The sequence below is a fragment of the Argiope bruennichi genome, chromosome 7, assembly GCF_947563725.1.
Source record: "Argiope bruennichi chromosome 7, qqArgBrue1.1, whole genome shotgun sequence".
NCBI classification, from domain to species: Eukaryota; Metazoa; Arthropoda; class Arachnida; order Araneae; family Araneidae; genus Argiope; species Argiope bruennichi.
This window is the reverse complement of record NC_079157.1, coordinates 55,265,322-55,337,410: the sequence shown is the minus strand read 5'-3', so window position 1 is coordinate 55,337,410 and position 72,089 is coordinate 55,265,322. Positions and strand designations below refer to the sequence as shown.

General features: G+C 28.1%; 2 protein-coding genes across 2 annotated transcripts; one reads left to right on the top strand and one right to left on the bottom strand.

Annotated features, from left to right (window-relative positions):
* Nucleotides 1-30,220: 30,220 nt before the first annotated feature.
* LOC129975092 (very-long-chain (3R)-3-hydroxyacyl-CoA dehydratase 1-like) lies at nt 30,221-41,126 on the top strand. The gene is made up of 7 exons (XM_056088001.1): nt 30,221-30,484; nt 32,483-32,600; nt 34,414-34,521; nt 35,256-35,377; nt 35,742-35,781; nt 38,242-38,380; nt 40,840-41,126. The coding sequence occupies exons 1-7, from the start codon at nt 30,381-30,383 to the stop codon at nt 40,923-40,925; spliced, it is 717 nt and encodes a 238-aa protein (XP_055943976.1). The 5' UTR covers nt 30,221-30,380; the 3' UTR covers nt 40,926-41,126.
* Nucleotides 41,127-41,329: 203 nt separating this feature from the next.
* Nucleotides 41,330-62,780, bottom strand: LOC129975091 (synaptotagmin-14-like). The gene is made up of 10 exons (XM_056088000.1): nt 62,660-62,780; nt 61,464-61,631; nt 55,797-56,015; nt 54,094-54,362; nt 53,451-53,630; nt 51,982-52,090; nt 50,697-50,854; nt 49,615-49,804; nt 47,931-48,046; nt 41,330-47,011 (listed from the first exon to the last, which is right to left on the bottom strand). The coding sequence occupies exons 1-10, from the start codon at nt 62,667-62,669 to the stop codon at nt 46,814-46,816; spliced, it is 1,617 nt and encodes a 538-aa protein (XP_055943975.1). The 5' UTR covers nt 62,670-62,780; the 3' UTR covers nt 41,330-46,813.
* Between the last annotated feature and the right edge of the window lie 9,309 nt (nt 62,781-72,089).

The window sequence follows — 72,089 nt, the reverse complement described above, 5'->3', positions numbered from 1 at the left end:
AATTAGGAAAGATATTCTTTAGTGTCCATAAAGTTTAAATGCTCAGTGACTCTATTTTCAGTAATCATATTATAAAAAAAAAAAAAAAATTGTTTCAGTAAAAAATATTATTATATTAATTGCAGATGAATTCTTTCCACTTTAATTTATAGTATAAATTAACTAACTAACAAGGAACTAACAGAAAATTAGAGAGATACATATTACGTTATGACTGAAGGCTTTGATAATATTATGAGAGAATTATATGACTATCAAAATTTGAAGTTTTAAAATATTATGATGAAGAAGCTATTAAAGTAGGAATTGCATAAAATATTTAATTATTAAAATTTTAACGAACATTAAGATTGGCGAACCAGCTGGTCGCCAAAGGCGGCTAGTATTATTATAGAATCCTTATATCGTCCTGTTCATTGTGCTATGTATCTCTCTAAATTTCTGACAGCTCTATAACAATTTGCTCCAACAATTTCATAATTTTTGTCTTATATAAAGCTTAGGGAGACTCTAGGTGCTAATTGGCTTATCCTTTTTTAGATGATCAATGGAGTAGTCTAAAAGCATGCCTTTTTATAAGATAATGATATTAAAACTTTCGTAACTCAGTTAGCTAATTGCAATAGAATGAACCTTTGTTTTTATTTAAAATGTGTCTCAAAAATATTTCACTAAATATAACTCACTGGACTGAAAGTCTGTGCAAAAATGCAAAATTTTTAATCTTTACTTCATTGAGACAATTTTGCCTATGAGAAGTATAAACCTAATATTAACTGTTAAGAAATTAAATGTTGAGATTTTAGTATATTGGACATCCTGTGAATGAATGAAATGGAAAATATGGCCATGTTTTTCTTAAATTCTATAGAATAATTGTATTAAGAATAGAGATGTTTTGAAAGTTCACAGGAAAACCTTTTTTGCACTTATGTTTTAAGAAAATATTCTTGCTTATTACAGTTCTAACAGAAATGTTCTGAATATTCTACTTTTTTAGATTTAGTTTACAGCAATAATTGATTTTTTTAATTTGAGCTTTTATTAACGGATGGCAATATGTTGATAAAAGCTAATTTTTCTCATAAGCGTGTGGTTTTCATACAAAATAAAAATTTTATTTTTTATTTTATATGAAGACCCTTGAAAAGAGGATGAAATGCTTCCAGATGGTGGTTGGATCTCGCCACCCTAGAGGATACACAAAAAGATGCGGGATCTGGCTCCACCCATCGATGACGGGACGTACTTCCTTCTGGAAGGGTTGTACCTTGGCCGGTGATTGCCCTTAAGACTCAATCACAGTTCCCGCTAGTGTTGCAGTTGCGGCGGTCCGGTCATTCAGTTTCCTTTATCCGTGTGCATTCGGGTGGGTCGGAGAGTCAGTGATATGATTTTATTTTGTATGAAATAAATTGTTGGAAAATATGTTTGAAATATGTTTCAAAAATTCATTAAAAGCAGAAGCTTAATTTATATGTTAAAAAAGTGGTATAATTAAGAAGATAATTTATTGAATTTTAAGATAAAGTAAAAATCATTTTCCCACTATAATAATTTCGGTTGTTATAGCGGAAACATACCAAAATTTTGTTTAATTTTTAATTAAACAAAATTCAAATTCAAATTTTTTTTAAATGGGTCTCATGTGCACATTTCTACCCTCCAAAATATACATGTGCCGAATTTGTTAGCTCTAGATCAAAAGGTCTGGCCAACACACAGCCAATAACACACACGAAGACACATTTATCTTTATTATAAGCAAAGATTACAAAGTAAAAATAAAGTGTCTAGCTCCAGGAATTTTTTAACATTGTATAAAAACATATAATGCCATAAATAAATTATAAATGTGATGTACCATTAGTTAAACTATTTTTATAAAATCATTCAAATTCTATATATATAAAATTCTGCAATGTCAAAAGTAAAATAGCAAAATACAATAATTAAAACACAGTATAAGAAACTAGAGAAGTCTGATCATCCCAAAATTTTCTCGCATACTATCTAATAAAGATGTTATCCCAGAGAATGCCTTGCATGTTATTGGAATCTAATAGTTACGAAATATTAACCTTTGGCGTAAATTTAGTATTTTGACTGAATCTGTGGTGTGGTCATTGGCGAGTGATTTGGCGATTAATTCCTGCCATGCGGGTAATAATATTCTAAAATCGAATTTGTGTCTTAGATGAGTTTTTTCTAACCGATTGAAACAAAAATTTTACACAAATCGACTTTTGTAATTGCAAATTCCATAGGAAATTTTTTATATGTAAGTCAACGCGTTTTTGATTTATCACATTTGCATGTTTGTGAAAGTACAGACCGACAGACGACCAACTCGTTATTGGATTTAGCTCAATTTAGTAAGTGTTTGCGCTATAGTTGTGAAATTGTACCGAATTTCATCTATCTAGCTCGCTTGGTTTTGTAGCTATTGTGTTAACTTATATTCGAACAGCCGGATAGACAGACTTCTGACCTGATTTTACTCAACATTTGAAGAAAATCTGCGGATTCGATGTAAGACAGAAGACAGTATACCATATTTCATCCGTCTAGCTCAAAGCGTTTTTGAGTTATCTTTATCACAGACGGACATTTGCCAAAAATGTGTTTTGCGAACTCAGGGTGGTCTAAAACGTGGAGATTTGTTAAAATCTCGAGTTCAGTTTTAAAAAAAATTACAATACCATCTTTAAATTACATATACGAGAAAGTAAAAAATTAAAAAGGGCTTTAAAATTAAAATTAAAATTAAATCGTGAAGAAATAATCGTAGTCTTAGAATTCGTAATCGGTTCATATATCGTATGAAATCTCATATTTCCATTTGATCTTGAATATAAATATATTATTTTTAAGACATTAAAGATTAAATTATTTGATCGTGATTTTTTTTTTTAAATGGAAATTAGGCACATGTATATATCGTGAAAAATAAATGATTGACATTCTTTATGAAGATCGCATACGCAAAATTAATTGGATATGTTATGAAAAATTAATATTCAACTATGAGCAAACTAAAAACTCAAGGTCAGAAATTCAAGTTCAGGAGTTGTTATATATTATTTAATTCACTGTTGTCTTGGAATTTTGCCAAGTTCGTTCCCAGTTTCTATTTGAATCTTTCTCTAGAAATGTATCAATAAAAATTAAACATATGAACATAAAATTGCAAAATGAAATATTCCATGTACAATCATTCATTTTCTACTTTCTCGCATATGTAGCAAAGAAAAAATGTAGTAATCGTCAAAAAAATTCAAAATCGAAATTTTGACGAATTTATCTTCTAGTTTTAGGCATCCCAGAGTTCAAAAAACACTATTCTAGGAAATGTCCGTGTGTTTGTGGCAATGATAACTAGAAAACGCTTTGAGCTAGATGGCTGTAATTTGGTATACTGTTTTTACATCAAATTTGCAGATTTCTATCAACCTTTGAATAAAATCTGTTCAGAGGAAATCAGTTTGTCCTGCTGTTCGAATATAAATTAACATGATAATTACAAAAGGAAGACATCTAGATAGATGAAATTTGGAATACAAATTAACATCTATAGAGTAGATATCTGTCAAGTTTTGGGCCAAATCCAACAAGGAACTTCAATAATACGTTCAGAACATATACAAGAACGCGATAATTCGAAAACGCAACGATTTAAATATATCAAATTTAGTATTGGATTTTGTGACTACAAATGCGGTTTTGTATCAAATTTTTGTTTCGATCGGTTGAGAAAAACGCGTCTAAAACTCAAATTCGATTTTTGGATACTATTAATGCATGCCAAGGATTAATCGCCAAATAACTCGCCAAGGATGATCTGACAGATTCAGTCAAAATGCTAAATTCATACAAAAAAAAATCAATATTTTGTAATTATTGTACGCAAATGCCATGTAAAACGTTCTCTGGTATGACAGATTTATTAGAGAGTATGCGAGAAAGTTTTAAGGAAGTCACTGCCACTGCTGGCTTTTGATTTTTACCGAAACATACCGACAGTTCTAATTACAAGATGAAACATGGTAAAATCAATTGTATGGCCATCTGATGCATTTATATAATGTAACACAATGAACTATGCCACCTTCTCAATTTCTAAGTTAAGAAAAAAATGAAGTGAACAGTATCGAGTCTAGTGATTCCTAAAGTGGATTAATGAAATAAACCTCATCGAGTGATTCCTAAAATCGATTGAAACTTCGCTTCTGTTATGTGAAGACTTTAAAAGTTACGAGATAATGGAGCTGAAGTTATAGCGTATCGTTGATTCAGTGAAACCTTCCATCAACACATGATTTAAGCAAATTTAAATTTAACATTAGATTTGACTTAAAAAGACAAAAAGATAAATTTAATTTTTGTTTGAGAGATCGCCTCTCATAAAGAGAAAGTTGATTTTAAATAAAGAAGTTTCTTTCTAGAAAATTGTTGCATAAAGAAAAGATTTTTATAACAGGGGAAGAAAAACATTTTTGCTTTGATGCCAGTTGTTTTAGTTGAGGAAGAATTTGGCAGACAATTGATATAAATTAGAAGCCCTAGCACAGCACAGCGCGTTTTAAGTAATATTGAAAATAATTTCGAAAAACTAAGAAATGTCAATCGGATTTGCAATTCAGGAAATGACTCACTTTCTCATAATAGATGAAAAATTATCGAATGAATGCTCCAAAATAACTCACAACCATTTTTGAAAGCATGAGATAGTAGTGTCATTGATAGGACGATTCTGAAGAAGTTCATTTCGAATCTCAGGCATTTTTTGGGGGGGAGGGGGAGGGGATTTGGCTGAAATATTAGACAATTTTTAGTATTCATATTTATTTTCGTTATTCATAAGGATCATGCATTACAAATTTTAACTCTAGAATTTTAACAGATTTTCAGATCTTATTTTTCTTTTCCTGCTGAGATTTTTGCTTGCCTAATCAAAAGACTAAGATAGCCTTTGTTATTAAACTGAAAAGAAATCAAACATTTTCTTGTTAAGCGATTTCAAAATTTTATCCCCTTCCACAACGCTCTGTTTGTAAGATAGTAAAGTCTTCTATATTCTAAAACATGTGTACTCGGACCACCAACAATCCAGTAAGTCAATGCACGAAGGGGCTGAGAAGTATGTATCGTAGAAAACAAGTTATTGGTTGCTTAACCTGTATTATTCAAAATTTGGCAGACTTTTGGGATTTTAACAACGCATTGCGCTATGCTGTTGAGCTGGTTGTTGGCGTTTTTCCTGGTTTTACACCAAGAGAAATATAAATGTACTTTGAAATTTTCAGAAAATCGGTCTTCTATCTCAAGTACTACCTGTTTCCCGAGTAGCTTTAAGCAAGTGAAGATATCTAATTTACCTTTTATCACTCTACCACCGGGGGAGGGGGCACCTCAGATATGAAGATGAGGAGCTCCTGGCATAGTGGTTGATTCTCGTCACCCGGTGGGTACAGAAAATGGTTCAAGGTAGACTACCCCCTACCGATGACGGGACGTACTTCCCTCGGAAAGGGTTGTACCGTGGCCGGTGATGGCCCTTAGAACTCAATCTCAGTTCCCACCAATGCTGTCGCGGTGAGAACTGACATCGGTCATTCAGATTTATCCGTGTGGGGAGGAGCGGGTAGGACTAGTAAGTGTGTGATTACCCTTTATCGTGATCCTTAATCATGCGGGCTAGAATAAGTGGAATAAGAATCAATACATTTCATGCATTTGACATTTCACAGAGGCCAAATTTTCAATTATAGAAGATTATTTATTTCAAACTTCCAGGAAGAGAAGAAATATGTATAAGAATCATATAACAAAATAAAATCGGAAATTCCCTTGGCATACTCAAATTAAAAGAAGCATAAAAGAATGCGTAAACAAGTGAAAGATAAGCTTTTGTTAACATTATTATGTCAAAAAATATATTCAATTGCTTTATTCCCCAAACTATAATATGTTAACTGTTTTCATCAGAATTGTGAATATTCTGAAGATTTTTGGGATTTTACGATTGGCTATGATGGATAAACAGATCTGGCGAAGAACGGCCTCGTAAACTTTGATGACATCAGAAATGCTGAAGTATGCCATGGCAGAAATGAACAGCAACCATTGGCCAAACCAATAAAAACAACCAAAAGTGGCAAACCATGTTTGTAACCATTGACCCAAAGATAAGACATCGTTTCACATGTGTTATTGCCCATACCAGGAATGAGTTAAGCTCAGATCCTCGAGATTAAATCTTCAACATTGTCACAGAATTCCATGTGCAAAGCTTTCAGATAACACTAGACATTTTGAGAAAAGATTTGGCAGATATGGGTGAGAGTCACATATTGCTAAACCATATTTCAGAAAGCAGGAATTGCTGGGTCAGCAGTTTACCTGAAAATTAGGACAAAAATCACACGTAAATACCTAATTAGAACATCACTTTGAAAGGGGTAAACAAAAGAAAAAGGTACCATGTAACCAATTCAAGCATGGGTTAAGAGCAAATATTCGAGAAAAAATTCTCAAGATTCTCAAAAAAGTTGTCAAAAACAAGTCAATCAGAAGACGTTAGATGTGCAGAAGAATTTCAGACTTTCTATAATTTTGGGAACAGACCCAAAATAGCATAATGAGTCATCCTCTCATCACATTTCAATTTCAAATTTCCAATTACTACCAAAGAATTAGAACGCATTTGAAAATGGTATCATTGAAGGAATTAAATATTTGATATTATATTAATTTGTAGGAAGGCAAGAGATTTGAATATACTCCTTGTATTTTATTTAATATGCTAGAAAATGAGACCAAATATAACATCCAGAAGCAAATCTCGATTTTCTTTTTAAAATACAAATTTGAAAAAAAAGAAAGCATTGTGAATTCTAATAGTATTTTTTAGTTTTATATCTTCTCTGATAATGCACAATAAATCCTTGGCACGTTCTGTATTAAATGGCAAGAAAAAGAAAATATACATCCCATAACACAAAGCATGTGGGGAATGAAAACGGGAAAAGCAGGTGCTCGCATCTGAAACTGCAGTTCACATTCATTTCCCCCATCAATTTCAGAAAAGAATAAACGAAGAAGTAAATGGATGCCATTTGTTGAAGCTTTTTTTTTTCTTTTAAATCAGACGATTCACCCGTCAGCGCGAATACTCCTCCACTCGGACCATTATATTTCACGAAGATACATAATAAAAACAAACAAAAGCCTCGTCAGTTCGTTTCGCCGAGAGTGAAAGAATGTTTGACAATTCCCCCAGCGAAAGTGGGTTAGTGAATAAATCAGCTGAATCGAAAAATCGAACGTCCATCCCTCGCGCACTTACCTCCATTCCCAAAAAGTAACGTTGCTACTTTCGAATACGAAAATCCGAAGGAAGGCGCAGCGCGACTCGAGTGACGTCGTCACCTTGGCGACGGCACAAATGAGCTGTTATCTCGACAGAAGATCGCGCGGCCACCCCGCCGATAAGTCACGATCGGGCCTTTCATGCAGTGGTCAGACTCCTATCGATCAAGCCTCCATTCAGCGCTGCTGTTTCTTTATTGTGGTGGATGCTAAACGCTCTTAAATGCCTCGTTTTTTTATTCTTTCCCCTCTGCCATTTTCCAAATATTCCCTCATCTCTACAATAGAATGTGAAGGCACACGCATTGTGTTTCGATGTATATCCTGCCATCTGAGAGTCCTCGTAGATGTGTAACCGTAACGGTGATCATACAAGAATAAAACAGATCTGAAGTCATGGTAATGAATAGAATATTCAACTAGAGTGAAAAATGCAGTTGGGAATAAAAGAGCTGGTTTACTTGTTATAGAACAAGATAACTATTTGCATTTTATCACGATAAGGGCACGCTCTGACGTTTTCCTTTCAAAACATCGGTCTGTTCAAATTTAGAATAGTAGTCAGATTTTATCTGGAAATTTTTCGATCCGTGAAGCAGTGAAATTTTTTTTTTTTCAATAAAACTGACGATTATTTAGAATATTTTTCATTCACATGAAGTGCATTTAAATATATATTTTAAGTAACAGCTGCAGAAATGGGGGGGAAATAAAGAGCTAATCGAAACCTTTGCACATAATCTTTATAATTTTCCATAGCTTGTATTTTTATAAACAGATAAAAATACTCAGAGTTCTCTATATATTTAAGCAATACAAGTTTAAGGGTCCACTAAGTTATACTTTCCGGATATGTTTTTGAATTGCTACAGAAAAAAGAATTAAGCTAAATTTAGCTAATTTTTCGGCAAATTAGTTATAGTCTTTATAGTGGCAACACTAATGGAGCATTGAAAAATCCACTGAAAACTAACAAATGCTATTATTCAAAGATGTTGAAAATGTTGTTGTTGAAAATTATGGCTTAAATATATTATTATCCCTCAATTAAGTAATTACATCAGGTTCAATGATCAGAATATATTCTAGCTTCCATACCTGGTCTAAAATAGAATGAAATGCAATTTAAAAGTCATTTTATTCGCTTTATCGCTATTAAATGGCTTTATTTTCATTTTTTTTATCTTGTTATGCCAATAATGAATGTTTTCAACAAAGAGAGACTCTAATAAGGGTGCACCAATAATGTTTCAAGGCAAAATAATGGACGGTACAAAAATAATGGATGTAAAAAATAACAGTACAAAAATAAAGGATGTAAAAAATAACAGTACAAAAATAATGGATGTCTCTTGTTAGGAGTCCAGAGCATCTACTCTCCTTTGCACACCTTTTGATACTCATTAAACTATACTACTAAATAAAACTATTACTGATACTACTAAACTACTCAAACTACTATTCAGAAATTTTGATTCGATGTAGTTTTAATAGAAACCAGTGGGAGTGGTCTCTTTCGCATACTCTCTTAATAAAGGTATCGCCCCAGAGAACGCCTTGTAAGGCATTGGCGTACAGTAATCACGAAATATAAACCTTTGGAATGAATTTAGCATTTTTACTGAATCTATCGCATCATCCTTGGCTAGTTATTTGGTGAGTTAGTCCAAATAAAAGATTTACCAAATTTCATCCGTCTAGCTCAAAGCGTCTTTGAGTTATCCTTGTCACAGACAGATAGACGAACATTCTTCAAAAATGTGTTTTTCGAACTCAGAGAGGTTTAAAACGTGGGATTCATCAAAATCCCGATTTTAATTTTTTTTTTTTTTTGTGTGTGTGTGTGTGTGTGTGTGTGTGTGTGTGTGTGTGTGTGTGTGTGTGTGTGTGTGTGTGTGTGAAGATTACTATACTTTCTCTAAAATGCGCATACGAGTAAATAATGAAAACACGTCAACAATCTTCCTTATCTACTGTAAATAAGTTTTGTTAGTTAACAGAGTCTTTTATAATTAATTCGAAAAAATTGTTTCCAAACAAACTTCCGCCGATCTGATCAAGATCGCAAATGTAAGCTTCTTGCTAATGTTCATATCAGCTTTGTGCTCCCAAACGTTTGTCCTCAGTTGTGTAAAAAGCACGCATAAAATATTATTTAACATTTAAAATATGTAACATGTTGCTTCAATAATTTTATTAATTTGCGATGAAAGCCAAATGATTAACATTGTTAAAGATATATATGAATATAAAGAAAAGAAATCTTTCAAATTCAGATCTGGATCAGTTTTCAAATTCAAATTCAACAAAACTATAACAAGATGTGATTCAACTTTCAACAAAGCTCCCTCAAGGGCCACGGTGGCTTGGTGGTAAGGTCTCGGCTTCGGAACCGGAGGTTTTCAGGTTCGTGACCCGATTCCACCGAAGAACCGTCGTGTAAGGGGGTCTTTTGCACATTAAATCCGTCATGACCAAATGTCCTCCCGCTGGTGTGGTGTGGAGAGGGGGTGCCAGCTCAGGTGTCGTCCTCGTCATCTGACCGGGGTTCAAAATTACGAGGTCCGTCCCAAAATAGCCCTAGTGTTGCTTCAAACAGGACGTTAATATAACCAAACCAAACATTCCTCAAAATCTTGAAATAAATTGGCTTCTAACCTGTATTTTTTTTTTTTTTTTTTTTATGAATTTGGAGTAATTTTATGCATATTTTCTACGCTTCAAAAATTGAAACTTTTCTACATTCTTTGGAACAAAACACACACTGAGAAGAATTGTAACAGTCGATGAATTGCTCTTTAAGATTTTAATGAATCTTTACGTTTCCTCTAACTTTCCCTAAGTCTTAAAAAATAGCATTTTTTGAAATTAAGACTATTTGATTGTGAACACGAATGAGCAAACAAAACATAATGAGCTAAAAGAATGAAATTTGATATGCGATCAGTTAAGTTGTTTAGTTCATATATAAAATAGTGCTTCATATTTCGAATATATAGCATATCGTTTAAATCTGGTGAAAGCCAAATGATTATACCGTTGAAAATACATGAAATTTTTTGAAGAAATTTTTTGAGATTCAGATTTAATAAACGCGATTCAATTTTCAACAAAATTTCATCAAAGTCATAAAATAAACTGTGACTTCCAATATATACGTCTTTGATAAACTCGAAGTAATTCTACTTATTTTCAGCACTTCTTGAATCCTTTTTACATTCTTCAGAGCAAAATATACTATAAATATCAATGAATTCAACTTTGAGATTTTGATGAATTTCTATGTTTTAGATTTTCTAAATCTTCGGGAGAAAAAAACATTTTTGGAATTTAAACTGTTTGGCTGTGAACTTGATAGTGCCTGAAACGGAAGTAGAATTAAATTTTACTTGTAGAATTTTATACTAAAATTGTAAATCGATAATAAATTTGAAACCAAACCCGTCCAGTTATAACTGTTTCTTTGTCTATTTCTGTATATGTACAAGCAATACAAAAACGCAACAAATTAAATAGATAAAATTTTGTTTTTAATTTTTATACTTCATTTACAGATATATGTCAAATTTTTGAAAAAATCTGTGAATAGAAAAAAAAAAAATCAAAGATATATTCGATTGCTTTCCTTATAAAATGAATCTAAATGCAAATCTCACTATACTGTGATAATCGTTTGTTGAACACGCATACTTTTTTCTACTTACTGATTAATAAGACTATAAAAAGTATTCTTAATCAAAGGGATTTTTTTTAAAATGAACATTGTTTTATTACTTCTTTAGGACTGAAATCTAATTCTGTATCAGCTAGCAAAAATGACAATAAAATGCTGGTTGGGATTTTAATGCGAAATAAGCTTTAAAAAAACTTTACTTTTTACAAGATATTTAGCTACTTGAACAGACGAAGTATATTTATATGTGTGTATGTATATATTTATCTCCCTTTCTCAAGTGACTTCAATCCTTTAATTCTAGTAAGCTTTTTCCGGCGCTCTTCAATTCGATTAAATGAAAAATATATTTAATTATGCATTCCATTTTATAAATTCCCCACGCACACCCTCGCCACTTTTGCTCGAAAATTAATTCCTCGAAACGGATGAGAACTCAGCAACAAGCCGAAGACCGATGGCCATCGTCATTCTGAACGCCCCCTCCTCGGATGATTTCTGTATAAACAGAGAAAAGCGGGAAAGCTTTTCCTTCTGTTGACAATCGAATTGCGACAAAAGCCGGTGGCAACGCGAAATATGAATGCGAAGCACTTAACGCTTACGACTGACGCATTTTCTCGCTTGTAAAGTTTCCTCTCCGTTTAATCTTCGCTGTTTGCGTAGGCAAATGTAATGTGCTGCCCTAAACTCCACGGGGCGAGCGGCCCGGAAAGTATTAGAGGTTCTGGGGCTCTTTCGCTCGATCCGTAATTACTGGCCCGCTTTTACTGCGCCCTCTGTCGGAAACCGTGATTAAGCTCTCGGCAAACAGACCATTAGCCGAATGGAAGCAACCCGAGTTAATTCAACTGTTCTCCCCGGATATTTTCATTGTTTTTGCTCTTAATCCAGGGTCATTTCGCTCTCGCGACGCAGGTGGATCAAAGGGCGCAGAAACAAACATACCATGTCAGAAAAGAATTATTTTAAATATGTGGTTGTTGCTTTTTTTATCATGTTTTATTTGGAGAACGTAAATTATTCGATAAAAGCTTTTAAAAAAAGTGAATTTTATATTGGATTAGTATATTGGATTCATGGTTAAAGTATCTTTTAAGAATGTTAGTGCAGTCTGTTTAATTCAGCTTTTCAGAGATTGATTGCTAATTTAATTTGAATCAGCAATGATTTTATTACAAATTTATAGTAACTAGCTAGAATAGTTTTTTTTGAATACGAAAATAATATATATCCTCTTTGTTATTAACAGCTCTTTTCCTGTAACGATAATCAAGATATGAATTGATTGGATTTTTCCCAGACTTCTGCCATAGCATATACAAATTACGTTAAAAAATTTATTTTTTTAAGAATTAAATTAAGATTAAAACACCATAGACGGCGTGGGGAATCAACTATATAGCTAAATGAGCCTAAAGACGAATACACATCATCAAAGCACACTTAATCAATGCTATTTAGTCCCATATCCCACCAAAGATAGCTTTCATTTAGACGAGTTCAATGTAGCAGTTCTGTAGTCCGTCCCGTTTCTTTATGGAATTTTGAAAATGAGTATTAACACTGAAATCTACCATTTTCTATGAAAATGCTTCCTATTGCCATTTCGTAAATAATATAGCCATCACTGATAAACAGTATTCTCATGGGTTCTTTTTTTTTCTTTTCTATTTTACAAAGCTAATTTATTTAAGTCACATAGCTTATGTAGCCATTTCTAGAATAAGAGAAGTTTTAAGCCATTCATTAAGATTCAATTCGTTTCATTCAAACTAAATTTAAAAATGTTTTTAAGTCATTTACCGAAAATTACAGAATAAGAATTCAAGGTGATTATATTCTGATATCAAATATACAAAAAAGTACTATCTATACTTTCCATCAATAAACTTTATTTGTTATTTTATGTGCACTCTTCTTTGAGAATTAAATTTCAACAACTTAACAAAAGACAAAACTATTTAGGGGAGTGAATATTTGAAAGCTCCACTCGGTTTAGCTGGTTTTCCTATTACTAGTCACCTTTGGCGACCAACTTAGACAGTGAAACGATTAATATGGAATCCTTTTTTTAAAAAAATTCCGTGTTTTTGATATGACTGAAAGAGATGAATTTAATTGAATCTACTACAAATTACTGGGATGGAAATTAAAAAATACCATGAAATAAAAGTGGAAGTAAAACCCTACTTCCGAGAAATGTCAGAAGAAGGCAATTTTTTTTTTTTTAATTTTAATTTTAAGCTGGCAAAAGCACGTCATTGATTTTGAGGATTGAGTTTGAAAAATATTGTTTCAGATTGAAACCAAGGTAAAAATTTCTAAAAAATATTAAAAATAAAGGAAAAATTGTTTTTGAATTTTAGGATAATGCAAAAAACATTCTTGGAAAATTATAGTTTGGAAAGATATGAATATCAGTAAATCATAATGATTATCTATCTGGCGACAGTTAAGCGCGTTCTTCCGTTCTTAAATTAAACTTGTTTAAAAGTTTATTTATCAATTAAACTTTGTCTGACCCTTGTTTATAGCCTTTTGACTTCTTTTACATGTTCTTTCCTTCTGACTGAACGAAACTTTTAATGACACGACAAGTCCAAGAAATTGTAATAATATTTTGAAGCTCCATTAATTAGTTAAGTGAAATATTGAATTAAATGCAGCTGTAAAAATATTCAGTGAAGCAGTCTAAAACATTTACTTGATGCTCCGGTTACATTTGAGTGTTGCCATTCGACAATAATAATAAGAACAATTTCTATGCTATGTACTTTAGCGTTTTATATACATAGATTTGTTGATTAACGTTAACATTAGAGTTTTATATAGAGAGATATGCAGATTAACTCCTGCAATACTGAAAGGTCCATAACGCCTGCTCCCGTAAGGTAAGAAGATTGCTCGAAACTTCTGAATGTCTATGAGAAATTTTCCCTTTCCTTTCATTAAGCAACAGTGAAAGAATAACAGAAGCATTTCATTTTTTCATTAGGGGATCACTCTCTAAAAGAAAGACGTGCCAAACCCATTCCCTAATACACTCCCCCTAATTGCCTTTAATTAAGCGGAAATAGTGTGTGGAGGGGGGTTGTATGTAAATCTTTTAAAAAATGCAGGCTATCATTACGTAATTTGAGAGGGATAGAGATTTCCACCGCTTTTTGAAAGAGGAACTCTGGCATTTCTACATTCTGAACTCAGAGGATTACAGGCTCTCAGGTATCAGAGGATTAAAAACACAACATTAGCCACCAAAATTTTAAAGTCTGATATTACTTCACTCAGAAATATGTATTCAGTAATGTTTAAACTAATTGTAAAAGTAAAACCCATATTTTTTTTTTATCTATTCATATTTGACACTTTTTCTAAAAAAAATTTCATCCTATACTCTGTAATCTAAAAGAACTTCTTTCAATTTGTAAATTAATAAATCTATCATGACTCATGAAACTAATCACTCTAAAAAAATCATAATCACTCTAAAAAAAATGCTCATGAACTTAAATTCTTTCTCTCCATTCCTCTGATGAAGAAGTTTGAACAGAGGATACCGGTCATGGTGTTGTTTTCGGCAACTAACAATGACTCAACTAACATTATGAGATTCATACCAAAATGCTCCCATATAGTCTCAAAACGAGATATTAATCAAACTAAATTAAATTAAATTCTTTCTCTTTCAATCCGATCTTTGGACGAAGTAGAATTTCATCATAAATTTATTGATTTAAATGTTGAAAACCCATTTGAATTTTACATTTTTGGACAAATAACATTAAAAAATTAATTGAGATAGTCTTTTTTTCTATACTTATGCCCATAAAGGTTAAAAATGACAGCATATTGTTAATGGGTAAGTGTCACAACAGTTACCGTCTTAAAAACAATGAAAAAAAAACTTTTATGCAGTGCTTAACATATAGCTAAACAATAGAGAACGTAGCAATGACCACTTGGTGATTTCTTTACAAAAAGGAAGGACCCAGAATATTCGAAAATCTTGGTGATAACTCTGGACTCAAGTTATTGTTCTAGAACATTCGATGCCTTGTCACAAAAACTATGAACAGTGGAATCATTCAGTAATTGAGTCAGTCAAATCGAGAAAGAAAGTAGTTCGAGTCAATTATTTCTTCGGGGCGCTGATCTCAAAAGAGCTCTCTCTGAACTTTTGTCATTTATTTAATAAGATCATCTGCTTATATATTATTAATTTCTGTGAATGCTGTTTTATGTAAAACCAGCTAATGGGATATTTCTTGGTAAAGGAATATGATAAGCTCTTAATTAATCGTATGACTGACATCACTTCCATGTTGGATCATTTTTTACCATTAAAAATAATAATTAATCATTTATTTCCGTTAGATTCAATATCCATCCTTTGCACAGTTTCAGATTTTCATGTTAGTTTTAAATAATCTTCTAAAAGCAGTAAATTTTAAAGCAAATGAACATTTGACTCAGTAGTTCCATATCTTCTTATACAATTCCCTACGAGATTTATAAACGAGTCTAAGAGAAAGTTTCAGGAAAACCATTCCCATTTGTTACTTTCTTGTATATGAAGTATTGAAAAAAAATATTACAACTATAAAAAAACAACTCTCGATTTCAAGATTGTGTCGAATTTCGTCGTTTTCGATTTCCCAAGTCCTAAAACAAAAGAAGTTTGGAAATTATTCTTAGCTGTCAATTCAATGTGCTCTTCTGTAAGTAAATGTCTGCTCTTATATGAATGGGATAATTCAAAAGGTTTTATCACCAGAATTCTAAGCCCATATCAGATTTGGTTCCAAATAGTCGGACGGGGATATTCAAATGTATATTCGATTCCCTTAATCGTACGATAAATCCAGTCGTAAATTGGGCTTTTGTGAAAATGAACAAGAACATCAAAAGATTACTCATAAATATCTTAATTATATCATCATAAGATTTTAACTTCCGAATTTATCATTCTAAACTTTTATATTAACTTCTATGTTCAAACCTGAATTTTTATGCCATCAAATCCAACCAACCTGCCAATTAGTAAGGAGGGTCTATATTAACTCATAAAAATTTCTCTTCATCAGAAAAAAAAAAAAAAAAAAAACCTAGAAGAATATTTTTCTCTAAAGCATTCTCACATACTCTTCACTAAAGATGTTATCCCCGTAAATCCCAATTGTAGACCTTGCGCAAGACCACGAATCCCACAAGTGCTCAGATTTTTATTTTTAGAGTCCCATAAATGGGAGTTGTGGGCTTCTCAATATAGAAGAGAAAATAGGTATTTGAGCTTTAATTGAATGGCACTTGCAAAGAATCATTACAAAATATCGAACTTTTGCCTGAATTTAGCATGCGATCTTTCATGGTTAATCGCAGGTATACTGTTAATACGCAAAAAAAAAAAAAAAAAAAAAAAATCGAATATGTAATTTAGGTGCCTTTTTTCCAGTTGACTGAAACCAAAATTTGCCATAAAACTACAATTGTAATCACAAAGTCACATTCGAAATTTCATTTATACAAATAATTAAGTTTTTGAATTATAGCATTTATATGAACAGTAAAATAAAGACAGACAAATGTATAATCTTTTGAGAAATTTAGTTCCAAATTTAATATGTATTTATACTAATATTATATATGTATTTATACTAATATTATATATGTATCTATACTAATCTATGTATAATTATATATGAATCTATACTAATATTATACACGTATCTATACTAATCTATGTATAATTATATATGAATCTATACTAATATTATATACATATCTATACTAATCTATGTATAATTATATATGAATCTATACTAATATTTAATATGAATCTATACTAATATTTAATATGAATCTATTCTAATATTTAATATGTATTGAATACTCAACTTGTGTATTAAATTGTATTTATTTACTTCTTTACGTTTTCAAATTATCTTGCTCACTTAGTCTCGGATAATCGTACATGCAGACTGCCTCTCAAAGAATTTCTGTCAAAATTTAATATAAATCTAAAACTTAGGTGCTAAGTCCAAATGCCGAATTTCATTTTAGTATCTCAAAGGGTTTACCAGTTATCTTGTTCACAGACTGATAGACATAATTTCCAAAACGTGTTTTTCAGGTTTCAAAAGGTCTGTAATGTGGAAATTCGTCAAAAGCTCTTGTTCGTTTTTTTTTTTTTTTTTTTTGGTAATTATAATATTTTCACTTTGTATACGAAGAAGTAAAAAACAGAGTTTCTTTTCTTCTACATCAGGAAATAACCATTTATCTCCCTTGTTAATGAGGGCTTGACGTAACATATATATGTCAGGTACTGGTACATTTCATTCTTCAAATCGTCAGTGACTTTCCTTGAAAAGGCACGATATGTACAAAAATATTCTAAGCCACACCGATTAGAAGCAGGTGTAAGATCTAGACACGCATTGGAAACAATTACGTTAACGGTATTTCTGAAGATTATCTGAGTATGAAAGAGACAGCTGAATACTAATAGAAAGTGCTACATCGAAACTGATTATTTTATAAACGCTGCAGGTGATTTAACTTTATTCATAGTTTTGTAAAATCAATTGCATCGACTTCGTTTCAAAATCTAGTAAGATCAATTTTTTATAAAATTGCGATTTACTTGGTTTCATCAAAACTTTAATCACGTGATTCTCTTCCATTATTGAAAACTAAAAAAGAAGGATTATGTTTAATATCTGTATAATTTATGGAACAAATAAAAAAGTGAATTTAGAATATCGCGAAATTTGGAAAACAGGCGAACAGGATATCTACGTTTCTAAAAGCTCTTCTATGTTATGAGACTGTTTCAATTACAAAGGTGGTACGCGATAAACAGAATTCAATTAAGGTGGCTTTAATGTCAGATAATGTGGCAGATGCATACAGAAGAAACTATATATATATATAGAGAGAGATTTATAGGAAATCAAATACAATCAATAAACCCGGTGAATCAGCTAATCTCTTGAAGAGATTACTTTAAAATAATATGAGAAACCAATGAACCAGTCATCCACTCCCAAACACTAGTCCGATTTTGATAATTTTTGGTTCATATGAAAGTTCATGTAATCAAATGCCACTGGCTCTCCACATCAAATAGAAAACACAAAAGTGTGTAATGGAGAAATCTTGTAAGAAAACCTTTAAACTGATATCGATAAAATTTATTTCATATAAAAGTTTATGACCCTTAGATATATAAAAAATTGGCTAAATAGGCACATTAGATATCTTATTTAGTGGCTGTGACCGATGAATTTTGTCAGGGTTTTTCGTCAAAAAGAACGAAGAGAGAAGTAATGATTTGAAATATCAGTCGGAAATGGACAGTAATTAGAAAAGGATGCCATTGATTTCTTATGAAATAAAAACTGGCGAATTCGATAGAGTATTGTATTGGGATTTGTTCTTTGCTTTGAATTATATATATATATATATATATATATATATATATATATATATATATATATATATATATATATATATATATATATATATATATATATATATATATATATATAGGTGTGTGTGTGTGTGTTGGCGCTCTACATGCCAGACCCTTCCACCTACAACTACCAAATTTGGCACGTACGTGTATACCTTGGAGGTAGGGATTGCAATACCAGACCAAAATTTCAATACCGGTATTCGGTATTTTTTAAATCTTAATACCGGGATACCGGTTTTAATACCGGTATTAGAAATTTTAGAAAAAGAAAGAAAACACAAGTGTTTCTTTGTTTTATTTGCCAGTTTTGTTAGAGAGTGTAAATATCACAAAAATAATTTGTAACTTATAAATTATAACAGTATATAATCACAAAAAAGTAAAGAAACATCTTTTTTATTTAAATCACAAAAAAAGTGTAAATATCACTATTCAGTCTGTGGTACTATTACAAATTTTTGAAATGTGATCTTAAAAAACATAATGCATCCATTGTACTGTCATTAAGCCTGAAGAGTAATTTTATGTAAAAATGACCAGCTGTCGAAAACGCAGTTTCGGCATCTACGGTAGTTGGTGGTACTGTTAGCAATGCGCAATATACTTTTTCCAAGTATTTACCTCTAAATCCCTCATCTTCAAATAAATCGATTTCCCGTCGGATGGTTTTGGATATAACTGATTTCTGTATTGTATTTTTGGTTCGTTGAAATTTTATTTATCGTTAATTCTAATTTTTTTTCAAGAGACAATTCCTTTTCACTATCGACAGTAGTGACATCATAATCTTCGATAATTGAACCGAATTCTTCCGAATGTGGATAGGTTTGTGGGTAAAAAATTTTAAGAAAATTTACTCTAAACTTAATCAGATTTGAATTGGTTATTTTCTTTTCTTCTTTTTCATTTTCATTTTTAAAATCATTATAATTATGTAAATACCATAAGACATTTTCTATTTCGGTATGCCTTTCTTCTGTGAGATTTTTCAATGTAGTATATAATTCTTCAGATAGTGATGTGTGCTGTTCTTTCAGTGACTGCAACATGAAATTTATTGTTGTATTAGCTGTTAATAAATTAGTCAGTTTTATGGGAAGTAGAGCTGATATAGTTCTGGATATTAAGCCGAATTCACTATCTGAAAAATTAATTTACAGGTTTAAGTCAATTATTGCTTTTTTGATTGGATTTCCCAGTTTCAAAAATCGTTCCATCATTAGGAGTAAACTGTTCCAACGTGTTTTAGAATCTAATATTAACATATATTCTGTTTTATTTTCAGTTAGAATATATTTTAGTAGTATATCCTTTTTATAGGGGAACGTTTAAATATCTTAACAATTTTTCCAACTTTATAAATTATAGGAAGCAATTCTTGATAGGTTAATATTTCATCCTCGTTAGCAATATCTTCTGCAATAATTACATTGTCATTATCTTCATTGTCAATATCACTCTCACTCTTACTCTTTTCAAAGTTGGAATACGAAATTTCTATATCCACAGTATTTGGATTCTTCTGTTCTTTATTTTTTCGGTATAACACATCTATTACTCCTAATTGAATTCCATGTACATAGCACAACTGCTGATTTGCACCAATCAACTTTCCAACTTTTTTCATAATTGTTGCTCCATCAGTCGTTATGGATACAATATTTTCTGTCAGGGATAATCCATGTTTCGCTAATTTAGATTTAAGCAATTAATTAAGCCATTAATTAGCTAATTCATTTCGCCTGTTATGGAGACATAAAAACAAAAACGTATACTATTTTGCTATGTTCGCGATACCTGAACATATAGTGGAGACAATTTTAAAAATTTCTAGTAAATACCGAAAAACCGGTATTTAAACTTGTGAATACCGGTATTACGAAATTGTACAAATGGCTCAAAATACCGGTATTCGGTATCCCGGTATACCGGTATTGCAATCCCTACTTGGAGGCCGGAAATATGCACCTCGGAATGATTTTTTTTGAATTTAAGTTAAAATTTTAATTAATTAAAAATTAAGTTAAATTTCAGCGTTTTTCAGCTATAACTTTCGAAAATGTTACAACACAAAATTGATTTTTTGCTTCATGTTAAAGCTAAAAAAAAAAAAAAAAATTCTTTTTAATGACACCAGTGTTTTAACCTGTAAATTAAATTTCGATTTTTAAAGAATTTTTCAAAAAATATTTTAATCATCATTTTCAACAATTTATTTCGCGCAAAGTAAAAATAAAGTTTAGTCTGCACGAGCACGTCAACGGGAAAAAATGAGCTTTTATCAACATGTTGCCATCATATTAACAGAAGTTTATATTAAGAAATAAATCAACTATTATTGCAGATTAAATATATAAAAGTGCAATTTCCAGCACGTGTCTGTATGAAATGAAAAAAAAAATTCTAAAAAGAAAATGGAAAAGTTTTTTATGAACTTTTACAATATCTATATTATTAATTAAATAAAACAGTTTAATTTAAGGCAAACATGATTTAATATCAGCGCCTACAAGCTAATTTGGTGCATATATATCTGCTAACAAAATGCTCTAAATGAACCAAATAATTATACTTTTTGTAACTTGAGTCAAAAATTGCTGCGATGAATTAAGAATTTTAAACTTTTACTTAGGTCCTCTGCTCTTTGAATCATATTTAACAAAATATTCTTGAGACACCAACATTTGAAATAAAAATTTTTGAACTCGAACTCCAGTCAATTAAATCAATCACTAAAACTGACTAATTTTTGAAATTTGAACATCTATAAAAACTGGCGATTGTAGATTACTTCATCGACCGTCTCAAAGAAGATACGCAAATCTTCTGCCAGGGTTTCTCGACAATGATTGACATGGTGATAATGGTGATTGTTCTAAAATTGATATATAAAAACTTCATAAATTGGTTAGATTTGATCGAAGAATATAGAAACGTTTATTTATTTATTTAAAAGATAAAGCGTCAAGAGTATTTCGCAGAATATGATTCCTTAGGCCAAAAGGACTGTGTAAAATTTAAACTTCCATATTTTTTCATAAATGCATTTATTGGCTGAAATAAAATAAAATATTTTTATTTACTTCATTTAAATATTTTGAAAGTAAAACTAAAACCTGAATTTTACGATGAATCAAAGAAATTTTTGTTGAATTAAGATATTATGTAAATTGCGAAAATTACTCTGTAATGCACATAAAAATTCAATACCGAGCGACTCTGTTTTCAATTTAAAAAAAAAAGACATGGCTGGTCTCAGTAAAAATGTTTCTTTATTAATTGCAGTTTAACTTTTCCATTCTAATTTAAAGCTGAAATTTTATGGATGCTGACCGAAAATTAAAGCGAGAAATAAGTAGTATAATGAATAGAACTGTTTAAGGTCTACATAATAATATGACTGAATTGTATAGTTATCAAAATCTGAAGCTTAAAAATATTTTGCAGAAAACGCAATTAAGAGACCAAGTTACATAAAATATTTAATTGAAAATTTTAGCAATCATTAATACTGGCGAACCTGCTGGTCACCTAAGACGGCTAATGAAGAAATAAAAAAAATATTGGATGCTTTTTTTTTATTAGTTGAAACCTGAATTTGGTAGGGAGCTATAGTTTTAGTTACAAAAACACATACCGGATTTCATTTATCTGAATAGTTATTTCGCATGCAAGTTATCACATTGCATGATGTGAATGTACAGGACGACACGCAGACAACCTGCTGATGGATTTGATTCCAAATTTATTCTGCGGCTCTGCAAGTTAAATGCATCTTCGTATCAGATTTTATCTATTTTTCTCTTTACCTTTCTGTAGTTCACTTGCACTTGAATAGACAAACGGACTTTCCCATTAATGCACTTCTTTCGAAATTTGGTAGAAATCTAAAAATTTGGTTCAAAAACTACGTGCCAAATTTCATCGTTCTATGTCAAAATGTTTTTTTTTTTTTTTTGTTTTTTTTTTTTTTTTTTGTCGAATTTGTTTGTGGATTGCAATACTTTCTCTTTATATAATTCGAACACGAGAAAGTAAAAAACAACCAGATAAAAATACATGGGAAAATAAAATGTAGTATGCCAAATACTAAAACTCTAATTAAATTGTTTTATATTTAAAAAAAAACTTAAATCAAATATATTTTGTTCAGTACTTGGTAAAGGTTAAAAGTCTGAAAAATGCAGAACAAGGTAAAATAGTAATCTTTGAATTAATTCACTTTCATTCGATTCCTTTGTGCAATAAGCTGTGCTCTCATCATCTATATTCATTGATTCTGAGACAGATGGGCATGGTTGAGTAATTCTAATAGAGGCAGATTTATTTCACGCTTCATTTTTAATAACTCACAAGATTTTTTCCTTTTTTCATTTTTCAATTCCTACTATTAGTCCACACTCTCCCTATATATATATATATATATATATATATATATATATATATATATATATATATATATATATATATATATATATTGTTCAAATTTTCAATCGTTAATAAAATACTTTTTATTTATCCACTCAAGTTCAAATATATTTTTTCAAACTTGTAGTGAATGACACTTGATGTTAATACAGTTTTTCTTTCAAATGTTGATTGATTAATTAAATTTGTCCGGTAATTACTATTTGGTCGCCAAAGCCGCCAAATCCCTCGCCAAATGGTCGCCAAGCTATGAGATTACTGACGCGACAGCCGTTCATAAATATTATAAGATATACATAAATAATATAAGAAAATAAGTAGGAATTCATTATGTAATTTCAAATATTAATTCATTAATTAAATTTAATAATTTAAATAGAGTCATCAAGCTAAAAATTTTAATAAGTAATATAAAAGTAATATATAAAACTTGTAGTGGATGACACTTGATGTTAATACAGTTTTTTCAATTCCTATTATTAGTTCACACTCTCCCTATATATATTCAATCGTTAATAAAATACTTTTTATTTATTCACTCAATTTCAAATACATTTTTTTAAAACTTAATTGTAATCTATATATATAAAAATGAATGTGTGTCTGTCTGTCTGTACTCGATAGATTCAAAAACCATACATCCAATCGCCATGAAAATTTGGGAAATTATTAGGTATATCCCTAGAAAGGTTTTTGAAAAAAAAATTTAAATCAGAGTTGGGGTTTTTTAATTTTTAATTAAAAACTAACTTTCCCGCCAAAAGAATCTTCATTTCCCCACCGCCCAATAAGTAAGGCTTCATTTTTTTTTTCTTCCCACGCAAAAGAGGATAGGCTTAAAAAAATTTCGGCAGATTATTTCAAAGGATTCTGTTTATTTTCTTAAGGTTTGATGCATTTAAAGTTAAACATTGTTAATAAATCGATCTTTCAGATTCATTCTGAAGTTCTTTTGAATTAAAATAAAACAGAATAAAGGAAATTAAAAATTTCTAATCTGTATAGCATTATCCCAACTAGCGTAGAAAATTCACGCATTGGCGTTGAAAATTCACGCATGCGCATTGTGTTCTGAATGTTGACAACGGATACGGACGGTTTTCGACAGATTATTTCAAATTATTCTGTTTATTTTTTTAGTGTTTGATGCATTTAAAATTAAACATTCTTAATGTTTAATTTTAAATGAATCTGAGAAAATTTTGTTGAAAACTTCTTTAAAATGCCCATAAGATTTAAATACTCAGTGACTGTTTTCAATACTCATATTTTTAAAAAAATGCTTCGTTTCAGTAAAAAAAAAAAAAAAAAAAAAAAAACATTTATATTATATTTATTGCAGTTTAATCATTTCCATTTTAATTTAAAGCATAAATTCTACGGGAGATAGCAGTAAATTAGAGAGATACATACTACGTTATGGCTGAAGGCCTTTGTAACATTATGAGTGAATTATATGACTATTAAAATTTTTTGTTTTAAAATATTTTAATGAAGAAGCAATTAAAATGGGAGTTCCATAAAATATTTAATTATTAAAATTTTAACGTGCATTAAGATTGGCGAACCGGCTGGTCGCCAAAGGTGGCTACCTATTTAATAAAAAGTACACTTAAATAAAATAAAAAATTTGCTGACCTAAGTAGGAATTGACTTAAAATTATATATATATTACTTGTTTTTAATTAGCATCTTTGAAAGAATCTACAGAATAAACTTTTATAAATGTAATAAAAAGATAAATACCACGAATAATAGAATTGGTATTACAGTACTAAAATAAGCAAAAAATAATATTATTTTGCTCTATCTATCAAACAATTCGTGGAATGAGTTTCGTAGAATTCACTGGAATATTTTTCCTTAAATTAACATAAGAAATTGAAGTTGTAAAAAGCCAGTTCTCAGAATGTAATCGATTATCATTTGCAACACATTGGTTTTTGAAGCTATAATAGAAATATTTTCAGAATACCATTCATACAGTGAGTATGCGAGTGACAAAATAGTTAGTTTTAGTTAGTCAGTTTTAGTTTTTTTTAGTTAGGCAGTTCGTTTTTCATTTGTTTCCATGCACCTGCCCAAATAAGCAGTGTTCTGAAATGATTTTTTTAAAAAAATAATTCCCATCTGTGTGAAAATTTTGTATTTTGTGAAAGGGAGGACACTTTTTGTAACACCATCTTTCTGAAATTTTAGAAGTATAAAGATGGTAGAAATATGATAAAGAATGTAGATTGATGGAAATCTCAACTTTTTGAAAAGTTAAGTCCATGTTATTTTAGCAACAAAGTAAAATTCTGTTATCTGCAGAAACTTTACTGAAATTTCTTTCTATTGATTGGGGGAAAAGAATGCTTTATTGTCTAAATTGTTACGAGCTTGTAATATTGTTTCCCTGCGAAATTAAGCTTTCTGGTAAAGAATATAATTTTGCAGATATCTGTTACGAATACTGAATGGATGACCGGTTGATGATCTCCGACCTTGGCGACAAACTATCGCTTGGTGATTTCACGACAAAAATGGAGGATCCAGAATATTCGAGAATCTCGGCGATAATTCCACTGAACTCGAGTTCTGACACTTGTTCTAGAACATTCGATACCTTGACATGGCAACTATAAACAGTGGAGCCATTCAGTAGTTAAATCAGTCGAATCTAGAGGGAAACTGGTTCGAGTCAATTCTTTCTTTGGGACGCTGATGCCCAGCGAGTTCTCTCTGAGCATTTTGTGTTTATTTAATAAGATTTTCCTTATGTGCTGTTCATTTTTGTAAATGCTGTTTTGTCTAAGCTTTGTCTGCGTTTTGTTATTTGTGATTTATGTAGAATAAAGCATCGTTGCTTTTTACTGAATGGGCATTTCACCGTACATATCACCAGACGGATTTTTCCGTAATAATATCAATGACAATTTTTCAAAGGAGAGAATCAAATCAATTAGATATCGATAACTTTCAAAATTTTCTTCCCTATATGATTCACTTATTTCCATACCTACTGATATTTCTTATGAATCAAGAAATCATATTCTTTTTGCCTAATGATAATTTGGTAAAAGATAAAAAAGTCCTGAATTTCATCTTTATGTATAATTAGTTAATGTAAGTTATTCTAAATATAATTTTTTGTTAAGAATATCTCATTTTACTTCTCTACGTTGATATCAATTTTTTTTTTTTTTTTTTTTTTTTTTTGCTAAATAGCTGCTAATTCACCAAAAGGAAGGGGCTTCAATTCGAGCTTAATTTACAACTTATAATAATTAGCGTATTAAAGTATTTTTACTTTGTCAAGAATGTTGCCTTAAATTTAGATTTTATATATAATTTTGTCATTATATATCTGGAGACCAAACCTAGTCTAATTTTGCCAGTAACGGATTTTTGTATTTGTACTGTGCACATTAAGAGATCCTCTTTATAAGATAAATTAAAACTTAAACAAGATAATTAACAAACAAATATAAACAAGATAAAATATTTAACAACAAGAACAAGATAATTACGTTTTACGTTCCCACATATTTAACATGTTAATGATTACTTTCTGAAATTATATTTATTTTTATGTATTATGATTCTATATTGCTTGAATACAATATTATTGAAGCAAAGGTTCGATATAAATATTCTAATAACTAAATATTAAAGAATTACCACAATAAAACACATAGAAGCATGAACAATTTTACTTGATTGTTACAATTATCCTAATATTTAACCTTTCACTGTATTTTTTACAACTTTCTTAATTGACATATTCACCCCTTCTCTTAATTTAGTGACTCTAGGTAATTATCTAATCTGCCTAGTTAGAAATCTACCACTGAATTTAGCACTCACCGTTCCCTTGTCCACACATTATTTTAGCAGATTCTGTGATTAGTTTGACGTATTTTTCAACAAAAAGGAAATTTGCATGAAAAAAAAATTAAAACTCAAACACAAATACTGTTTTATTTTGCATAAATGATTAAACAATGTCTTTAAACAAGCTCTCTATCTTTGGAGAGTGAGATAACTTGCATTTTATTCAATATATTATATCAATGTAGTCCATAACATTAAAATATTTTTGAGTGTGTCTTAAAAGCTCTTCATTCGGATTTCCGATTCTCGTCTCTAGTATTCTACTGTAACCCATCTCTTTTATATACTATGTCTACCTCCATCATCATAATCAACGTGTTCTCCGGGAAACAAAAGAACGCATTTCACTAAATTACATTCTGGTTTCTTTCAATGTCATCTAGATAATCTCTAGATATTTAAACTATACTCAAAATATATTTAGAAGCATATTTCACTGCGTAATTTATTTCACTGTCTGTCAATTAGTTTGATTTTCTAAGGAAGGGGTAGACATTAAGTCTATCGCGATCGACCGGTGGACCACCAAGACATTTTGGGGTGATTGCCTTTACTAAGATCTAAGACACGCATATTAAAAGAAACGTATTTATAGAGCACCAACGGCAGCTAGATAGGAGAATCGGCTTTTCACAATCGATGCGACTGTGTTTGTTTAAACAAATGATTCTATGAATGTGTAGAGGATATATATACCTTCAATGGAGGTACATGGTGACGCTTAAGCATATACATCAGTTACAAATGAATCGATTCAGATATGTTCGCTGCTCGTTGCATTGACTGCCACGGTCTAACAGTCGCTCATAATTGTTCAACCATTCAACATGACAATTTTGTGTTACTTGTGTTTTCGTAGTAAAAATAGTTATCTATCATATTTTAAAAGAGGGGTACAATATCGGAAACAAGTGTTAAGAAAAGAAAAACATATTATAGTAGATTTTTTTTTTAGCTCACCACACCTACGTCACTGGGTGGACCGTAACACTTTGAAAATATTAGAAGTACCCCATACTCTGAAAAAGTCTGCCCGTACCCGTACTCTGGGGGGGGGGACTTTTGGAGACAGATGGAGCCCTTGGAACAATTAGTTAGTCCAAGGACTCCATCTTAAAGAATCATTGAGAATTAATTCCTTTCAGCATAGTTACGCCTCAGTATCCGTCAATTAATTTCATTTTCTAAGGGTTCCGCTCTAAAAATCATTGGAAACCTCACTCTGTATAATTATGCTATTCCATCTATCAATTAGTATCAAAAATTAATAATTTTTCCATTTCTTTTTTACAGTACTACTTCTTTCAAAAAAGTATGGATGTTCTTTTTATTGCGGAAGAATAAACACAATCAGAACCTGCTTATTTGATGCTTTCTTCGAATTATTTTCCCATGCAACTATACATGTTTGCTGTCATTCATACAAAGATATAAAAATGAATAATAAGCCTCATTTCCCCCGTATATTATTTTATGAAGCCATTTTCCAGCATTTGCCGATTTCTTTCAAATTTTTAGCGAAATTTATCAATGAGAAGTATATCGTTCGTCCTTCATGTCCATGTTAACTGATAAGCTTCAAAATGCAAAAAGCTTGATGGATGAAATTAGATTTATCATTAAAACTATCATTCTATATCATATTTTGAATTCAATCTAACCAAGAGTTGGCCATTTGTCGATCTGCTTTTCTGCGAATAAGTGAATACGATAATTCGAAAACATAACATTTTAGATAAATAAAATTTTGTATCTGGTATCCGGTAATTTTGTATCTTATCAAATTTACAGATGCTTATTCTAATCAAATTTACAAATTCTGCATTTTATTATATATTAGAGATTCTTATCAAATTTTGGATCTCATCATGTGAAAGAGAGCTATCAAAAATTTATAATCGGATTCCGTCGGTTTCTGTGAAGGAATATGTTTCATATTATGTTAGTACACACAAAAATCAATATAAAAGTACTACTACACTATTGGTTACATTTTCAGATGCAAAATGTATAAAAGAAATGTATTGGAATGGTCTAAAACTTCTTTTTCATAATTGTGATAAATATTCAATCTTTATATCTCGCTGAGCCCAAAAAACACATCATTAGAAATGTGTATCTGTCTACAAACATGATAACTCAAACGTATAGCAGAGCAGACGAATGAAATTGTTATCCCTATAAGCTCAAGATATTGTGCGATATCTCCCTGAGCTGTTCGATATTCCGAATGCCAGCCAAAATCGTGAAGATATCGTAACAATGTTGTTGAGCCTTTTGTTCTCCTACGGATGTGGTCTTTATATCAAAACTGAAGTTTTCTTCAAATGTTGAGTGGAATCCATCGATATAATGTCTGCCCTGCTTTTCCATGTGCTTGTGAAGTCGATAACGCAACAACTTATCGAGTTATATAGATGAAATTGGTATACAGATTAATTACCAGAATCGTAGAGGCTTCTCAAATTTTGGTATTCGTTTATTAGTCGACTGTCAGTTGGTCTTTGTGTGTATTTAAAAATAATAAATCAGAAACACAACAAGCTAAGAAAAATAAAATTTAATATCCTGTCTAGACATCAAAACCGTAGCTCTTTAGCACATTTTTGGACCAATCTTTCAACTAAAAGATATCCAAAATGCATACTTGATTCTTTTGGCTGTACAAAGGGACGAAACCCGTCATATTACGAAAGCATTGAAAAAGTCAAAAGAAGGGGAAAAAAAAATGCACTACGATGTTTGACATATTTTTTCCATCTAATTGTTTTACTTTTATTATTATTACTTTTACTTAACGTAACGTAGAAAAGGTATTATTTTATTGTTTTCAAGCGTCCTTGGCAACCTTTCCAATACGCCATTAAGTTGTAGAAGGAAGTCACAATTCTTTACTTATTACTCGTGTACTTTTGTACATTAACAGACGATCTACAAGAAACCAAATCATAGTAATATATTGTAATAAAAGACATTTGCATAATAGTGAATTGCAACGATTATTTAAGTAGTTAGCGGAATCTCTTAAAATAATTAAGAGAATATTTAAAATTGAAACTGAAAATTTATATTATTTAAATATGCATTTAAATAAATTATGTTACATCATATTAAGTAGTTTGTCTAATTTTACAAGATTTTGCTTCAGATTTGTTTCCCATTTTATTTATAAAATATGCGTTTTTATAATCATATTGAAAAGTATTCCCTTATAACAAAAATATCCGAACATTTTTTTCAAGTATAATACTTTCAAAATATCAAATAATGACTTTTCTAATTTTTACTTATTTATTATGAAAGAACTTTAAAATAGGATTATTTCTTTTGAATTCCGTTGAAAAGTCAAGCATCGTTTAGTATTTGATGTAAAATTGTAGATGGCAGCACGATTGTTTAAGTTTTCTAAGCAATCGGTTTATCTTCGATTTTGTTAACGTTTCCAAGTTGCTCAGCTTCTCTTGTCTAGATGTGCACTTGCTCAGACGAAATATCTCTGTGTCACGCAAGGAGGTAAAGTTCAGATTAATTTTGAGGAAAACTTCTGTGCAAATGATGAACAATGAAAAAGTCAGTAAGGGAACCGCCGACAACAGAGGTATGGCAGCTTTATCGAAGTCTTATTTAGTACTATACAACAGTGTTCAAACTGCTGGGTAAGTATATTGTTTATGTGTTTAAATCTCACGTATAGAAAAATAAAATAGAATTTTATAAAAGTAATATTATTTTAATCTTTTTTTTTTTTTTTTTGCAAGAAAACATTAATTTATCTTGTTGCTGAACAAGCACACAACTCAAACCTTTTTTAATGCGAATTTCCTCGAGTTCAAAGGTTCAATTTGTACCTCCAGCGTATTAAGTTCGGTATAATAGTATAATATCAGGAAACTTCAAGTGTTAAAGTTTGATTCATATACAAATTTTGAAAATAAATCGCTAGAAAAAGCAAATTAAAGAACCTTTTTTTTTTTTTTTGTTTAGAAAAATCACAGTTGTTTATATTTTAATAGGAACAACTATATTTTTTTATATATATAAATACATAATAAAGAATATTACGTCAAGAAAAATTTGGGAAAAATGTTATAAATTATTTTAATGAAATTGAGCGATTAAGAGCTATTGATAGAAATTTTAAGAGTACATCAAAAATTTATACCAAGCATCGATTTTAAGTGTTATGCTGTTTCATTTTGCTTCGCATTCTAATGAAATATTAATTGTGACATTTTTTACATAAAAAATTTAATATTATTATGATTATTTTATTATATTTATTAAAATTAATTTTTTAAATTAAAATAATAATAAGTGAATAGCATCGAAATACTTGATCGTCATGGTATTATTTTGTACTGACTCATTTTAAAGTTTTTACATGTTCATCTCTGATTTATTGTTATGCTGATATTGATTAATGATTAGTATAAAAATGTACATGTTCAATATAGCAGATGCCCCATAGCACATCTTACCTAGCGTTTTTAGCAATTAAATAAATACATATTCTTGAATTTTTAAAATTAGTTTGTTTCAAATATGCTTTGTGAGCTTTAAAACTCCAATTCTTGAACACATTACACTGAATTTCTTGATTCATTGAATTGAATTGAGAATCATATTGCACTGAATTAAGCGATTAGCATTATTATTCCTAGCAGAGAGAATTCGTTTAGAGATTTAGTCAGATTTATTTGAATTGGTGCTCTGGATTAATATATCTACTATATTTTTTAACGATTGCCATAAAACATCTATATTTTTTAACTTCAACAGATTCATAATTTAGTATATATTCTTACTAAGTATATATTCTTTTTTAGCACAAAATAATGCTACACTATCGTTCAATTTTCAGAATCTTTTGCAAAATCATGAAGATATCGTGACTTGTTAAATATTTATTTCTAATTGGAGCTATAATTATTTACTTTTTATGACCAATCATAAGTTGTTGCTTTTTTTATTTAATTTTTGCACAATTTTTAGTGCAAGAAATTGCTTGACTTTGTAGTAAAGATTTAAAAATATATATATTGCATTTTTTTTATTACATTATCATTTAACTTGAAAATTTAATAATTTGAAATAAGAAAATGTAAGACTTTTTAAGCATGAAAGCATCTTATTATTGTACTGACTGTGATTAATAATTAGATGCCAGTTTGGCTTTTCTCAGTCCATGCAGCAGATGTTGTTGGATAAACAATTTAAATGAAATTTTATTTTCAATTAAACTATCATTTAAATTGCTTATAGCCTATATTCAATCAAATTTAAATCTATATATTACTATTGTTTTTTAACAGTATTGATATTATTTCTAGAATGCTATCTATATTTTTCACTTAGATATATTTAGATATTTTTAGGTAAAATGTCGCATTAAAATTTTCTGAAAGCTGAGAAAATAGATCAAACTGTAATCATTTTTTTCCTTGATAAATTTAGTAATTAAGAAAAAGGATATTTCTTGAAAAATATTTGTTTTAAACTTTACAGTTTTATTAGTTTTGAATTTACAATTGTATTAAGTTTAGAATTAATAAAGCATTTTTATCAAAAATTATTGAATCAATATTTTGATTTTTTTTTTTTTAACTGAGATTTTTTTTTAAAGTTGTATTATTATATATTTTTTTTCTTTATAGATGGAGTTATATTCTCTTTAAAACTCTAAAATTTCTATTGGTAAACCAAGCTGTCTCAGGATTATGGGATGATTGTAGTAAGAGTGTGACAATTTTTCAATCCTTAGCTGCCTTAGAAGTAAGACATTTTTCATTACTTTTGTTATATAATTTTGATATTATATTTTCTGTGATAGATTTTAGCTTTGTTAATTATTCATATACAGATGCTTATAAACTGTTTTGGCATAACCAGTGGAATTATAGTTTTCATCAAGGCAAACAATATTTGCTATGGAACCTAGGATCAAGTTTGTTCAGATTATTAGGAGAAAACAGTTCAGCCATCCAATCTGATGTCACCTTTGGCATTATTTCTTCAATACTTAAAAGGTGGCACAACTTTAGTATGGCGTTTTTAAATATTATTAGAAATAAATCAACATTTGATGAGCAACATCATATTCATTAAAACTTCAGTTTAGTTCTGTGATATCATCCAGATGGATGTTGTGGTGCCTTTAGAAAATTACATGTATCAAATGTAGCAGATATTCATTGAAAGAAGAGGATAGCAAATTGAAATGAAAGGAAAATGTAGAAGAAGGTTGTATCATGAGCTATTTCCAATACATCAGAATCCAACTTACTTTTATCTTTGACGATAGAAGATCAGGAAACTGTCTTATTCGCTATTATAAATGATCTGTGTAACATCTATAGGCTGTATGGATGCTTGGAATGGAAAACTATGTCTTAGACAGATTGGTAGCATTCTTCCTAAAAATATGCCAATATGTCATCCTGTAGTAGTATTTGTCATATTATAATATGAATTGATGTACGTGACATACATGTGCACATCTTTCATGTGCAAATAGTTCAATCTTTAAATGGTAATGGCTATTCTCATTTACTACTTCATGAAGTGGATGTTTCAGAGAATATCAGATAATCCATATTTGTTTGATATTGCTTAAATAAAAGTTTAACCTTACTTTTATTCAGTGATATGAGGCCTTATTTATTCAAAGGTATTTTTATCACTTCTAAAGAATGTATCTTGGTTTAGAGCAATCCCTATATCACTGCTCCTTACAAACATCAACAGTGATTTATCTTGAATACCTCGGTAATATTTTTGATGATTTGTGTAGTTGATTCGTATTAGTTGCCAGAATATTTGTTTGATATGATTTTTTTTTCTTTTTTTCTTCCTGAAGTAAAAACTGTTCATGTTTGTTGCTAACTGTTTTGCTTGCCACATAAAGGAATATGTAGCTGATGCATAGCAGCCTTAGCATGATTTATTTTTGTGATCCAATGCTTCATGAATCTTGATGAATTGAACCAGACAAATATACTTTGGCCTCAGTGCTGATCTAATCTAAACCCAATGAATTAATTATGATGCATTTTGTGAGATAACTTAGTGGAGTGAACCTCTCTGAGGAAAACTAATTTTTGCATTTTGTAGGATATTTAAAACACTAGGAATTTCTAAAAGAATACACTAATGTTTCCTGATGTGAATTGTGTAATGGCATACTGGGCTACTACTTTGAACAGTCTCAATCTTTCTTTAGAAATAAATGGTATTGTTCAATAGTGGAATATGATCCTAGATTCCATAGTAAATAGTTTAATTATTCTATAATGAAGTAAAGTTTAGAAATGAAACATGTTTATGCTAAGATTTGTTAATTTTTTTCCTTGCCTAACTGATTAATTACCATGCTTCTTTATTTCTAAGTATCCTTTAATCATTCATCATATTGTTTTATTTTCTTATTTGTTTGTTTTTTAGACATTTAAAATAAGATGCTATTATTAAAAATAATTTAATACATTAGATTTAGCTGTTCAATAATTATATTCTTAAATGTATATAAATTCTTATTTCTTTATTTTTATATCTTCCTAAAATCATTTATATTTTTTTCTAATTTCAGGTCCTACATTGTATTGTAGGTATTGTTCCTTCTAGTGCTTTTGTCACTTTCTTGCAAGTTTTTTCCCGAGTTTTTATGGTTTGGGGAATCGTTAGACCAATTGAGACGGTATTATTCTTCAATATTATATTGCTAATTTTATTGTTACTCAGATTTAAATTAAAATGTTCCGAATTAATTTATAGTAAAAGATCTAAAGAAGCCTACTTTTTAATTTTAAATTACAGAATTCTTCTATTAACAGAATACCAGTAATCTGCGATTACATTTCTATGCTTGCTAAAATTAATATCAATAGTTACCGGTAATTAAATAGCATTGCTGTTCTTTATGCTTCATTTCAGCAGCAGCATAACTTTTTGTCAATGTCACTGTTGATTAAAATGTTATTTTTATAAAAAGTTAATATGAAATTCACCTTTTTTTAAATTTCTCTCAGTTCCTTATTTATATGTAATTAGGTACCTTTTATCTTGCCTAGAAAAGGTAACAACTTATCCTATGCTAAAATTATTAGCATTCATTTCTTAATTTCATATTTAATTATAATGACTTAGTAGATTAAATTTGCAGTCTGTGATCAATTTATAAATAAAGTCTTTGTTTAAATTTTGGCATATTTGCAACTCATTGTATTTAAAAATGTGGTACACTTAATAAACTTCTGGCAAAATGATACTTTAGGCAAACAGGACTATATAGAAAGTTTATTGAGAATATAAACATCAGTGTGAGTAAATTCTGTCTGAGAAACATTCTTGTTTGTTATACTTCTTGTACTAATTCCTACTTTTATCCTTCTGATTTTTTGTATTTGTTTGTAATGTATTTGTTTTTTCTAGGTTCAAAACTGTCCAACTTTGCCACTCACACTTATTGCTTGGGGAATAACAGAAGTTGTTCGATATTCATATTATTGTGCCAATCTCTTAGGCACTCCACCAAAACCTCTCACATGGTGCAGGTATATTATTTAAATTGAATTATTTCCTGGCTAGTCCTTTTATAAAATTGATTAGTTTCTTTTCGTACCTTATATATTAAATTTATGAAAAGAAATTTTTTAGAAACCTACCAGTGCATTAAACTTAATATTTTTTCTAATAAATTTATGATGCAATCATTTTCTAAATCATATTTATAAACATATATATATCTTGTTGTCTCAAGTTTCAGTTTTCATAAGGAACGCTGATGACTGACTGTTTTTAATCTATAATTGAAATAAATTTTTGAACTATTTATTAAATAATTTTATGATTTCTTCAAAATGACATATAATTGCTGCTTTTGCATATATATTATTAAATAATGTAAATATTTTTCAGGTATACTTTATTTATGGGATTGTATCCAGCAGGAGTATCGGTATGTAGAGATGCAAATTGATTAATAATATGTAACATTGTTATTGACTGGAATTTCTGTGTGATAATGTGTGAAGAGTAATGGAAGTCATTATATATCTAGTTAATATACACATTTAATAGGTAAACATCACAAATGTTGAATTAAATTTTTATTTACTTTGTAAATTCATGCAAAGTAAAATTGCTGCTACAATGGACTACAGCTTTCACTTGAATGCACTTTTCATGTTTGAAACCTTTAGACTAAGATAGAAGCTATTCAAATTATGCACATGTTGCAATTGATTTAAGTAATTTATTTTATGTGCTGATTTGCATTAAGCAATTTTTTTTTTCTGTGGTTTTCTTCCTCAATTTACTCAATATTATTTTGAACATATTCAGTAATATATGAAAATCGCATGATAACTATTAATTATAAATTCTTATGAAGATATTATTGAGCAAGTGTCTAACTTTGTGACAGAAATTAGTTTTATCAACTAGTCTAATTATCCATTTATATGTATAATTTTCAGCAGTCATCAACTCTTTGCATATTTTTTGAAACAATACTAATAAATCAAAATGCTTATTAAAGTAACTGTCCAATTTATTCAGTTCACATTGTCTTGTATTTTTATCAACATTTATACAGCTTCTCTAAAATTGTATTAATGGAATTTTTCGTCAAAAATAATTTCTATTATCTATGCTGGATTGTTTGCATATACTCTTCTAAAAAGTAATAGTTTTTAAAATCATTTTATTGTTGTCAGAAGTGCCTTAATGAGAGTAATTATGATTAAAGGACTGAGTGACACTCAGATGAAGTAAATGTTGTTAAAGTCATATGTCTAATACTTTTTTGAGTCAATGTGAACAGCTTGATTTAAATATTTGTTGTACAAAAGCTATTTTTAAAAAATTTATTTGAAAGGTATTTACTTTCAGAAATAATGTATTCAAATTTATAAACAAGTACCACTGATGCTTAATATTTGCTGTTTTCAATACACTCTTTCATGAAATATGTACTGCAACTCTTTCCAAACATTCTGTAGCAATTTTCTATCAATGCTAGCAGTTATCAGCTGTGATATAAACTTTCAAATCAGTGCTGGCATTGCTCAACATTATATAGCCACATTGATGAATTGGCTGCTCAGTTGTTACTATATGATTTCTGTTGTGGGAGTTTGGAGATGATTTGTTCATCTAAATGTTCAATAACCATCACTGGTTTAAAATCCCTTATCACATTTGTTATTTGTAGCATTAAGAAAGTCATGTTGCAAGTGGTTTCCAAAAAAAAAAATACACACAAATTTTAAATGTGCAATATAAAAACAAGAGTGCACATTAAACATTTGTTATGCTTTTTAAATTTTAATTAATTACTTATTGAAATATATATATATTTCAAATAAGTGCAATAACTATCTGTAATACTTTGAAATTGTAACATCCGTAAATCCATATATTAGAGTCATGTGGAAAATTTGAAAAGGGTAATAATCTGATCTTAAATCATTTTGATAATGTATCACAAATTTGCAAGTTTGTGGTCTTTGTGAAATTTACAAAATGATACAAATGATTAGTACTATTTTTCTTTAGAAATGTTTTAGCATTAGAATAATATATATATATATATATATATATATATATATATATATATATATATATTTTAAAGAAATGATAAGAATATCTTGAGCTTTATATGTTTAGAATAGTAATAGAATTTCCTAGAATAGTCATAAGATACATGAAAAATTTTGTATGTTAAAGTTCACAGAACAAAAGTCATCATGAAATAAATCTTTAAAAAAAAAAAAAAAATCTTAAAATGAGTGAATAAAAAGTTTATACTGATGTGTTCGAACTTCCCATGGATCAATATTATTTTAAATGAAAGAATAATTACTTTATAGTGTATTTATGCTAGTGATTATAAATACATTTTGTTTGCATTTATAGGTGTTATATGCGTGATAGTTTTAAAGGATCAAGTATTGGTAATGAAAAAAAAAAAAAAAACTAAATTACATTTTTAAAAATGTAACAAAATTAAAAAAAATGTTCAGAAACATTTTAAATAGTTGTTTAATATTATATTGGTGTATATGAAAGAGTATTAATAGTGTTTGGGAAAGAAAATTGTTAAATTCATCTATATATTAAAACTGATTAAATTTTGCTTTTAAAAATTAAATTTTATCTTTAAAAAGATTCATAAACTATATTCTTTATGCATTGTTAAACTGCATTATTCAATAATGTACAAAGAAATAATTAAGAGCATTTATTACATTATAGTTGAGATATATAAATGGGCACGATTTTCAAGATCTAGTTAAAAATTTTAGATGAAAGGAAAGTAATATTCAGAATATAATTTCAATTATTTAATTTGGTAATTGTTAAAAATATCTTTTGAATGTGATGTCTTATTTTATTTTATTTATTTTCCTTCTAGGGTGAAGTCGGAAACATGTTGTATGCCTTGAATACTATAAAAAAGGCGCACATGTTTTCAGTAGCTCTTCCTAATCGTTATAACATATCTTTCAGTTATTACTATTTCTGTTTGGTTTTGATGGCATCCTATGCTCCAGGTAAGTAAATGGGAGTTTATAAGAATACCATTAAACATTTTGTAAACTTTTATGTACAAACAGGTTTTTCTTTTCCTTTCCATTCCTTTTTTTACAATTTATTTCTGAGAAAATTTCTAAATTTGCATATCATGTATTATAATTTATTACTTCATCTAACTTATTGATATTCATGATAGAGAGTTTGGAAAAATAGTGAATGAAATAACTGTTATTGGCAACATCTCTTTCAAAAATTACAAAAAAAAAAAAAAAAAAAGCATTTTAATTGTCATCATACTCCAATCCATTTTTCTCCAGAACTGCAGAAATTGAAAGAATTTATATTTTCTCTAAAATCTATTAAAAATTTGTCTTTATATAGTAATAATATTGCCTTTTTCAAAGCTCCTAAACTGTTTTTCTATATAAACAAAGGAGATAAAGTTTCAAATAATGTATGGATTAAATCTATGGTAAGCTGTTTCAAACTTTTAAGTACTGGTATTCACTTTCTAGAAAGTTAATCTATAGTGACCCATTTTGTCTTCAATGAATTAAATTTTTTCATAAATAAACAGCACTTTTTTTTCCCTTCTTTTTTGAAACGTAGGTTTTATGAGCCAAAAAAGAAATTTGTGAAGCAGAAATTTTTTTATTAAATATGTGTACACAAATTATAGTGAACTATCACAAAATTAATGCATTTCCAAACTGAATTAAAGATTCATGATGAAAAGGGATTTCTGAATAGGTGGGAGGGATGAGATAGACACACTCCCATGACATATTTCATGGGACTGTAACTTTAAGCAAAACTGCAGTTTGGTGGAACAGACAATGCATCTAATGTGTGCAAAAGTCTGGTTCTTTAAATTATTATCTGCACATAAAAAAAGTCACTTGTATTGCTTCTTGTCATTCAACACAAATTGCATGGTTTTTACTGTCATGTATAAATCAGTAGCACCTTTTGCAAATTATTGAAAGATGTATTTATATTCAAAAACTTGTCATGACCAACCTATAATTGGTTTACTACCCTCAGTTTGAGAATTCCTGATCTACGGGATAGAAAGTATTTATATTTCATTCATATATCTTAATGTTAGTCTTCCTTTTCTCAATTCATTTTCTTAGCCATATAATTCTTGTGCATTTAGTAATATTTCATGCATGTCATTTTTTTTTAAATTGAAATTTAAATCCAACATAAATTCTCAAAATATGTTTGCATTCCATACAGTAAGTTAGTTATCTCGGCTGTTACATTACATGAAATCAATAATCATCAAACTTGCTCATTTATTGTGAATACAGTATACAATACAGAATAATTGTAGTAAATCATCCAATTGTAATAAGTTTTTAAGAGAAGTTACTATATAGAGGATTTGTCAAAATATTTTAGCAAGGAAGAACTGACTGAACCTACAAATAGCAGTTTGCTTTTAGAAAAAGCATGATTCTGATTGTTTTAGATGCTATCTACTAGAGATGAATATTTCTCTGAAAAAACTAACCAAATAATATTGGGTGAAAGAATGTACAATACCATTCTTTTTATTATTCTACTATTATAAACAACTGAAATTTTAAAAATAAATGCAAATATTCATTTTTAGTACATTTTGTCCATTTCGGTTCTTCTGAGCAACATCTATGTACTTTCGCTGAAATCACTAACCTCAATTTTACACTTTTTTAAAATTAGATTTAAATCTATTTTTTGAAAATATATTTACATTATAATGCAGAGAAAGAAGTTTCTAAAACATGTTAATGAAATGAAAATCATTATTGTGGTTGTCATTTATCCAATTTTAACTAAATAACATATAATTAATGTGACATTTTATAGATGGTGTACTATTAATGAAACATTGTTCTTAATACTCTAGAAGCAAGACTATCGGGCTTAGTTTTCAAATTTAGCTTGTAGTTTATTTCTTGTATTGTATTTGCTCAATAAGAAAAGGTTTCTCAAATTTTAATATTTTTCTTCAATGTTGGGCAGCATTTTATTGCATATATTTAGATCATATTTTAACAATTTATTTCTATGCAGTGTTTTTCTAGCTTTCATAATTATGTAAAACTTGGATTGAAGAAATGATTGAATTTTTTAGCATTTTTTATTCTTTAAAATTTTATGAATATAATCCAATTTTTAGCTTTTGCCAAGATTTCTTTTCCAAGCCATGCCAAAAGTGAAATCACAAACTGAATAAGCAAATAGAAAGTATATAAAAGCAAGCATGAGAAAGAATTTTAATTTTATATAGTTTTAGAAAGAATTTCCAAACCTCAGTATTGTGATTCCATGAAAATTACAACTTCAAAATTACAGTGAAGATGGAGTTCAAGCAATTAGAAAATTAAGAGTGTAACTAATTTGAAATTATTATATATACATAAAATGTTTCTTTAAACATTTTAACTTTCTACAAGATTATTGCAAATTATTTATTTTGTTTCAGTTTTTCCTCAACTTTTTGGTCATATGCTGCGTCAAAGAAAAAAGATCTTGGGCACATCTAGCAAAGAATCAAGTAAGCAGAGATAGATCAAAGTACTATTTTTTTTTCAAACATAGAAACAAATGTGTATCATGAAAATATATGTTGGTTTGTATATCAGTCCATTTAATTCTAAACATTTATTTTACATTTATTTGTTCATTAAAAGTTAAAATATATGCAGAAGATTTTGTAACCTCCAAGAAAGCAAATGTTAAATATGAAATATATTCCTCTTTATTGTTCTAGTGACAGCATTTGCTTTATTTATTTTCTGTGAAATTTTACATGCACAATATACAACAACTTTTTGCTACTTTCAGCGGTCAGCTGGGGGGATGAATATATTAGAAAGTTTTCATAAAGGCTGAAGTTTTTAAAAATCATTAGTAACTAATAATTAATTTTTATCTAGTGTGCAGTGTTATAAGAAAATGAAAAGTAATTTAATGTGTTTCAAGAAAATGTGTTTATTTAGATTGATCACTACAATGATATAATAACTTTTAATTTATATAACAAATATGAACAAATTTTTAAAAATAGTATAAGTTAACATGTATCATATTGCCATTTAAATCGCAGATTTAAATACAGGAAGTCTTATACTATGAATTAAAAAAAAATCAAATAAAAAAATATTGTACAGGTTGATGTATTGCCTAATTTATATGTGCATTCCAGCAAAATTTCATTTATAAATCACATTTTAAACAATAGACAAAATATCATTGCACTAAAATAATATTTTCAATCAGATACACAAAAAGATTTGTATAGAAAATACATAACAGTAAACAAGTTTAGAAAAGGATGTGCATGTTTTGAGAAACAACTGTATCATAGAGAAGTTTCCATGAATAAACATAGCATGCTGTTTTATACAGGACATTAGAAATAAATTATCAACCAATAAATAAAATCCATGTTAAACTAACATCAATTTAAACGATTTTACTATCAACATTTAAATATCTTTTAAAAACATTCTTAAACTATATGAAAATTGTTAATGTCATTATTTCTCTCGCATCCTGGAATATAAGCAACAATTATATAAGGCAAAATTGGTGCTTGTTTTATCATTTCAATAAATATTTTACTTATATATTATTGTGGTACATCTGCTACCAATTATGTAAATATAGCAAAGTGTAAAAAATACACATAAAATTTGTTACTGTACATAAAAAAACAAATAATCTCATTATAGTTTTCATATTTGATTCACACTTATGTGGAAAAGTCTAATTTTTAAAATAATTCTATTGTCATCAACAGTTTCTAATGCAACTGCTAGCATTCTTGACATTTTTTTAAAACTGTTGTTACATTTACTATAAAACTTAACTTTAAAATTTTTACTTTGTATATTACCAAAATAAAAGGTATTCTTGAATATCTTTTTCAATGGAAGTCCAAAATAACAATTTATCCCTTTAAAAATAACATGAATTCTCCAAAATCCTGTTTTAAAAATTTATTTTTCTTAGTAGATTATCATTGAAATGTTGTACCCTGTCAAATAGCAATACACTTCAGTTTTCACTGAAATATATTTATTCAGAATGATTAAAATTATAACAAAAGGGGGAAAAAATTTCAATTATCAATAAAAGAAACTATTTATAACTATGCATTAAGATTTTTTAAAAAGAATTTAAGCTGTTAACTAATCCAAAATAAAATCAGAACTATATTCAATTTCAAAAGCATATTTTTCCCAATTTTTTAATAATTTTAAGATAGAAAAAAGGAATAAAATTAATACTCAGTACTAAATTAAGAAACAAATTATTATTTCAAATAATTTCTTAGAATATTTTGCATTTTCATTTAATTCTCTGCAGTTGTAAACAGGAAGTTAATTCAAGTTAAAATCAAATATCATTTAAATTTTTGAAATATTATTTTTATTTTATTTACAAATTTGCACTAGAATATTTAGACCATGTTAAAAAAAATTTTACGATTTTGCTTTTAAAATTACAAAGGGGGAAAAAACTACATATGATACCGGAATCAACTTTCTCAAAAGTGGCACCACCAATTACGTGTTTTGTTACTTCCGATTGTCATAATAATTATGATTAACGTCTTATACTTAATAACTGCTTAAATCAAAATATCAGGTTTTTGAAGTTGGATAGAGGAAAAGGAAACCTCAAATATTGCATTGTTCTAAAGGTCACTTGTAGAATTTAATCTGACTCTGACTATATGTTCCTCACTTAAAAGAAATGATTCAGATTTAATGCAAGGTTTTTTCTATGAATAATTTTCTAAGTGAGCAATTTTTGGAAGACAAGTTAAGATTGACAGCAAAAATGCATCTAGTGGTTTATATTTGATTCTGGAAATTCCAATTCAATTATTAAGTTGCTGATGTATTGAAAATAAAATTTTAAATCTAACTCATTAACTATAATGATGAGCTATAATTGATTTAAAAATAATACAAATTTCACATATGAAAGAAGATTGAATATAAAAATAGGTCTTTAGAAATGAGAGTTTATTATTTTGGCTACCTAAGTTTTTAAAGAATTCTTTATTATTAATGAATTAATTTTAAAAAAATGCCAAAATATTTTTTCAAGAAAACTATTCTAAACAATAGCTAATACCTATAAATTCTATAATGAAAAAAAAAATTCTGGCCAGAGCATAATTCTGTTACTTTAAAAAAAAAAAATCATAAGCATTTACAGCACTAATACTTAAGTACATGCACTCCAATACCAAATTTAAAAAGTTCAGTTTTTTGATTAATAAAGATTTTTTAAATTCCTTCTTCAGAACCTTGAGTTGAACCTTGAGTTTAATATAAATTTAAAATTTTCTAATTTTTGTTGTGATTTCTCATAATTAAAGATTCTTTTACAAGTCGATAAAATTTATTTATCTGTCACAGATTCATTTTATTTGAATCTTTTTCCTTTTACAATACTTCTTGCACATTGTGAAATTTTGAAAACTGAGAACAATGTAATGAATAATTTCAACAACATAATTAAAGAATTTTGAGATAAACATCATGGATATTTGAAACAATGTTCATTTCGGCACTCTTTTAATTGGTAATATTTATCTTTTTCTTTTTTTTTAAATCATACAAAATCCTTTTAACAATGTTAGGAATTCTGTTATTTATAATTGCAGAGCAATACTGAAATTAATGAATTCAAAAATCAAACTTTGAATCAATTATATAATGTTATAATTAAACACAGAGGAATCTCACTTCTTTATTATTATTAAAATAATTCGAAACCACAGGAATGCACTGTTCTGTGAAATTTCTATAATTAAAAATAATTCTTCAGCATTAAGAGATGATATAATACATGGGCTTTTCAAAAAATGGTTGTGACTGTAATTAACTACAGGGAGTCAAAATTTAACATTTTTTGATGATATATGCACAATTTCAAAATTCTGTTGCAAGATGAAATAGATAAATTCTCCTTTTACAATTCAAAAAAATAAATTTTGCCATTAATTTTCTGCACTTGCATCTTTTTAATTTTGATTAAATATACAATAAATGATAGAAACTATCATTGAATAAATTTGAAAATTAAATCTAACCACGAATGGAAACAAATTTTGAAAGAGGGTGGAATTATGTGAATTAGTAGTAAGTCAGTATTTGTATTGTGCATATTTTTAAGTGATTTAATAATGCACTAGAAATATTTACTAATTTGCCTGTAGTTACCTATTAGTGCAGTTTACTAAATTATTAATATAAGAACCCCCTCCCCTTTTAAACTTAAATGTTTAGATTCATTGATAGAATACTTATAATTGTTCATATGGCTCTAACTTCAAATTCTCTTAAGGTTTTTTTTTTTTTTCTTTTCTTTCTTTCTTTTACACATATAAAGTGGAGAAAATTAATGGTGGTAAACTTTAAATTCTCTCTTTAATACAACATGGTAAATATTTTAACATTCTAATGCATATCACATATGCATAAGGGATCTTAAATTCCCATACATCATAATGCCATACAGCAGTACAGAACATGTTAGCTTAAAAGGTAACACAGCGATTAAGACTTAATCAGCTTTACATTAAGAGTACAATGAATAAATGAAAATTATATAACAGTATTTGAATAAGTACATTAATTCTATACAATTCCTATGTAAACATACACAAACATAGCAAAGCTTTTAATCACTGTAAAAAGTATGCATTAAATCCATGAGAAAGATGGTATATTTTCTACATACAAACTACTACGCAGCTAAAAAATGTGATACTATTCTATATTTTTCTAAAAGCAACAAAAACGACTTTTCCCTGCGATTATCAAAGGAACAATTTCATTATTTTGACTAACAGATTTGAAACTAAAAATATGATAAGGGAATCATGTTTTAACATTCAAGTAAAACCAAGCATTTAATAAAAAAAAACTTTTTATACTAAAAAGAATTAAGGCTACTTTATAATGAATATTATATTTTCAAAAAACATCCATTCAATGGAATCGTAAAAAGAAAAAAGTCGTAAAATACTTTTATCTCAACATCTAAAAATGCTTCTGTCAAAACAGATGTGAATGATAATAACTTACCTAACTTCTATAACATAAATTATTTGCTTAGCATCTATTTACAATAAGTATTGAATAATATCTTACTATTAAAAAAAACTTATATACAGAAAATAATACATATAAATCTAGATACGCTGCCAAAATGAAAAACTAAAAGAACATCAGTAGAATCTTTTGCATATAGAATAATTGTAATTGGTCCAATGATCCACTGATGAATTTACACTGAAGAGATTAGGTGAAATTAAGAATATCTGCAATCATATACAAGATTTGTTACTTTTGAATTTAAGAAATAATAATAATTCACAAATATTTATTATTTCAACAATGATATAATTTCAAATATTTTATGTGTACAGATAAAAATTATATTGATAAATTTAATCATCTGTTAAATTTTGAATAGTTCATAACTTTCTTATAATATTTCAAATAAGATACTTACCCTTAAAATGTATGTCTTCATTTGAAGAAAAATGAGTACTAATTTGAGAGTAAAGCATCATATTACCTTTAAATATTGTGTGGCAGAAAATACAGAATAACTTTTTTTAAATGAATGTAGTTAAATAAGCTTATACTTAAGAGGGGTGGAAATGAGAATTATGTGTTATTTATATAGAAAGTTTCATGCAATTATTGGGGAGGGAAATGAATAAACGCAAAAGTTTGCCGAAATTAACTACAAAAATGTTATAAATCTCATTGAGGTACATATAAAATTAAGTGACATTTTTTTTCATGCATTGTAAATTTACAATTGGCTTATATATATATTAAAAAAATCTTAATTTTTTGTATTTAGTAGCATTTTTCTTTTCCATAAATGCATGTTTAATTTATTAAATTATTTTTAATTCAATAATAATAGTAAAAATTTTGTGGAAAGGAGAAAAAAATAAGAAATCCAGCTTTCCTCCAATCAAAAGAAGACTTGCAGCACATTAATCAAAATAGCAGACTATACTAAGCATAAGTTTTCTGTAGCAGCCTGCATATTAACAAGTGCATACCACACAAATGGAAACTTAATGGCAGGTAAGGAAAGATCAGGCATAAAAGAGATAATAATTCTCCAATTTCATACAAAACAGAGTCAGGGAGAAAGGCCTGACATCATTTGGGTAGAGAGTACAGAGTGCCAAGACAGCAGAAGATATCGATGGTGGTGTTTGAAAGCACACAAGAGGGAAGGTTCTGCTTGAAAATGGTAGGCCAGGTGACATGCCTTCACGGCAGAAAACTTCAAGTGCCCTTCAACATCAAGACACAATAAACAGGTTGAACCCTTTCTAAGGCTCAAAAACCTGTCAGTAGGGTGTAAGAAAAAATTTTTTGGAGAAAAAACTGCATTACTGCTCATTAAGTTTCCACAAGGGCATGCCAACGGCAAACTTGTTCACCCTTATTTTCTCGCATGTCATTCCAATGAGCTAGTTCTTCATCCCCACTGCTGTTCAGTCCCAATGAAAACCATCCAATCATCTCTTTGCGTTTCATGCTTCGCTTGTTATAAACAGATATCATCAAGGTGACATCTGGAAGCTGGAATAGTGCCACCTAATTAAAAAAAAATCCTTTTAAGATTATTTTTATTATTTTCAGCATACTTGCCATAAAACAAGTAAATTCAAGAACACATATTTACTTCAAGATTTCAAACTTCCTAAACAATATTATTTCTGTATTAAATATATAGATCCTCCTGGAATATATAATTGTACTGATTCAACTAAAATTCCTAAGAACTCTTGCGATGATAATGGATTATTTATCCTTTTTATATCAATAATACAAAAGGCAGGCTTCAAAATATTAATACAGTATGCATTAGGTACTATCAAAAAAATAATTCAAGGATTTCTTATGTATTAAATCAATTTATGTTTTTGTTTCTATGTAAAATTAATGAATACATAGACATTAAAAAAAAAGTTTCAACCAATCTGAAAAATTTTATTATAGATTTTAAAGCAAAAGAATGGATGCATAATTAAAATAATACTTTAAAAAATATTAGACAGTTCAATTTCACCATTTGGAGAATATGAACAAACATGAATGTGTACATGAAGAAGTGCAGGTGAAATATCAAAACACTGAAAGGGAAAGCCAAATAGGTGGCTACTTTTTTTTATAACTTCAAACCAGAGAATAACCGAAATTAGGCGCAGAATTTGATTTAAAAAAATTGCTGACTATACTATAAGAGGCTTATGAACTTCACTGGAACAATAAATTAAAGAAATTATATTTTGAAATTGCAAATAAAAAGATTCTTTTTTATATAATGTTTTTATCATACTTGGAATAAATAGTTATTAACATTTTGATATACTTAAAATTATGCCTATAAAACACCAGAGAAAAACAATAGTGCATGCACCTAATCTTTTTCAAACTGGAAACATGTTTCTATTCTTCAAGTATTATTTTGTAATGTTCAAATAAGTAACATAATACAAAGCTCCAGACGTACTTGAAATATGAAAGTTTCCTTGAAAAGTGGATTTGGTTGTCCTCTTCGAACAGATGTTTTACTTCGAGCGATTTCTTGACCATTTGATGATACCAAAGATAGTTTCACATAGGTATCTAGATTTGAAAGGAATGGAACACATATGTTTTAACACAAGTTTTGATAAATATCTAATAAATATTATATTAATAAAAGCACAATATTATAAATGATCCATAACTTTAAGGCAGATGTTATAAATTAGTGCATAATCTGCAGGAAATTCTAACTTTTTTTTTTCAATTGTCTATCTCATTTCTATTAAGTGTGTACCCTATTTTCCATAAATGGGAACTTATAATAAATCTGATCTTGTAAGTTCAATCTTAATAAACATTGGAAAAGATATATTAAATAGGGAAAAAATTATTACACAAATCATATAAGCTATAAATTTAATTTTATATTTATAGTTAAAAAATGAATAGAATGACACGTGTAAAATAATCAAATATTTATTTTTATTATTAATAATATTGTTTGAGATGTGTAAAATATTTGCAATAATTGTTATATAAATCTCTAGCCAATGTATTTTTATTAGTCAAGAAAAAGTAAAAATTTATTATACCAAAATATTTTCAACTTTTTTTTTTTTTTACTTTTGAATATGAATTTTTGTATGTAATGAGTAACCCATAATATCACCAACTAGTTGAATTCTCAATAAGTAAGAAATAATAATGGTTCTTTATAAATTTTTTTAACATTATAGGTTATTTTGATTTTTTTAACATTATAGAATATTTTTTCTAATATTCTAATAACATAAATTCAGTGTGCTAAAATACAACCACTCATTTTATTACATAACACTATAATATAAAAAGACATTTTTTTTCTTGTACAACAAAATTATAAATATTATCACAATTTCCTTGTAGAAAATTTTGAAAATTATATATCAGTTTATCTTAATTTCATTATTTAATATTAATCCATGTCCAAAAACTTTTTTTAAAAAGCAAAATCAGTTAATTAATATTTAAAGGTCATTTGGCTGTCTTAGGAAAATAGTCATCATAGTACTTCTCTTCAGTTTCATTCAATGATTTGTAAAAATCAGTTTCTCCTTATTTATTTTGCTATTTTTCCCCTATTTAAGTTGTACAAAGATTTTAGGAAAAAATAAATAAAATTTTAATTTTCTTCAATTCATACCAATTCAATTTTTTAAATATTTATTAGATAAAATTCTTTGAAATGTTAATCAAATAATAATATATACATATATAATTTATCATTCGTTTGCTAAAATATTGTTTTTTATATTTAAATTGCAGTAACTGGCACAATATTTAATTGTAGTAAATATTAAAAGCACAGTAACTGGAAATAATCAAACTAATTCTTAATGAGATTTTCAATGCGTACAAATTGGCATTACTTAATCACTGGAATGAAGCTAAAATATAGTATATTCCTTCAAAAGAATTTAAAAGATAATTTAAATTTTTCTTCTTTTATACTTAAAAGCTGGCATGCCATAGCATTAGCAATTAAATCTTTGCAAACTAAATATAAAAGACAAAAAATTAAAATGGAAAAATCTGTATGGATTAGCATTTCTTTATTATACATTTATTTGTATTTAAAAATATTTATCAAAAGTGTAATATTTTGAATTAAAAACCTATTGAAATACCTGGAGCTCTATTCATAGATGCATTGCGAAAATGGCTGCCTTTATTGATTTCAACAGATAGACGTCCAGTTGTTCCATTGTATGCTAAGCCGATTAACAGTTCGGGCATTCCACCATGCTGCATCGACTGTGTCGATCCTGTACTGTCACTTCTGGCAAGACTAGTAATATCAGCTTTGGAATCAGAATGCTATAAATAAGCCAGCATAACAAAATTTAGAGAGCGAAATAAATAAGTAGGGAAAATTAATCTCAATAATATAAAATTGGAGGGAAAAAAACATTTTTTTTAATCATATAAAAGAAAAATATTTTAAAAACTTATATTACATCAATTTTTTTCAATACATATTGCCAAACCAACTATAATTAGATACAGATTTACAACATAGAATTTGTCAAAAAAGAAGCAATTTAATTTTTTTTTTTTTTTTTTTTTTTTGCAAAACTTTACAGAAAGAATCATAATGCTGAATTTTTAAGTTGCATTTTTTTAAAATCTAATTTACTAACTTTCCCTAAAAAAAATGCATTGATAATTTTTTAAAATATTAAGATGAAAATTTACATAAAGAGATATAAATTGTCATTAATTATTATATAGGAAAAATGACAAATTTGCAAATCTTCTAAACACTGTGTTTTTGCAAAAAAAAAAAAAACTACACATGTGATGGATTTGAGAATTGATCAAGTCTCTAATCAGGAAAATCTAGTTCCAGTAAAAAATTCACAGTCAGATTTATTCTAAATATGATTGGTTATTTGTAATATATTAAATGCATTATTTTTTTCTTCCATTTAATTTAAGGGGGGGGGGGGGTATTGCATATACAAAATTCTGAAACATTTAAGGAATGTAATGGTAACAACAAATGAGAAGAACAATTAAGAACAAAGTAGCATTTTTTAAAAATCCAATTTCTTGATAAATACATTGACACATTGCTAAATTCTGTGATGAGAAGCCTCATTACATAGGTCAATTTTTTAATGTAAATAATAATCTTGTATAAATGATAAAACTAATTTTAAATATGAATAGAAGAATGAAAAGAAATTTCTAACAAAATAGAGCTTACTGCAATATTTGACCTTGGTTCAAGAGTCAACCACAAGGTTGTTTGTTGGTCCATGCGAATAGATGAAAATGGTACAATGCATTCACCAATCAAATGTTCTCGTCTCATACGTTCACAGCCATTTAATCTGAATCTTACTCCCATACTAGTTAACTCTTCTAAAAAATTTAAAAATAAAAAAATTAACAACATATGCATTTCAATTAAACTAACAAATTATTTCAAGAAAATATGAAATATTATTCAAAGCAAAAATTTAAAATTAGCAAAAATTTCTTTTTTTAAGTTAAAAAGCACCTACTGCAATTTTTAAAATTATGATCATACTAAAAATTTGGAATTTATATTATCATTAATAGATTGTGACAATTAAATTATTTTAATCTTTTCTTTATTCATAAAAGCAGCTGTGGAATGGCATACAAATCTCGTAAATAAACCCATTGCAACAAATTTATTAAAAATTTATATTCACAAAAATTAATTTATTCAAAAAATCTTGTTTAATAATTAAAAAAAAAAGTTCATAATTTTTAATTTCCTTCCATTTATTTAATTAAATAAATGGGAGGTAAGAAATAAAAAACTCCTTATATTACAAGAATCTAAAAAATTAGAAAACTATTATCTAACACGAATGTTCCTTGAGGCAATAACCCATTCATGAAAATTTTATAAAGTTCTTCTAAAAGGAATGATATTACAACTCATTTCAGAATTTACTTTTTTCCTCTCCCCCGCCAAAGTCATAATCAAAGGCTAAGTAAAATAAATGGTACCTAGAGTAGGGTATAATTTCTTTCAACCTCCTCATCATGTATAGTTTTAAAATTTGTCATAAATAAATGAAAACTTTGTCTCCATGCAATCTCTAACACTGGCATCTGAAACATCCCTACTTCTTGCCCCTCTCCTTTTGCCACTATGCCATTGCAGTAGAATAATAATAACTTTGCTTTTCAAACAACCATACCTCCCCTATGGAATCACAGAAAAAAATCATAGCTTTATTACAACAATACATTTTACACCCACCAGAATTAAACCACCTTGCAACATTTTACGTTAAAATTAAGCAATCCTGTGATATATAATTCATAATAATGATTTCTGTATGTTCTGGCATGTAGATCAACAATAATGGTTTATAATTTATTTTATTTTTTTAACAATTCAAAGTACTCTTTTAAAAAATGCATGCCAGCAAAGGTACTCGCTAATTACTACTATAAAAACATTATAAACACATAGAAAAATGTGAAAAAAGTATAATAAAATAACATACCAGGTGATATTCGATTGAAAATAAAGCTTTCATTAAACTGTGGCTTGCTCCCTGTTCTGATTTTTGTTTTAAATTTCTGCCGTTTATGAGGCAAAAGAAGAAGCCGCACCTAATTTACAGAAAGAAGAAATAAATAAGCAAAAAGGACACATTTATAATGAATAACAATAAAATGAAGCAAAATAATACTTTTATATTAAAGAGATCCTTCATTAATCACTTAGTACTATAATTATGACAACAAGATCCGGCCAAAAATTTTTTAAAAAAAACTTAAGTGCACCAATAAGAATTTCTTAAATTTTAAACAATTTCAAAATAAGTTAACATCATAATTTAAAATCCTAATGTAAATATAAATTTTTACATTGTTTAATTCTATAAAACAAGTTTGAAGATACATTTTACATTATAATTGTTTTGAAAAACTACTTAATATTCTTTTAGAAATTAGTCTAGCTTCCAACCATTAATTAATAAAATATTTTTCAGTAGATCATACATATATATATATTTTTGTCCAAAAATTAGACAAGCAATTACTTTCAATCTATATAACATTTCCATTTAGCTTTTATATCACATAGCCATCAACAATTGATATTATATGCAATAACTGTTAAACTTGTTCTTATAAATACTTCAAAATTTGCTCAAAAGTACTGAAGATTAAGGAAGTTTTTAGTGAAGATTTTATAATGCATAATTAAATAATTATTTTTATTAATCAAATGTATCAAAACATCTTAATCACTAGCATCTTTGAACATATCAGTTTGCAAATAAATAAAAAAAAATTAAAAAATCCAAGTAGTCTTTTTTACCAAGAAAATTATGTTTTTGACAGAATCCACTGAGATGGAAATATTACAAATACTATATATAAGATACATAGTAAAAACTGCATTTAGTTTTAACACAATATCAGAAAACAGACGAAAAGCCATAACTGAAAATAATCCATAGCTTAAATAATTGCTGGTAAATTATTTTCTTCAGATTAATTTTTTCATAATTAAAATTTCTCACAGTGTTAAAAGTATGTATTTTTTTTTTATAATTTTTTAGTAACATTAATTTTGTTTTCACAAAAAGAAATTTGAAAAAAAATAAAAGTTATCATGTGATTCTTACCATTTTTTTTATGTAAGACAACTTTCCATTTTTGTATTGTTACTATATTGTAAAGAAACTAATTAGATAAGATAATTCATAAATTACTACATCACTTCTTTCTAGGTAATTGTTGGCTTGGTTTCAAAACCAAGTAAACTGAAAAACAAATTTTTAAGGAAATAGTAATGTTTAAAATGTCCATTAAGAACAGTAGTTCAATCAGCTAATTTACAAAGATTTTAAAATATTTCTTAATTTTTTTTATCAATTATAATGAAAGCAAATAGAATTTTCATAAAAATTTAGACTTATAAGGCTTTGAAACCAAGTTTATATAATTTTACTTTATTTACCTGAACATGATTTGAGCCTCCTCTATCTCGATCAGGCAGATCTTGTGCTTGCAACACATGAACTGTCATTTTCCGCAAAGGAGGATCATACGCAAACCCAACCTCCAATGAACCACAACGTACAGCACTACTTGTTTCTTCTACATTGCAATGCAACTCAGTAGCATCAAAAATCTGATCCTAAAAGATACATTTTTAAATTTTGTAAAAGTAAAAAGTAAAAATGCAGGCATGTGAAAAAAAATTAAAAGATTGATGTTAACTAATTAGGAGATTTAACAACAATTCTTATACCACTGTATCAAGCTTAAAATAATGAAAACTATACAAATAAAAATATGAAACTCTTTCAGAAATAGTAAAGCCAAACATTAACCACACAAAACTCACCTTCACCCCCCCCCAAAAAAAATTCACACTATTCTTCATACATGACAAATAATAATATAAAAAATTAAATTGTACAGTCAAAAATCTCTGCAAAAAATTCAATATTAAGCTACAATGTTAGGATTACCTCTTTATCCATTAAAATGAAGATTCATAAGACTAAGTACATATAGAATAGTAAATAAATACATTTGTGAAGCCAAAATACATAAACTAATCTACATAATATTTTGGAAAAAAGAAAGAATCTTACTTCCATTACTGAATCCCCGCAAGCAGAAAATGTGTCATTTGATGCAGCTGGAGAGTCATCAGCTGTTTGGAAGGCACTATTTTCATAATGCTGAGTAGTCCTGCTGTCTAAAAGAGGTTGTATTATTGCCTGTCCATCATCTTGAGTATCTTCACTCTCACTGCCTTCAGTGGAAAAGGAAGCAGTACTTCCTGATTTTGCAACTCCGCCTTTCTCCAGTAAGGAAATGGGATCATGACTTCCTCTCTTACTGGTCTCACTTATCTTCACTGGTAAAAATAAGAAAGAACAAGTTAATAGATAACTATAGTTTGTGTTTAATAAAAATATTAATAAAGCATCACAATTATATATTGATAGAATTTAATTTTAATTTTTTAAAAATTAAGTCCCTGTCATTCCTTTAAATATTCTTTCCATAGAATTTCAGTAATGAAGAGTTCTGGATTTCCAATTCAATTAATTAATACATGAAGTCATTCCTTAAATTATTGCTTTTTTCACAAATTTTTACAATAGTAGAAATATTTTTTATAAATGAATGATATGGCAAATATGATTACTGCCAAAATATTTAAAGACTGCTTATTATGGATAGCTAAAATTTTATATTGAATATAGATTTCAAATCAATTACAAACTAATTGAATTTCCAACTACAGCTATAATTTCAATGAAGTATAAAAGCTGAAACTATGAAATTTTACAAACTACACATAATATTTCTAAAATAACAATTTCAAAACTGAATGAGGAATAAGTCAGAATTTTCATAAATAAAAATACATTCATCTTCAGCTCATATTTTTTAAAAAATGGAGAGTACTGCACATATTAGAGAAAATCAAAGGAAAAAATTATAGAAATGAAACAAGTAAAAAATAAATACATAATTATGGATAGCTGATGAAGAATGTAGTATTTCTAAATTTCAGTGATCCCATAATTAATTTTAATGAATACATGATTTAATTTTACCATAAAATTCTATTAATCTGATTTGTTCCAATAAGAAGCATTCAAGTCTTATTTGAAGTATAAAAATTCTACTCAAGCAATAAAGTTTGATGTAAAAAAATGTGCAATTAAAAGAAGACTTCAATAAAATAAATTTCTTTTATTTTAAATATTTTTAAAAGTTTAAAACTTTTTAGAAACTATTGTAAATCCAATTTAGCAAGTATTAGAAACACTGAAAAATGTATAATATTCAAAGTGAAAGAATCACAAGCTTATTGATAGTATAAAAAGGAAGGAAAAATACGAAAATTTTGTTTTGCCCAAATTTACCTTTATTTCATATGATCTTAAGAATTTTCTTACAAATAAAAAAGAAAAAATTCCAAAATGCATACGATTCTAAAGTTTGAGAATGCATTGTATTTAATACAAATTATACAATATACTGGAAATATTGATAATTCCTTGTTAGTAGATTGCAATGCTCTAGGTTCCAAAGCAAATATAAAAATAAAGAATAAGAAATTTTATATTAATTTGCAGGTGAATATATGAATCAATTGAAAGCCAAAGTAAAATGTATGGAAATGAAACAAAACTAAATTTTTAAATGATATCCCTTTTTTCTAGATGACTAAATATACTTAACAACCTAACTTATATGAATTACAACCTATGAATTGAACAATTATAAATTACACATTATAAATCGAAAATGTAATCAATATGTATCAGAATCTTACAATGTGATGAAGCTCCATTGCAAGCAGCAGCCAGATTGTTTGAAAACACACTTCTATGGATGTCATGTCCTTCAGTCAGATTATCTCCAATTTGATCTACATGATCTCCACTTATTTTACGTAAACCATTATATAGGCTGGAAGACTGCTGAAATCTTTGCAACACTTCATCTTCACTATCTGTAGAGGAATCCACTTCTTCATATTGAAAAGCATTACCTAGAAATAAAAATTTTCACAAAAATCACATTTACGAATGTCAAAAACCCATTTTATGAATGAAAAAGCACTTCAAATATATATTTCCATAACAAAGAAAGAGTCTCTCCATAACCAAGAAGCACAAATTCTCCTCTTATTCATTTTTTTTATATTAAAAGTACTTTATTATGATATTTAAATGTAAGAAGAAAAACACCAAATTTGCATCAAACTATATTATTATTTTTATAACTCTACATGATTAAGAAACCAAAGAAGCAGAGATGTGCCTTCAAAAATGGCACTTCAGGCCAAAACAGTATCTCCCTTTCTTCTCCCCTCCCTTTTAACTTTCTTATATATGAATTATTATGATAGATAAATGAAAACGTCTGTATTTGTGAATGCATGTAAAAGCAATAACTCAAAAATGCAATATCATAATTGAATAAAAATCTAATACATGATCTTGCAGGTACAACTGTAGCTCCAAGTCAAAACTGGTTGGCATCCAAAATAGATATTTGCATTATAGATTTAGAAAAATTATTGGATTCACATCAAACATCTTCATTTTATAGCTAATGTTTGACAATGCAACGTAAGGCATTTACAGTCTTACCACGATTCACTATTTTATGTGGTGGAGAGAGAAATAAAATCTTTATTCGAAAACATGCAAGAGAGTTTCAGGAAGATCACTTCTGATAGTTCTAACTGCAATATTTATATGATTCCCCCAGGAAGCTCTAAATTCTATGATTAAAATAGGTATGGATACATATATAAAAATTTATAAAATGCTTTTGAATTAACATTACAAACTACAAGCTAAGCTTTCACAGATGAAGTTTTGAGTCATCGTATTTCTGTAACATAAAACAATGTTATTTTATATTCAGAAGCCTAACATCAAATAGTAAAAAAAAAAAAAAAAAAAAAGCAGCTTTTTATGTTCTTTCATTCTTAAATGGAACCATCTTAAAAATCCTAGAAAAAAAATGAATTGAAGAAAATTTTTCCTCTAAAGTGGAACTAAATTATTCCTTAATTTTATACCCCTCAGTAACAGTGTCTAAGGAACTTCCTAGTCTCACCTTAAATATGTGATAAAAAAAAAATGAAAATAAATATACTTTAATGGATATTTTTAAAATCTTTACAACTGTTTACATCTTTTTTAAATAAAAATATAACTTCATGAAAAACTATTTTTAAAAATTCTACAAATCACATTAGAAACAAGAATGGAAATAAAAAAGTGTTACATAACAATGAATATTTTATTCTATATTTTAATTTGCATTAAATTTTACATAAGGGAAAATATCAGCTCACAAAACATAATTTCAATATAGTAAAGAACTTGTCTTATTTTGACATATCATAAATACAAAATTAACTGAAAAATTTTTTTAAATCCCTTACTAAGTTTACATGAAAAGATATAAAATATAAAAGCTTTTGGTAACAATTTAATAATTCTGTGTATGAAACCTATCAGAGATCAACTTTATATATCTATTAGTGACTCAAATAAATAAAATACATTGAGTTTCCTTGCTAAAAAAAAGGGGAGGGGGAATCCTTTACTAAAATTAAACATTTTAGGAGGGGGGGGGAATTAGCTTAAAAATTTTAATAAATGCAGCAATTCGAAAGTAATAAAATTACCTAAAAATACTAATCTCCTAATCTTAAAATTTGTTGATACATTTTCTAAATCATACTAAGGTAATAGCAAAAAAAAAAAAAAAGCCATGTTACAAAGTTATAAAGAAATAAATATATTACTGTGATCAAAATGTGTCAGAAACATGATCATAAGACAAAAGTATGTTTTAAAATAAAAGTATCAATTTATTAGTCAATATTTATTACATTTCCTTCAACATAATCTTCTTTGGTTACTATGCAATTATATTAATATATTTATTCGATACTCATGCCTTAAAGTTATATTTTGTATGCCTTTAAATACATAAAAAAAAATTTAAAAAAATGACTGAATAATATGTGTTTAGTGTCGATGCAGTATTTTGATGAAATTTGGTTCACTTGTTTCTAAGTGACCATTTAAAAATACAGCAATAGTAAATCAAATTTAATCAAATTCTTAAAACTATGGAGCGGGAATCATTAAATTATATATAATAAATAGAACAATCAGAATAAAATTTTAACATGTATGAATTTGTCAATAAATAGTCTTTAATAGACTCATTTTCATGATAATTACCCCACGGACATATCGAAATTGATGGAGTAATTTTTATTCTATATGTTTTATTATTTAATTTTATTAATTTTAATCTTAGTTAAACAATGATTCCCACTTTGTTCTACAAAAAGTATAGGATAGAGAAATGAATTTTAATTCAGTCCTTTCTAAGTTAAATAATAATAAGACATAGAAATGCATAAGCTGATAAATGTCCTGTTTAAAAAAAAAAAAAGGATATTCAAGTAAAATAATAAGGAATTCCTAAAATAACAGGATGCCCTAAAATGGTCCAACTAAATGAGGCAGATGTAAAATGCAGTTTTTACATACTTATATGAAACAAACCTTTTACTCAGAATTTATGAATCCTTTTATTAGAATTGGACAAAATTTCTTAGAATAGATAATTTAATGAACACTGCTATTAATATATTTAATATTGTTTTATTTCTTGCTTTCCATGGGATTTTGATATGAAATGAACTACATAGTGCTGGGTATACTGCTAGTATATTAGCAGTTATAAAACCATTGTTCTAAAGGATCAAAATCAATATTCACATACATTATTATTTTTTACCCAAAGATAGTATTTTGGCTCCACAAATATACATAAATAAAATTAACAATTAAAATTTTTAAGGAAAAATTCCCGATTATCATCAGTAAACAATTATAAAGAGCTACAATTCTAAACCTATAAGGCTGGTAAAACAAAATGAAGAACAGTAAGATTCAGCCAATTCAATAATGAAATAAACAAACGCAATCTGCTTCTTTCTCAAGAAGCATTATTTGACTTTATATTAGCTATTTCAAAATTTTGATTCTAGGGGTAGTATTAACTTAACTACATTTTTTTTCCCCCTTAATCCGATCAAAAAAGATTATAATGTTCAGAAACAATGTTAAGTTTTTTTTGTTTTTTTTTACACAATAAATTAGAGATGGATGTTATCTTTTAAGAAGCATTTTGAAAAATATTATTACATTAGGACCCAGTATAAAAATTATTGATTGTAAAAATATTGCTTTTCTGAAAATCAGGATCAAAAACATAATTTTTAAAGAATTTTTTAATAATTCTAAAGTAATCATTAATTGGAAAAAGCTACTAAAAAATCATATTACACATAAAACGTATTTTATTGTTAGACTATTATATAGTCCTTCATAAAATTTTAATTTAAACTCTGCTAAACAACTGAAAACAAATACCATTAGCTTTAACCTTTAAATCCTCGGTGGGGGAAAAAATGCTAATTTATCTCTTAAACACTTTAAGAGATAAATTAGCAACATTGCACATAAATTAGCAAACACTTTTTTTTCCTTTTCAAATCATAAGAAAATAAAATCAATAGTTCTTGCAGATTACTTATTAAACTAGTTATACTAATATGAGTAGTAAGGTAATAAAATAAAAGAGTAAAGTCATATATAATCATATATAAGGGTGACAACATTTTTTTAAATCTGCACACACAGGAAATCTTAATAACTTAATAGGGCAATAGTTAGTTGAATCTAATTCCAAAAAGAAAAAAAATATGTTTCCCAATAGAAAAAGTTAAAGTGAATTTTCTTTCCAAAATTTAATATTTCCTATCAAAGTATTATTAAATTTTACTATCAAAGCACTAGTTTTCAGTTAAGTACTATCAAATTTATTCTACTCTACTAAAGTTTAGAAAATCAATGTGATTTTATTTATAGAACTATTAACTTAGTACACTGCATCTCATACCATTATAAATTGAAATCTAAAAAATACTTTTGTGCAAAAATGAAGGGTCTTCATGGGAATTCTTTCATAATTAGTTCCTAACTACTTTTTTTTTGGGGGGGGGGTCATAGACATTAAATTTAATATCTTTTCATTGGTACTCAAATAGCCATAGGAATTTTTTTGTGGAAAGAAATAAGGAGTTCTTATTGAATCTATTTTCCAAAGAAATCTTCTTATCCTATCACACTAAAAAATTTCCTTTTATTACCGTAAAATTTCTTATATAACATTTACATAATGTTATAAATAGAACTGTACGAATATTATAAGAATATGAAAATAAAAAATCAGCGATAATTAAAAAGTCTAATTGCTTCCTAATTGCAAAAAAAATTATAAGCATATTTTATAAATGCAAACCCACGTGATTAAAATAAATAAATTACTGTTTATTATTGCCAGAATTTATTGAATAGAAAAAAATAAATAAAAGAAAGCATAAAATAATAAATGAAAGAAGGGAGTTTGCTTCAAAGCATTATCCAACACTTACCTCATTCAGTGGTAAAGCTAGATTCAGATTTTCAACAGACACTGCTATTGCATAAACAAGAAAGAAAAATAAATAAAATAAAAATAAGGAAAAAAAAAAAAAAACTAAAGAAAAACATGCATTGATATAACCATAGTGTGCAGTATAAATAAACAAAATTTGTGTTAAGTGCAAATAAATCTATAATAAATATGAGAAAATAGTACTTTATTCTCGATTCAGAATTCTCTCTAGAAGAAGATGTTAGTTGATGTGCAAAGAAAAATAATTGTATACCTAATGATTACAGTTACTGAAAAACCATGCTTCAAAAATAAATAATAAAGAAATTAGACACATAAAGTTGAAAAGAATTTGTCCCATATGAATAATACAAAAATTTACAAGGAGCATAATATCATCAAATTTTTAAAATAGGCAGCAAAAATGAAATAAATAAACAAAAAAATATTTAAAAATGAATTATTTCTATTTTATTAACACTTTATTTTGAAATTACACCATGAGACTATATAAATGAAACAGTACTTAAAATGTAATTTATGATTAGATAATTTTTAGTTTTAGACTCAAATGTTAAAATACCATCTCGTATTTCTAAGAAGGGATGTTATAAATAAAATAGTTAAACAAATCTATGGTTTTAAGAACATTTTCTTCATTACAAATCACAAAAATTTTGCAATTTAAAAGAATATCAAATAGCATTTTTATAATCTTTTTTAAGAGGCAGAAATATTCTTAGAAATTTTTCTAGTTAGAAATAGTTTGTGATCTCAAAAAAAGTCCTTAGTTTCTATAACAGAATTAAAAAATTAAAATTTTGAATTTTTTTTTTCTTTTTGTAACTAATTAATACAATAAATGCTAAATAATTTTTTTTTAATTTTGTAAACAGCAAAATAGAAATTTGTATTAAAATAAACATAACACATTAGAAACTAAAACCTAACATGTTACCTAAATCTTTTGATACTGGTTCTCGATGATCATTCAAGGGTTTATCGCAACAAGGAAATCCTCCAATAGTAGTGAAGCATAACTTCTTACTCAGATATAAATAAAAGATAACAAGCAAAACCAAGAATGCACCTACTGCTCCCAAGAATGCAGAGGCTTCACTGGGTACTAAAAAAGAAAAAAAAAATCTTCACAAACTTATAAATACATCTTTATACTCTCATTTCACTTTTAAGTTGAATAACAAATTGATTTTAAATGCAAAATATGTTCCAATAATTAATCTAACTTGGAACTGACAGAAGAAATAAAAAAAAAAGGGCTAAGTTTTTTTAAATGCATACCTTTAGCGATTAAATTATAATTTTAAATATATAAGAAACTATAAAAATAATTATGATGGTGAAATAAAAAAATAGCTTTATTGCACCAGCTTAAAATAATTGTATTTTTCTTTCGAGAAGTGCTATGTAATTATACATTTATAATGTAAAGATAAAAAGTTCTTAAATGACTTTGAATTTGAAATTCTTTATTAATTTTTTTTAATATTTCATACCATCAATTTTATTTTGAAAAATTAAGAAAATTAAAGCCATTTAAGGAGAAAGAAGATTTTAATAAATGAATTAATTCACATTCAAATGCACTATAGTGAAATCTTAAGATTACAAAGAATTGAAGTAAATGTACAATCCTGATTTTTAAAAAACCTTTAAGTTGGTATACAATGCAATGAAATAAGTTTGGATATTTTTTTAAAAAAATGGCAATATGTCACATTAATAACACAAAAATGTTTCGATTAAAATCGCCGCATTCTAAAGTTTAGTCTAATAGTTAAATAGATTTAAAAAAACTATATAAGAGACTAGATGTTTTCTTTTTTTTTTAATTAGTTCATAAATTTATTTGAATTAGAAGACAACAATCATTTTAACTTTATTTGCCTAACATTGTTCTTTTTAACTCTAGAAATTATTTGCTTAATCTGTCAATATTAAAAATTTATAAATAGCAGAATATTAATCTCGATTTTGTCACAACAAAATTTTTCTTAACAAAAAGAAAATACGCATCAATTACAACATATGCTTCAAAACAGCATCATAAAATACATCGCACATAAAGATGAAAAATTGCATAGGTTAATAATAATTATGTTAGAATATTAAAAAAAAATTAAATTTTCTTACCTGCAATCATTATTTAATGACATATGGCAAGACAATGATCTAAATCCAATTGTCTGTTTATTTTCATTTTTATCAAAACAAGACAGCCCCAGCGTCGCGAGACTTGATTATTGGCTGCTTTCGAAATGCGGAACTGAACCAATCCGACGAAACGAATCGAACATTAGGCATTCAATATTTTAATCATTTTTTTTCAGTGATTCAATATCCTATTTACTTTTATTAAATTCCACTTAATATTTTCTGAGCTATTATTCACTGTCATGTCAATATAAAACGCATTGCTTGTAAGAAAATGAAAGTTGCCCCAAAAAAGAAGCTTTAAATTATCTGTTTCTAAAATGCAATTTTGAGAGATAAGCCATTTTATTTATCTGCTAAAAGCCATTTTTTAAAAAGAAAATAAAAAAAGAAAATTGTTTTTATTCTTACTCTTCTTTTTCAACTTTTGCTACAATTTTGAAGCCGTACGAAGAAGTCCTTTGAGTATACTTATTTGATCAAATGGCGAAGACCGTATCTGAGCCGGACCTTTCTGTTTTCAAACTTAACTTACTATATCATAAAAAGGGAGAAAATTTGAAGAGATTAATATGCACTAGGCTTGTGTGCTTGGGTATTCTTTGATAGAATTAAATTGGAACCAAAGATCCTCAAGCACGAACTTAATAGTGACGATACTTTTTCACTAGGCTCTGAGGCCGTCATTAAAGCAATCCAAAACAGGATTGCTCTCATTCTAAGACCAAATGTGTTTTTTTTATTATTATTATTATTATTACTATCAAAATAATAGTCAGTATTTTTATTTGATCTTAAATATATCTTTGATCTTTTTTAGCTTTATTTCCTAAGTTTTCTTTTAATTTCCTTATGACTGTTTCCTTACATGTAATAACTAATGAACGTTTACATTTTAATTTTATTAAGGAAGTTATTGTACATATGTGGACCTAATGAGATTACACTTCAATAGATGAGTATTGGACTGCCTTTAATGCTTTCCCCCTAGGGATAATTTCGAACCTTTTTACTTGTAGTTCCATTTTGAGTCGCGGATCCAAAATCCCGTTTCAGGTCTGGATCCGAGATTCTTGTAAAAGTATTACCCAAAATTGTTTTATTAATAACGTTTTTATTGTTGAAATTTTAATAAATATGAATTGAATTATTTAATGTATCGATTCTTATTTATTATAATATTCATAAGATATTCAATAAATACTTCTATTAATTAATTTCATTTGTTAATTTTAATTAAAATTAACAAAAATAAAATTAATTAATATTTTTTTTAATAATGCTTCCTGTATTACTGATTATGACACTTAATATGTTAGTTTATATATTTTTCGGTATTTTGCCGAAAACCTGCAACCTTTTTGCTTTGCATTAATTCTGCTTTTGGGTTCAGCATTTCTAACAATTTACTTTTGTTTGCTAGAGACAAGAAGTGTATAGCGATGAAATTCCACTACAAATTTCTAATCAAATTTGCATTTCTGGCTAATTCTATAGAAGAAACCTTATTCATTAAAAAAGAATTTTCAACAGACTTTTTTAATTGTTGTAGATCAAATATTGATATTCAGAAGTTTTAGTTACTAAGAGTTATTTCATTAATAAAATTTTATTGCCAACCTATTAATTAATTACCATTACCACACAATACCATACCATTACCATAAATAAAATATAGTTCGATATGTCATGTGAGTTGTTTCGAATAATATGTCTGGCAATATCTGGAGAACCACCTGCAGTTTACTAAACCAACCATCGGTGGTTCTGTCTGCCTCATATTATATATATATGATTGCTTCAAACTCTTTGATTGCTTGTCAGAGGCGGCGGAAGCAGGGGGGCAATTGCACCTTGTCGACAACCTCTTGCCTCCCCCCCCCCATAGGCGAGAAATTCAGAGTTTCGTCGGCAAAAGTGTTCGCCATTTCATAATGGTTGTAGAGAGTTGAGCATTATCGAATATGATTATTTAAATTCCACCTTAAAGTTAATATATTGTAAACAATCGAAATATCCAAGTAATGGTTGTATTTGGGAAAATTGATTGGGGGTAGGTCAATAATATGCTGTATTTTGCGGACAATTTTTGATAGACCTAACTAAGAACAGAATGCAATGGATGTCGAAGACGTTAAGTTCGCAGATTTTCAGACATCTGATTCAAATGTCTTTCAGTAAGCTTATAATTTGTACTACTTTTGGCAATATAATCGACAAGGTAAAAAGTGAATAAGATATTGACAAGGTGATATTCTCATTTTGCTAGCAATTTTTTGGTCGGTCGACTAAACTCAATGCGGTGAGTGCCGAAGATGTTAAATCTGCAGATTTTCAGACATTTGATTGAAATCTCGTTCAGATAGCTTATAATTTGCATTAGATTTGGTAATATATCCGACAAGTGAATAAGATACCGCATTCTGACGATAACTTTTGGATGGCCGACAATAAACTAAATAGGATGAATGTCGAAAAATATATCCACAGATTTTCAGAAATTTGATTCAAATGTCGTTCATCAAGCTTTTAATTTGCACTAACCGACAAGACGACATGTGTATAAAACATTAGACATGTCGCATTTTGTCAAAAAATTTTGATCTGTTGACTAAGAATTCAATGCGAAGGGATGTCGAAGAGTCCAAATTCGTAGTCATTTTATTTAAATGTCTTAATGTTCATTCAGCATATAATTTATACTATGTTTAGCAGAATAGTCAATAATCTGGTAGATGAATACGACGTCACATGTTATTTTATTATTAATAATAATTTTTATCCTTCGACTAAGATTTTATCATAGATTATGAAAAAAAAAATTGTTTTCATCGATCACTTCGATTACCTGCATTATTCGATTACCTTATTGGAATTATTATTGAAATTGAAGCTTTTATATTATTCATGAATAGGAAGATAGAGTTGTTTTCCATAATTCATCATTCAAATCCAAGTTCTAAAATAATCATCATCTGATTCATATAATTGTTACTTCCTCGGCAACGAATTGATAAATTTATTTTATTCATTTCACTATGAGAATTGCCTGACTAAAATATAGTTAATGGTTAAACTAAATTTTAAAAAAGCACTCTTTTCTTTTGACACTCTTGTGAGTATGCATGCTAAGAAGAGTTATTTTGCTGTAACTAAATTATGTGAATTCATTATAAATCATTGGAGTAAGTAAATTGTATAATTGTAAATTAAATACGTTTAACAATAAAATATCTGTTTCTTTTGAAAACCTAATTTATCAGGCTACAATTATTACACTAAAGAAATATTATCGACTGCAGTTGACGACAAAAAAATATTTTTGGTATGGTAGCTTTTTAGCTACACTAAAAGAGTTTATCCAAGTATGCACTAATTTTTTTAAATAAATTACTACCTAAATGCTTACGACTCTGCATTCAATATTATGACTATGTAATCGGAGAACATATCATTTATATATACATTTCTTTCAATCACTATTATCGGATACAAGTATATAATTTCAGATACTCTTAAATTTTTAATAGACTTTGAATAAAGATATCTTGATAAAAAGATGATTAATATAGTTATTCTTAGAATATTCATAAATAACACATTAACCCCTTGATATACGAATTTATTTAATTTCCTAATTAGATGGCAGATCTTATTTGGGACAATTATCGTTATCTTAATCCCAGAAAAATATAAGGGCATTTGAGGTAATGATGCGTTTTCAAGTGGTTTTAGCATTTTAAAATACTTAATACTTTTACTTAATTGCAGATTTAAAATTAAAAATCAGATAATTCCATACGCGAGTTAGACTTGCCATTGTATATGAAGGAGTTAAAAAAAAGCCTATGCATGCAACTGAGGGGATAAACTCACCTTTTGGTAGGAATATTAGCTTGTAATAACTTCGAATTAAGAAAGTACTTAATAATGCATAGAATAGTCAGAAAGTACATAAATAAAAATGAATATAGGTGAATTCATATTCAAGATCTAATTTTTTTTTCCAAATAAAATGCAGTGGTTTTTTTAAGCCTAAATATATATAGAAAAATAAATAGAAGTGGGATCTAACGTTTAAGTAGTCCATTTTTGATAAGAATATTTTTCATATCTTACATAAAATAGTGAGTTTGTACATATATTTACAAAATATTTTCACCCACCTTCTTAAAAAACAACATATTGTATCTTTTCTGCATTCTATATTGTTCGTATCCGAACTATAGTAAATTTTTATTGAGTTATTTTCCTCGGATTCGAAACACATCTTAATTCTTGCTCCTTATTGCAATCCTTACTTAACAAATATTTTAGGTAGGAGACTAAGCAGAAAAATCGGTTTTTGGAGAAAATATCGAATATTTTTTATTTATTGTTCTGGGTTTCTAAAACAGATACTTTTATAAAACTTTTTGTTTTAACGTTCGTTTTATATAGCTTCTGATATAAAATAGTAAGAGTATGCATTTGTCCATTTAGCATGACACGCCATTCTGGTACAATCTGTGTTTCTATCTATATACTACAATATAGAATGGAATATGACTAAATGTTTTCTAAAATTAGATGGCAGAGAAATTAAATCTCAAGAGTCTCATAATAAAATAGACTCAAATATTGACAATTTTTTAATGCTTAGTAAAAGAAACTGAGAACCTGTTTTTTACAAATACCTTTATAAAGTTTTAACAATGTATAAAAAAGAATTAATACTTGATTTTCTTTAATTAAATGTAAAATTAATTATTATGAGTTATTTTGAAGCCAAATTAGAGATATTGCGCTTGCCCCCCCCCTGTCGGATTTTTTTTGTCACCCTCCCCTTCCATCGGCAAATCTCTACCGCCACCTCTGTCGGTTGTTAATCTTTTTGGGAGAAAGTTTCGGATGATGAAAAGGTATGACAAAATATATTTTGTTAACTTGACTCTTGTTTACAAACAAAGAATACTAAAACACAAAAGAAAATTCAACATAATTTCTTTGCTAATTTAATCCCTCACTTAAAAAAAATATGCTAAAACAAAATTCTATCACGCTATATCCATGAAATAGAAATTAAAATGTGTGCAAATAAAGGTTTTGTAATATACTTCAGTACCAGCAGATAATGCTATCCATTGATCATTCTGTGCCATGCCGTTTCTTGTAATCCTTTTTATATAGATAAAAATTTCATAATAATTTTTATTTTCCATTTGTTGGCTTATATTAAACTTCCATATAATAAAAATTCTTTATTATTGTCGCATCATTATTTTGTTGTATATTGTCGCATCATTATTTGCACACATTTTGTTTTTCGCTCTTCAAAACATGAATCAAAGAAAGCAGTTTTTTATTATTTAAGACATTGTGAAAGTATTTTTTTTCCTGTTTTGCAGTATATTACATTTTTTAATGTTTTTTTTTCTTGTGAGGAGATAAAGATATTGTAAGTTTTAGATTATAATACCTGAAACCCAAATTAGAACAATACTTGTCATTTTGATGTGGCTCTTAATGAAGTAATTCAAATAACTTTTATGTTTACAAAATGAAGAATAATTCTTTATAGAAACACATTTTGTTTATTACACTACTTCAATTTCGTGAGTATGATTTTGTTCTTTGAGAGAAACGTATATATTATCCTGGATTATTTTTTACAAAATAAAAATGAAAGCTATTTTTAAAACTGCTCATCGTCTCATTAAACAAAGGTAAAGTTAAAATCTTTCATAAATGACTTTGCACTCAAAATTTTCAATAAATGATTTCACATTTAAACTAATTCTTGCCCTATCGTATAAAATGATATACTGGGAATTATCATAACATAGGATTTGTAAAATTAACTTCTGGCTAGTTAGAAATTTATCCCTATTCGAACCAGAATATTTTGAAAAGAACCGTGTAATTTTAACCTATGCTCAGATGACGAAAATGAAAATTGAATAGGTACCCCCCTCTTCAACGTCACACCAACAGGAAGATATATAAAAACAGAAGTTTGTAGTATGACAAAATATGATGATTAATTTCATAAAATCACTCGTCAGTTTCAAAAATCGACCTCTACATTAAGGTGGTTACATTTTCGATAAGATAATATTGTTTCCCAGTACAGATAATTCCATCGTTCAGAAGTTAGTTTTACGAACAGCTCTATTGGATGCTGGTAGGATGCCGAATCAATGACTCCTAGGCTTAGCGATAACTGATGATTTGGCGACGAATTTGACAATTTGGTGACAAAAGTAATCATACTGGAATCTTCAGAAATTTTGGGCGATAGGACCAATAACAGACTAATTATGTTGACTGTTTGAGAACCTTTTGTGTTCTGCTCCAGAAGCTATAAAAGGCTGGCTGCTTAATCTGAGGCCAGTTGTATAGTTAGTCAGGAGGGTGCGGCTTAAGATTGCATTGCTTGCTATGAGGGTCCATAAACTGATGTTCTTCCATGGGAGCAAATCTTTCAAATAAAACCAACTGGTGAAGGAGTCAGAAGGCCTCAGTCAATCAGCTTGCGGCGTCGACGAAGGTGTTGGTGGAGAAGTGAATCGTTCAGGAAGTACAGTCTATATAGAGAAGTTCTTTCAATAAGGTTGTTCAATAAGGTTAAGGTTTCATTTGTTGTTACTAATGGATAAAATATTGTGATTTAAAGGCCAAACAGAAATCAAAGAAGTTGTGGTGGCCGGGTAAAAATTTGGCTGCTACAGAAAAGCGTCGAAAAAGATTAATTTTTTTCTTCTTTATTTGAAGTTTTCTTTAATGCCTTGGCTGCTTTGAGGAGGTCATGAAATCTTATAACATTTCTTTAAATTCAATTTAATCAGTGTTTCTGATGGTTCTCTCAAGTCGTCTGATTTCAGATTTAGTTCGGGGTGGCTCTACAGTTTCTCCTTGCCTCTTGGAGGGCATAACAGGTATATTGACAGTATTTGCTTTTCTAAGGGCATTTGCATAAGATCTTTTATAGTTGGTTTCTGATACGCTTGTGGGTTTACTTATGCCCTCCTTTTTTACAGTTGACGCAGATGGAGTCCAGAATCTTCCTAGTTATCTGACAATGTTGGGTTTGGTATTTGCCCTTCCATTTTATGTAGCACGGATTTCATTTGCAGTTATGAGTGCTGTGATAGAGTCCTGCCCATTTAAAATACATCATGGCCTTTGCTAATATTCTATACGTTTCGATCTTGATCTTCAAATAGGATATTTCCTTTTTCCTTCGTATTGTAGATGTAGGATCCAACTTTCTTGATCTCCACTAGGAAGATAGAGTAAAGACTCTTCATACTAAAATTTTTTCGCTGAGATATTCGATTAATTTTAAAATTTAGGTTTACTAACTCATGTTTACTTTCTCCATTACTACTATTTCCAGACAGTTCCTTTATAATAATCTTATTAGGCCGTTCTGCTGGGTCTTCCGAGACATGTATTCTTTTTTTATACCTTACATTAAGAATCGAGATAATTTTCCTTCTTTCTTTAACATTTGATGAATTAATTTTGATGAAATCATTTGTATAGGAGTTTTCGGATATAACTTGAAGAATGAAATTATAGACATATGTTAGCTTTAAATATTTTTTATATGGGGTTATTTTAGTATGGGTAGATTTTCAGTTAACTCATTTTCAAGGTTTTGAAATTTGTTAGTCAGATCTATTCAATATTTTCAATTGACTGTTTAGTCTTCGCAGCGTTTCACTTAGGAACTATGTGAAATTCTTTTGCTGGTTATCAAGCTATGGGTCCGGTTCGATGTCTGATGGCTTGCTAAGTTTGTCGCTGTTATTTCGGGGTGTAGATGGTGTCTTGATGTAGATATTGTGCCTGCAGTTTCGAACTGCGCATGGGCTTACCGCATTTCATTTTCTATTCTTATTAATTCAGTGAATTCCTACTCATATTAAGCATGTATTCGGAGTGTCATTGTGTTTTCTCCTGATTTTCTCGTCACACTCTCAGTATTGCAGATTAATTCTATTAGCGAATGATTTCCATCTGCCTTCCAACTGGCTATAATCGTAATATTTGTTTCCTTATTAGCCCCAAATCCCAACAACATTGTCACATTACCTTTACAATATTGGATAGCATTCAGAAAATCGAAAAATATTATAAAGATATCTTGCAATTCTTTGTGCTATTAGGGTTATCAGGATTATTTATTGAGATATAGCTAGCATTAGATCGAGTGCTCATTAGCGAATTCTCAGACAACCATCCTCTTCATGGCTGTGGACTAGCTGAGATCACCGACCACATTTCTTATGATATCACTTTTTATAAGTCTTCATTCAGCAGGCACCATCTATTGATAGAAACTGGAACTAAAACATAAAGAAAGTATAATACAATGTAATGACAATTTTTTAAAAAACATTTTACTTACACTTCTCAATAAAATTAAATTAAAAGTGTGATTAAAATTGTATTATCTGGAGCAAATATTTAAAAAGAACAATGGCAAAAATATTTGTTATTCACAGAATCTTAGATTATGCATCTCCAGGTACAACCACTTCCGTGAGAGGCACGCCCCGTCATTAGGGGTTAGCCAATCCCACATCCTTTGCCAAGATGGTGGTAACCGCAGTCATACCGTAAGCTTTTCATTCTCATAAATAAGATAACCCTCCCTGAAGGAATGCTTGGTTAGCAATTTTCTTAATTAATGCCTGCTAACCATTTACCATATATACTTACTGCTTAAGATTACTTATAAAAAAATAGAAGCGATTTCTCCAAACATAGCCATGATCCGAAGAAAAAGAGGAATTGGCACTGAACGCATTCTATGAAATTTTTCAGTTTTTATTAAAATTTAATTCTTCAATCTTTAATTTTTTTTTAAATGAAGAATGTTAGTTTAAAATAAAGATTATTTCTTCACTTATACAAAGGGAATGAAAATGATGGAAACTATAATAAATAAACAAACACATAAATTATGTTTTAAATAAATTATTAATTTTGAGAAATGTGATAAAAAGAATGAAATGAGACTTATTAAAGTCACTAGCCCACTTTAATGAGCTGAAAAATTTGTTTGGAACTGATCTAAAAACTTACGCGTTGTTTATCATGTGTGAAAATAGAAATGGTTAAAAAAATTCCATTGATGATTTTCCATAAGAAATACCAACTCTTTATTTCTCAAACTTTCAACCCAATATCTTTAACTACAATAAATATGAAATAAATCTTTTACTAATTTTTCTGGTGAAATGAGTCAAATAAATGAAATCACCATTTCCCCATCACCTACAATGGTCGAAAACGAAGAATGACTGAGAAATTTTTGTTCGTAGGGATTTTGCCAAAAGAGTAAAAAGCAAGAAATAAGCTTTCCAACTCTTCATCAGGTATTAAAAGTGAAAACGATTAAGATGATGAATATATAACT

What these genes read in the sequence shown, in the direction of transcription:
- LOC129975092 (XM_056088001.1), top strand. Translation starts at nt 30,381, where the DNA reads ATGATGAACAATGAAAAAGTCAGTAAGGGAACCGCCGACAACAGAGGT. An exon ending in AACAGTGTTCAAACTGCTGG is followed by an intron (nt 30,485 to 32,482) that starts GTAAGTATATTG and finishes TTTTCTTTATAG; the next exon opens with ATGGAGTTATATTCTCTTTA. An exon ending in GATGGCATCCTATGCTCCAG is followed by an intron (nt 38,381 to 40,839) that starts GTAAGTAAATGG and finishes ATTTTGTTTCAG; the next exon opens with TTTTTCCTCAACTTTTTGGT.
- LOC129975091 (XM_056088000.1), bottom strand. An exon ending in ACCAGTATCAAAAGATTTAG is followed by an intron (nt 56,016 to 61,463) that starts GTAACATGTTAG and finishes TTTTATTTCTAG; the next exon opens with GTAATGCTTTTCAATATGAA. An exon ending in CAATGGAGCTTCATCACATT is followed by an intron (nt 54,363 to 55,796) that starts GTAAGATTCTGA and finishes TATTTTTACCAG; the next exon opens with TGAAGATAAGTGAGACCAGT.